The sequence below is a fragment of the Bubalus kerabau genome, chromosome 23, assembly GCF_029407905.1.
Source record: "Bubalus kerabau isolate K-KA32 ecotype Philippines breed swamp buffalo chromosome 23, PCC_UOA_SB_1v2, whole genome shotgun sequence".
Classification (NCBI taxonomy): domain Eukaryota; kingdom Metazoa; phylum Chordata; class Mammalia; order Artiodactyla; family Bovidae; genus Bubalus; species Bubalus kerabau.
Genome location: NC_073646.1, coordinates 18,947,788 through 19,007,591, shown reverse-complemented (window position 1 = coordinate 19,007,591; position 59,804 = coordinate 18,947,788). Strand labels below are relative to the sequence as shown.

The 59,804-nt window shown below is 45.6% G+C and overlaps 2 protein-coding genes across 2 annotated transcripts; both read left to right on the top strand.

Annotated features, from left to right (window-relative positions):
• The first annotated feature begins 5,484 nt into the window (after positions 1 to 5,484).
• Positions 5,485 to 22,229, top strand: UMOD (uromodulin). Its single transcript, XM_055562248.1, has 10 exons — positions 5,485 to 5,578; positions 6,794 to 7,570; positions 7,664 to 7,771; positions 9,237 to 9,445; positions 13,378 to 13,526; positions 15,805 to 16,050; positions 19,065 to 19,227; positions 19,831 to 19,912; positions 21,079 to 21,120; positions 22,168 to 22,229. Exons 1-10 carry the CDS (start codon positions 5,485 to 5,487, stop codon positions 22,227 to 22,229), a joined length of 1,932 nt encoding a protein of 643 aa, XP_055418223.1.
• A 6,817-nt stretch (positions 22,230 to 29,046) lies between these two features.
• Positions 29,047 to 44,678, top strand: GP2 (glycoprotein 2). Its single transcript, XM_055561815.1, has 10 exons — positions 29,047 to 29,168; positions 31,954 to 32,394; positions 32,877 to 32,987; positions 34,174 to 34,391; positions 34,887 to 35,035; positions 36,191 to 36,436; positions 37,317 to 37,479; positions 39,125 to 39,209; positions 40,822 to 40,866; positions 44,203 to 44,678. Exons 1-10 carry the CDS (start codon positions 29,081 to 29,083, stop codon positions 44,259 to 44,261), a joined length of 1,605 nt encoding a protein of 534 aa, XP_055417790.1. The 5' UTR covers positions 29,047 to 29,080; the 3' UTR covers positions 44,262 to 44,678.
• Positions 44,679 to 59,804: the final 15,126 nt, after the last annotated feature.

Here is a 59,804-nt window from a genome sequence, read left to right as displayed (position 1 = left end):
CTGATGCTTTCAAAGAGGTGGGCTGATCTTTTTTTTTGCTTCATTTTAGCACAGTAGGAAAGAGATTTGACCCAAAATCTCTCCCTAGTCTTTCACATCTCAAAATGACCCATTCTCGTAAGCAACCATATGCTAGGCTAACGCTCAAGTCCCTTCTTTCCTTTTATTACCATAAAAGTAATTCTACCAAAACATGTGACTCCTCCTACTTCCTTCCATGTGACTCCATCCACTATTCCCCATCTCCAACCACCAGTCTCAGCCACAGAAGTCTTCTAATTGGCCCCTCTACTGCTGCTCTGTACCTCCAAGCCCCCCACACATACATGCACACAATCCGTATTCCCTAAAGCTGTTAAAGTAATCTTTTTAAAAGCCGTTTCATGAGAGCTCACGGTACTACCCCGTTTTTCTAGTTTCTAGTGGCTACCTGCCACTCATGGTTTCCTCTTCAAAGAACTCTGGCCATTAGTTTCCATCCTCACTTTTCCTGCTTCCTCTGACTCTAATTCTTCCTGCATCTCTCTCATAAGCACCACTGTAATTGCACTGGGCCTGCCCAGATAACCTCATCTCAAGATGCTGATTTTAATTATACCCACAAAGTCCCTTTTGCCATGTAAGGTAATATTCACACAGAGAAGGAAATGGCAACCCACTCCAGTGTTCTTGCCTGGAGAGTCCCAGGGGCGGGGGAGCCTGATGGGCTGCCGTCTATGGGGCCGCACAGTCAGACATGACTGAAGTGACTTAGCAGCAGCAGCAGCATATTTATGCTGCTGGTTTGTGACATTCACTTAATTCAGGTATAATAGACCTTCTCTTGGTAAAAGAAGGGCATACTATTTTAGAAACTAAGGTCTACACAAACCACCTGGGCCTCTCCACAGCCTTCCTATTATGTAACGCAAAGGCTGATTGTACTTAATCAGGTCTCAATAGCCTGTGCCCCAGTCTCTCCTTCCCCAAACCCGGGCCTGTCCACATCCAGACTAAGCAGGGAACAGCCCGAGGCCCTGGAACTCACCTGAACCAGTCGCCCTGGCAGGAGCAGGTGTTAGTATTCAAGACACGATTCCAAGCTCACCTGCTTCAAAGCCATGTGGCTGCCAGTTGAAGGAGGGGTCCCCGGGGGCTTCTAGGAAATCACGTGGAACGAAATCACATGGAACAGAGCTCCTGACTGGCCATGAGCCAGAAAATGGGTGTGCTACTTGCCTGTCCCCCAGATGCAACTGGGGCCTTAGGAAGTGGGGGCTCAGATTGGTGAATACAGTATGGGTAGGTGGGGCAGGTGATGACTCTCTGTTGGGAGGTCATTAGAGCATACGGGGAGAGAAAAACCTTTTACAGAAGGATACTGTCTCGATGAAAGGACAGGGGATGTGGAAGATGAGTCCAGAGGCAGGTAGATGGAGAAGATGTGGGAGGCATGGCTTAATGACTCCAATGAAGTTGCCATGTCGTCATTAAGTGTGTGGGACTGGTGGGGGCAGGGAAGGGAGGGAAGAACAAAGAGTGGAAAAATAGCCAATTAGAGAAATATACCACAAGATGATCTAGCTGTGTTGAATGAAGGTGATGTTTACTGTTCTAAAATACAGATTTTATTATAATTCAGGTCTGACAAAGGCAACAGATCAGGAGATAACTGTCATCAAAAGATAGTTTATTATACTCTCAGATCCTAAGAGGAGGGAATATATCAAGCCATGAGGGTGGCATACAGGAAAGTGCTAGGGTTGGTCAGAAGGCAGAGGAAGCAAGGGGGAAATCTGACTATAATCTGAAATTGTAGCCTTTATTGTGGTTTCCATAGGAAGGGACAGAATAGGCAAGGTAAGCAGGTTTAGGATTGGCTAGTTGGAATAATGTCAGTAGGCTCTGGGACTTGGAAATCGTCGCTAGTTATCTGGTACCTGGTCCTGAGTGTGAGCCTGACAGAGGAGAGCTTGGGTGATGGGCTCTAGATTGGCTGTTTTGCATGTGAAAGGCATGCTCTCAGGAATATGATATTCCTAGAGATAGCGAGGTATATCTCCAATGCTACCTATCTCCAAGGCATAGTTCACCCTCAGTGGGGCAGTCCCTCCAGAATCACAAAGTTTCAAGATATAAAAGCATCAAACACAAAAACTTGAATAATGTGGTTGGTTATTAGACTTAAGAATAGTCTCAGCCCAAATTCCCTATTTTCCTACCCAAGATCTCTGCCCAGACAACTTCAGGAGCTACCTGGAGCTCCATCTTTAATCCTTTAAAGACACCCAGACTTAGGTTTTGACAGAGCCTCAGAAGGAAATGGCAACCCAGGGACGGGCGAGCCTCGTGGGTTGCCATCTCTGGGGTTGCACAGAGTCAGACACGACTGAAGCGACTTAGCAGCAGCAGCAGCAGCATGTCACCAACCAGAAATGATACTCATCATCTAGGATTGAGAAAAAAATATTAAGAACTTTTATTTTCTTCTGAAGTTATAGCAAAGAAAGGGAAAAAATCATTCTTACGGGGGGGAAATGGGCAAAGGATACAAACAGTTCAGAAAAGAATAAATAGTAAGCAAATGAAAAGATAACTTCCTTTTTCATTAAAGAACTGCAAAAGGAAATAACGATGAGATATTTCTCACTTTTCCACAAAGATGAAAGTTAATGCCCAGGGTGGCTGAGTACTGTGCTGGGATTGTAAAGTAATTGTTATAGATCTCTCTGGGGTGCTGTTTGGGAAGAAATATCGCTGAAAACTGTGCTACCTCTTTTCCTATGAAATTCCCTTGAGGAGGTGAGTGAGCCTCTGCTGATAGTCACCCGACCACTAGGCCAGACAGAAGGAGAAAGCCCTCAAAGAGGCAATGCTGTGGATCACTGTCATACTTCCTGCTCAGCCTGAGTTCACACGCACCTGATTTTTCTCGATATGGCATTGCCATTAATGTGGAATTAGGTCAGGAGACCTAAGGCTGAACCAAGCCCTGTCATTCTCTACCCCATGACTGCACATCACCAAAGCAGCATCGGCAGTGACTTCCATAGTTGGTACCATCGCTATATGCCTTAACTTGCATCATCTCCTTTAATGGCCATAACAATTCTAGGACACGGGTATTCTTGTTTTATAGATGATGAAAATTACCTCTGGAAGGAAAGAAATGAGCCCACTGGCACACAAAAAACACTGACCAGGATTCAGATAGACTGACTCCAAAATCAGTCTGTTCATTTACAAAATTATCTACTTCTCAAGGACCTTCCTTCATGGGAATTCAAATTTCTTGATTCACAGAGCATCTGGTCCAATGATGTCTGAATTACCTTCTGTCTCTGACCTTCAGGCATTCTCAGCTCCTTTCCTCCTCACATCGGGACCCCAGGGGAGCTGGCTGAACCCATGAGGATGGAACTTGCTTTGGAACTGAGTGGCCACAAGTACACATCCCAGTGGGGACAGTGAGCACCCCTCTCCTGGAGCAGCCTGGCTTCAGATTCTGGCCTCTGCTTGGCTCCACTTTGTGCTTTTCAATGACCAAGAAAAGCCCAGGCGCTTGAAATTGTTTACCCAGTTAATTTCTAACTAAAGAACCTCTCGTTGCCAAAAGATATAAAACAGAGCCCTTGTAACTGTGGGCACAACTGTGACCCCCAGTGTCAATCATTCGGGGTCTCTACCTATTAGGGAAAAGAACAACAACCACCTCACAGCCTAGAAAAGGAAAACACTGTGTCAAAAGGGAAAAATATTCCACCCCCATTAAAATAATTAAGAAACAGAACCAGAGGATCATTGGAGGAGAGATTGCCAGTGGGGGAGAGATGTATATATATAGATATGAAAGTCACCTACTTGTAAAAGGATTAATTCTACCTTTCTGGTTTCAGGTAAGGCTATCTGCAGCTCTCACTTCTCCTAGCCACTTCTCCCATCTAGTCTTTGCTGACTCCCTTTCTGTTTGAGGGATGGGGGTCTGGAAATAAAGAGATTGGACACTTGAATCAAAGCTAGGATAAGTCATTACGCTGCTGACTATTGACTTTAAGGGCTTTGGTAAATCAACTCCCCTCTCTTTGATCTTGCACTTCCCTAACAACAATGACTACAATTTTTCCATTTGTTCAATCCATATTAGCGAAGTTTCTATTATGTACCAGGCATTGGGGATGGAGAGAGCAGTGAACAAGAGCATCTGTTCTGAATCTGCTTTGCATATATCATCTTTGTTAATACCGGGATGATAATATTCAGTCTGTTATTAGCCAAACTATAGTTCTCAGCCCATTAGTGGATTATGGAATCATCTGTGGGTTACATTCAGAATTTTCTCTTAATTAGATACAATAGGATATATCAGCAAGGAATGCACGTAGTAATGGTAAGAATTGTTTTATAAAACATTTATTTCATGTGTACATGTGTGTGTGTGTGTGTTAGCAACTGTACTGGATCATGGCATAAAATATTTTCCTTATAGCAGATCATGGTCACTAAGGTTTGTAAAACACTTTCCTATGAAGCAGGTCATTACTAACAGGAGACTTCACACTGAGCCTGATGCATTGTAGCCACTCAGTTTGTGCAAACAATAATCTCTATTTCATAGATGAGGAAACTTGAGTCTTAGTGAATTGAAATACATTGCCCAATGTCGCATGTGAGTTTACCAATCATAGTAACTGGTAAAATAGAGGTTCAAATCCTTGTTGCAGCCTCCAGGTCCTATACTTTTAACCGCCATGCTACCTTATTATGCTGCTATAAAAACTGGGGTATTAGTAGATTATTTTGCCAGGTGAGTGAAATAATATCTGAGCACTCTGGAAACATTAAAATATATTATGAAGATTAATCACCTCTCAAACTGCTTATCTCAAGCCACTTCCTTACAATTTGTGAATTGCATGAAGTCAGGGACCTTGTCTGTCATTTGGTACTTAGTTTCCTGTTTGGCACATTTGGTGCTTAGCTTCCTGTTTGGCACATTTGGTGCTTAGCTTCCTGTTTGGCTACTCAATAAATTTCTGTTGAATGAGTAAATGCATCTAGGAAAGTTCAGAGTTTTCCATGAGGGAATCAGAAGGGTGCCTCCAATACAACGGTGAGTGCAGAACACCCACCCCCCACGTCTTGCAGGTTTCTGCTCCAGATGAGAGACTCAGCTCTTTCAAATGCACTGAGACTTGGGGAGCTGAGACTGGGATGTGGTGGGAATTAAGAATAAGGCCACAGAGGGGAAAGCTCTACCAAAGCAAGGACCACAGCACTACACACTTTTTGTGGTTCACATAAATGGCATCTCCTGGACTTGCACAGAGCACAACCAAAGCACTTTTCCCAACTGTGCGGAAGGGAGTTCCATCATGTATTTATCTCATTTGACTCTGTTCACAGGACTTCAGGGATCAGGGACGGAAGGAAATCTCAAGAGGCCAGCCTTTCCTTGCCTTTGGGAAAGTCTTGCCAGACCAGAAGAAGCTGTGAGGAGCAGAAAGGATGAAGTGTCTTTTCTCTCCGACCTTGATGTGGATGGCCGTGGTGGTGACCTCTTGGGTCATCATACCTGCAGCAACTGACACCTCATCAGCTAGTAAGTGCTGTGTGTGTAGAGAGCAGTGCCACCGTTAGCAGAAGAGGTCTCAGTCCCTCTCCTTTTATGCTTGGGATTTGCATAGTCTTTATTCTAAATTCATTTCTTATACTTTAATGTACATAGGACTCACCCAGGAATTTTACTAAAATGCAGATTCTGATTCAGTAGGCCTGGGGTGGGGCCTGAGACTCTGCATTCTAATGAGCTCCCAGATGATGCTGATGGTGTGATCCTTGGATCACATACTGAGAGACAAAAGTTTAGAACATCACTAAGCCCGCCCCCCCTGCCCCCGGCACTTTACTGGAAGGTCAAGAACATATTCAACCACACAAGAGATGTGAACATACCTGGGTGGTACCCAAAGACATCCCCTTTCACACATAAGTGACCCTTCCATTGGGTTGCACATGGCTGTTAGCTTTTTGTTGGAGAAGGGAGCTAGACACCTCTACACAAGCCCCAACTGGAGTTCTCCGGAGCAGAGTAAATACCATTGTGTCATCGTGGAGCACACACACTGTGGTCCTGCAACCTCGATTTGTGTCCTGGCTCTGCTGCTTACCAATGAAGCAAGTAGCTTAAACCCTCTGAATCTCAAGTTTCCTCACCTTTGAAATATGGCTAAATACAAAAGTAATTCCCCAGGGTCACTGGAGAGGATTCTATTAGCTAATGGATAGAAAATGCCTATCCCAGTGTCTGGCATATCCTAAGCGCTTAATACATGAGAGCTCACCATCTTTACTGTTATTATTGTCACAGAGGAACACACAAAGTGTCAGTGCCACTGCTAGGCAGAGAGGGGAGGCAGGGAAGGAGATCTGAGCAAAAGGCGTAGAATATATCAAGTTGGGGAAGGGGTGACAGGGTTCCCCAAATCCTTACCGAAGTGTCAAGTGTTATTACCTGCATTATTCCTCTGGTGGTGGAAAGGTGGATGCTTGAAAAGATGACACACAGCTTGAATGCAATGCTTAACACAAGAATGCAGGTGGGTGTTTAGACATTGGGGGAGGTTTATTTGTTTCTTTCAAAGGGGGTCTGCTATGTCTTAAAGAACCCTAAGGACCCTGGTAAGAGTCTCTTGGTGAACAGTGGCCTAGCGGCCCCCACTCTGAATCTGGGCTTTTCTGCCTGCAGAAAGCTGCTCTGAATGGTGAGCAGTGGCCTAGCAGCCCCCACCCTGAATCTGGGCTTTTCTGCCTGCAGAAAGCTGCTCTGAATGTCACAGCAATGCCACTTGTACGGTGGATGGGGCTGCCACGACCTGCGCCTGCCAGGAGGGCTTCACTGGCGACGGCCTCGAGTGTGTGGATCTGGACGAATGCGCCGTTCCGGGGGCGCACAACTGCTCCGCCACCAACAGCTGCGTGAATACGCTGGGCTCTTACGCGTGCGTCTGCCCTGAAGGTTTCCTCCTGAGCTCGGAGCTCGGCTGCGAGGATGTGGACGAGTGTGCAGAGCCAGGGCTCAGCCGCTGCCACGCCCTGGCCACTTGCATCAATGGCGAGGGCAACTACTCGTGCGTGTGTCCTGCGGGCTACCTGGGGGACGGGAGGCACTGTGAGTGTTCCCCGGGCTCCTGCGGGCCTGGGCTAGACTGCGTGCAGGAGGGCGACGCGCTCGTGTGCGCTGACCCGTGCCAGGTGCACCGCATCCTGGACGAATACTGGCGCAGCGCAGAGTACGGCTCCGGCTACGTCTGTGATGTCAGTCTGGGCGGCTGGTACCGCTTCGTGGGCCAGGCCGGCGTGCGCCTGCCCGAGACCTGCGTGCCCGTCCTGCACTGCAACACGGCCGCGCCTATGTGGCTCAACGGCACACACCCATCGAGCGACGAGGGCATCGTGAACCGCGTGGCCTGTGCACACTGGAGCGGTGACTGCTGCCTGTGGGACGCGCCCATCCAAGTGAAGGCCTGTGCCGGTGGCTACTACGTGTACAACCTGACGGCGCCCCCTGAGTGCCATCTGGCTTACTGCACAGGTGAGCGGGTGTCTCCCAGCCCCCCGCCCTGGGCCCGTGGGCGCCCCGAGAGACTGGAGCTCATCCCTGTTGCCTGTATCTGTGACCCTGCAGACCCCAGCTCTGTGGAGGGGACGTGTGAGGAGTGCCGTGTGGATGAGGACTGCAAAGCGGATAATGGCGAATGGCACTGCAAGTGCAAACAGGACTTCAACGTCACCGGTGAGGCCGGTGGGGAGGTGGGGTGGTACTCAGAAATGCCAGGGACCTGGGGAGGGACATATTCCTGTGTGTGAATTGGGGGCCCGTGGGGATGACCCAGGCTGTGCATATTATCCAATTGGAGTGGAAAGTCAGTCCAGTAATACCCATTAAAATCAGCCAGAAGCTCTCTGGATTCCTGGAGTCTCCCCTTAGTTGACCCATAAGCTCCCAGAGCTTGAGGAACACCCCCACTCCCAGGCTTCTTTTGGAGGCCCCCAAAATCCTGATGGATAAGCAGGAGGTTGCCACCTATTGGCCAAAGGCTAACCTGAGCTGTATTCCCACAGTACAAGAACACAGGCCTGGCCAGCAGTCTGTGGTTTCTTGGACTGGGCCCTCCACTGACCGGCTGAGGACCCTGAGCAGGGCCCTGGCCATCTCTAAACCTGTTTCCCTGTATACATAATGATTGAAGCAGGCTGCTGCTGCTGCTAAGTTGCTTCAGTCGTGTCCGACTCTGTGTGACCCCATAGACGGCAGCCCACCAGGCTCCCCCGTCCCTGGGATTCTCCAGGCAAGAACACTGGAGTGGGTTGCCATTTCCTTCTCCAATGCATGAAGTGAAAAGTGAAAGTGAAGTCACTCAGTCGTGTCTGACTCTTAGGGACCCCATAGACAGCAGCCTACCAGGCTCCTCTGCCCATGGGATTTTCCAGGCAAGAGTACTGGAGTGGGTTGCCTTGGCTAGTGTTTCCCAAATTCCAGTCTTGGTTTTAGTCACAACCTTCTTTTAAGTAAACTTGGGCCGTTGAAGTTCACTAATGTGTCTTATCTGTGGGCAGTAGCAGTAATAATGAATACAATGAAAGAAAGTTGTTAAATTTCAGCAACTATGTAATACTTTAATTAAAAAAATCTAACTGGATCTATTTATATGCTGCAAATACTTATCCAGAGGTCTGTTCTCTGTGGTTTCAAGGAAAATTAGCAAGTGTATGGTGTTAATAATAAAAACATTAGCAAATCTTGAAGATTGTCCCCTTGTTACAGAAAGGATGGAAAGAAATTACCATTAACTTATTAGCTTTGTTTGCTTGCTATTTGTTTTGTTTTATTAGGATTCAATGATATTTAGTGCTGGGGCTGTGGAGGCTGGCAGGCTACAGTCTGTCCATAGAGTTGCAAAGAGTTGGACACCTCTGAGCACACAGAGAGAGCAGTGAATGACCCAAATGTGTTACTTTTCTTTGCATACAGCCTAGGCTTAGGGTGACATGGGCTGGTGGTTAGTCACATGGATTCATCCAGTGATACTTGGAACCCAGTCTCATGTCTCCACCTCCCTGAGAGGGGAGACCACAGCATGACTCTGAGTACTCCCAGCTGGTGGCCAACCTGGCTAGCTGGACCTGGGCCCTGGGGATGTGCTAAACCTTGAATTGTGGTCACAGGCCTCCAATCCTGCCTTCCCTGACCATTTCAGATCTCTCCCTCCTGGAGCGCAGGCTGGAATGTGGGGTTGATGACATTAAGTTGTCCCTGAGCAAGTGCCAGCTGAAGAGTCTGGGCTTTGAGAAGGTCTTCATGTACCTGCATGACAGCCAGTGCTCAGGCTTCACTGAGAGGGGCGACCGGGACTGGATGTCGGTGGTGACCCCAGCCAGGGATGGCCCCTGTGGGACAGTGATGGCGGTACGTTCTGGCCGGTGTGGGACGGGGTCGGAGCACAGCCCCACCACTTACTAGTTGTGTGAACTGGGTGAGTTATTTAACATGGATGTGGCTCAGCTTCCTCCGCTGAAAATAGAGTAATAGTAACTCCTTCATAGGGTTCAGATCAGATCAGATCAGATCAGTCCCTCAGTCGTGTCCGACTCTTTGCGACCCCATGAATCGCAGCATGCCAGGCCTCCTTGTCCATCACCAACTCCCGGAGTTCACTCAGAGTCACGTCCATGGAGTCAGTGATGCCATCCAGCCATCTCATCCTCTGTCGTCCCCTTTTCCTCCTGCCCCCAATCCCTCCCAGCATCAGAGTCTTTTCCAATGTGTCAACTCTTCGCATGAGGTGGCCAAAGTACTGGAGTTTCAGCTTTAGCATCATTCCTTCCAAAGAAATCCCAGGGCTGATCTCCTTTAAATGGAATGGTTGGATCTTCTTGCAGTCCAAGGGACTCTCAAAAGTCTTCTCCAACACCACAGTTCAAAAGCATCAATTCTTCGGGGCTCAGCCTTCTTCACAGTCCCACTCTCACATCCATACTTGACCACAGGAAAAACCATAGCCTTGACTAGACGGACCTTTGTTGGCAAAGTAATGTCTCTGCTTTTCAATATACTATCTAGGTTGGTCATAACTTTCCTTCCAAGGAGTAAGCATCTTTTAATTTCATGGCTGCAGTCACCATCTGTAGTGATTTTGGCGCCCAGAAAAATAAAGTCTGACACTGTTTCCACTGTTTCCCCATCTATTTCCCATGAAGTCATGGGACCAGATGCCATGATCTTTGTTTTCTGAATGTTGAGCTTTAAGCCAACTTTTTCACTCTCCACTTTCACTTTCATCAAGAGGCTTTTGAGTTCCTCTTCACTTTCTGTCATAAGGGTGGTGTCATCTGCATATCTGAGGTTATTGATATTTCTCCCGGCAATCTTGATTCCAGCTTGTGTTTCTTCCAGTCCAGCGTTTCTCATGATGTACTCTGCATATAAGTTAAATAATCAGGGTGACAATATACAGCCTTGACGAACTCCTTTTCCTATTTGGAACCAGTCTGTTGTTGCATGTCCAGTTCTAACTGTTGCTTCCTGACCTGCATAGAAATTTCTCAAGAGGCAGATCAGGTGGTCTGGTATTCCCATCTCTTTCAGAATTTTCCACAGTTGATTGTGATCCACACAGTCAAAGGCTTTGGCATAGTCAATACAGCAGAAATAGATGTTTTTCTGGAACTCTCTTGCTTTTTCCATGATCCAGCGGATGTTGGCAATTTGATCTCTGGTTCGTCTGCCTTTTCTAAAACCAGCTTGAACATCAGGAAGTTCACGGTTCACATATTGCTGAAGCCTGGCTTGGAGAATTTTGAGCATTCCTTTACTAGCGTGTGAGATGAGTGCAATTGTGCGGTAGTTTGAGCATTCTTTGGCATTGCCTTTCTTTGGGATTGGAATGAAAATGGACCTTTTCCAGTCCTGTGGCCACTGCTGAGTTTTCCAAATGTGCTGGCATATTGAGTGCGGCACTTTCACAGCATCATCTTTCAGGATTTGGAATAGCTCAACTGGAATTCTATCACCAGGACTAGCTTTGTTCGTAGTGATGCTGTCTAAGGCCCACTTGACTTCACATTCCAGGATGCCTGGCTCTAGGTCAGTGATCACACCATCATGATTATCTGGGTAGTGAAGATCTTTTTTGTACAGTTCTTCTGTGTATTCTTGCCATCTCTTCTTAATATCGTCTGCTTCTGTTAGGTCCATACCATTTCTGTCCTTTATCGAGCCCATCTTTGCATGAAATGTTCCTTTGGTATCTCTGATTTTCTTGAAGAGATTTCTAGTCTTTCCCATTCTGTTGTTTTCCTCTATTTCTTTGCATTGATCGCTGAAGAAGGCTTTCTTATCTCTCGTTGCTATTCTTTGGAACTCTGCATTCAGATGTTTATATCTTTCCTTTTCTCCTTTCCTTTTCGCTTCTGTTCTTTTCACAGCTATTTGTAAGCCTCCCCAGACAGCCATTTTGCTTTTTTGCATTTCTTTTCCATGGGGATGGTCTTGATCCCTGTCTCCTGTACAATGTCATGAACCTCATTCCATAGTTCATCAGGCACTCTATCTATCAGATCTAGGCCCTTAAATCTATTTCTCACTTCCACTGTATAATCATAAGGAATTTGATTTAGGTCATACGTGAATGGTCTAGTGGTTTTCCCTACTTTCTTCAATTTAAGTCTGAATTTGGCAATAAGGAGTTCATGGTCTGAGCCACAGTCAACTCCTGGTCTTGTTTTTGCTGACTGTATAGAGCTTCTCCATCTTTGGCTGCAAAGAATATAATCAATCTGATTTCGGTGTTGACCATCTGGTGATATCCATGTATAGAGTCTTCTCTTGTGTTGTTGGAAGAGGGTGTTTGTTATGACCAGTGCATTTTCTTGGCAAAACTCTATTAGTCTTTGCTCTGCTTCATTCTGTATTCCAAGGCCAAATTTGCCTGTTACTCCAGGTGTTTCTTGACTTCCTACTTTTGCTTTCCAGTCCCCTATAATGAAAAGGACATCTTTTTTGGGTGTTAGTTCTAAAAGGTCTTGTAGGTCTTCATAGAACCATTCAACGTCAGCTTTTTCAGTGTTACTCATTGGGGCATAGACTTGGATTACTGTGATATTGAATGGTTTGCCTTGGAAACAAACAGAGATCATTCTGTCGTTTTTGAGATTGCATCCAAGTACTGCATTTCAGACTCTTTTGTTGACCATGATGGCTACTGTATTTCTTCTGAGGGATTCCTGCCCGCAGTAGTAGATATAATGGTCATCTGAGTTAAATTCACCCATTCCAGTCCATTTCAGTTTGCTGATTCCTAGAATGTCAAAATTCACTCTTGCCATCTCTTGTATGACCACTTCCAATTTGCCTTGATTCATGGACCTGACATTCCAGGTTGCTATTCAATATTGCTCTTTACAGCATCGGACCTTGCTTCTATCACCAGTCACATCCACAGCTGGGTATTCTTTTTGCTTTGGCTCCATCCCTTCATTCTTTCTGGAGTTATTTCTCCACTGATCTCCAGTAGCATATTTGGCACCTACTGACTTCATAGGGTTAGGAGAGTTAAAGGAGTTACTGTGTGCAAAGTGATTAGGACAAGTGACTGGCACAAAGTAAGTGCTCAATAAATGTCAGTTTCAAATAAAGAGGACAATCCATAGTGATAGTTCCCCATTTGACAGATGGGAAAGGTAGTACCCCAACAGGGCAATGACTATTCTAAGCCAGTAGGTATCAGCACTGAGTTCAGAAGCAGATCTGTTTGTCTCTGATGGTTCCTGGGAGGCAGAGTCTGCACTTTGAGTGTTCAGAGAGCCAGGGCCTCAGCTACAGAAGCCTCCTCCAAAGGGACCCAGAGGTAAACATTTGTGTGAGTGGATTCTGCTTCCTTGCATCTCCCTTATCCCCCACAGAGAGAGAGAGAAAAAAAAAAAAAAGACATAAGAAAGAAGGAAATAATTGTCATTTGCCAAATATGACTTTTTGACAATCTGCCATTAATGATGACTCAGTATGTGATTTTTAGTCTTTTGGCGTGCGCGAGAGGAGGCATGAGGTGATGGGAAGAGTCCAGGCTTCTTAGACCCCCTGTACCATGGATAAGTTACCCAGTTCCCATGAACTTCCATCTTATTAGGGAGGTGGTCATCCTGCCTCTCAGTGTCATTGAAGGATCCGTGCAAAGATGCAGTAGGGACATTCAGCTTGGGCGGGGGGTATCTAGCTCATGACTCATGCTAATGGAAACTGGGAGAGCAGTTTCAGCAGTTTCAATGCCTTTGGTTTTGAATCCTACTCAGATTCTATGCCTTTTCCGCCCTTCCTCCCCTGAACTTCCTACCCCAATACAGAGGAATGAGACCCACGCCACATACAGCAACACTCTCTACCTGGCAGATGAGATCATCATCCGTGACCTCAACATCAGAATCAACTTTGCGTGCTCCTATCCCTTGGACATGAAAGTCAGCCTGAAGACCTCCCTGCAGCCAATGGTCAGGTGCGGCCAGAGAGGGTCCCCAGTGTCCCTGGCCAACTCCACCCCACAAACCCTTGGCCACCAGGACCTCAGCTTCTCTGTCAGCTGCCACCAATAAGGAGTTGATTGGAGGCAGTCAGCTGGGAGGCAGTGTTGGACTCCAAAAAGAGTCCATGAAGAACCCAGCTAGGAAATCTGGAGCCCACTTTCAAATCCTGGCTCTATCACACAAATGGCTTTGGGAAATTGATAACCCTATTCTAGGCGTCAGTCTTCTCGTATGTGAAATGGATTTAGCAGTAATGTACTGTCTTTCTTAGAAGCACAAAAGTGCTCTGCAGAGATGAAACCCATATTAGGGTCCCTGGTTTATCTGAGGGGTAGAGTGGTTGGACCAAAGGAAAGAAGGTTGGAGTCTCAGTTCAGACCTGCTATGGGACTGGGCAAATTGTACCCCATATTTGGATCTCAGTTTCTTTCTCTGTAAATAGGAGAAATTTGAATAAAGAGGGGTTTACAAATTATGCTTCTTGAAGTGTGACGGTCTTTAAGGAGGTGATTTGGGGATGTGAACCAGAGAACTTTTTAAATTTTATTTTTTCAATTGAAGTATAGTTGATTTACAATGTTGTGTTAATTTCTATGCATTCTTTTTTTAATATTCTTTTCCATTATGGTTTATCATAGGTTATTGATTCTAGTTTCCAGTGCTATACAGTAGGACCTTGTTGTTTATCCATTCTGTGTATAATAGCTTAAATCTGCTAATCCCAACTCTCCTACACCAGCCCCCCTTCCCCTGACAGCCAGAGGTCTGTTCTATACATCTGTGAGTCTATTTCTATTTCATAGATTGCTTCAGTTGTGCCATATTTTAGATTCTACATGTAAGTGATATTATATGATATTTATCTTTCTCTTTCTGACTTTACTTAGTATGATAATCTCTAGTTTCTTCCATGTTGCTGCAAATGGCATTATTTCATCCTTTTTTATAGCTGAGTAGTATCCCATCATGTATATGTACCACATCTTCTTTATCAATTTTATTACTTAAAAAATAAAAGGATCCTGTTGCTAAATAAACTTGAACATTTCTGAATAGGATGAATCACAAGCCAATGATGCAGATACTGGGAAAAAAATAATAGTTGTGATAATAACAAGTGTTTAGCAAGAGCTGACCATATGTCAGGCATTGTGCTAACTGCTGTACTTGGAACACCTCACTGAAATCTTAGCCTAGAAGGTGTAAGTATTATTATTATTGAAATTGAAGTTCAAAGAAAGTTTAGTAACTTGTCCAAAGTGGTAGAGGACAGTAAGTTACAGAGCTGGGATTCAAACCCAGGCCATCAAGCATAGAGCCTCCACTCTACCATGACCTTTTTTTTGAAGCTTGTCCATGGTCACGTGTTTTCTGGGCCAACTAGACTTGGGGAAGGGCACCTGCCACTGATGAGGGTGCTTGGCTGACTTGAAGGAAGCCAGTTGCTCCTTGTCTGCCTCTGTGTGGAACATCATCTGGCCAAGAAGTGCTCTGGAGCAATGTGGCCATGCCCCAGACCTACTAGGTTCCAGGGAACAAAACAGCTGTATGCAGATCTCTCTCTGGCTTAAGCTAGAAATCTCATCCCAGTCGAACACCAAGTCCAAACAAATAATCCAGTACTCACCTCTAAAATGGACTTCCGCATTACTATTTCTCATGTACCCCCTTTCCTGGGGCATCAGTCTTTCAGTGTCCTTTGTAGGATAATCCCCATGGAGTTGCCATCAGTGTGGCTGTTTTTAATGTGATTTAAAATAATGCATTTTAAAAATCCTAATCTTCTGCTGTAGGTGGAACCAGAACTCTGACTAAGGCCTGTAGGACTCATAGCCCATCTTTTAAAACTGTTCTATATTAAGATCAAAAAAGGAATCTAGGTGATTCCCTTGAGAATGTGTTTGCCACACTTAAATGCAAGGGCCACCATGTGAGGGGGTAGACGTGTTACAGAAAAATATGATCTCTGGATCAGAAGCAGCAGTGTCACCTGGGAGCTTATTAAAAATGCAGAACCTTGAGCCCTATCCCAAAGCTACAGATCCAGAATCTGCACTTCAACAAGATCCCTAAGTGACCTGTGTGTGATTATTGTATTTTGCAGAGCAGTGGTTGGTGGATTCCAGTCCTGTTGCTGGATAAAAATCCAAATAACTACCAGGGATGGCCCAGGAATGCAGATCAGCAAGAGTGGCCTATCTGTTGCTGTTCTTGGTTCTGGTTCTCTCACCAGCCTCTCTCCCCCTGCAGCACCCTCAACATCAGCATGGGCGGGACCGGCACATTCACCGTGCGAATGGCACTCTTCCAGAGCCCTGCCTACACACAGCCCTACCAAGGCTCCTCTGTGACCCTGTCCACAGAGGCGTTTCTCTACGTCGGCACCATGCTGGATGGGGGTGACTTGTCCCGGTTTGTACTGCTCATGACCAACTGCTATGCCACACCCAGCAGCAATGCCACAGACCCCTTGAAATACTTCATCATCCAGGACAGGTAAGGCCTGTTGGATGGAATTTGGGGCCGGGGAGGGTCTTTAGACTTGGATGGGTACAAAGTACATTTTCACATTCATTCACCTGTAGCTGAAATTTAGCACTGTTACTCCTTATGATATAGGCAACAAACCAGAAAAAGTATTAGCAGGACATTTGAAGATATTTACACAAGTCAGTATTCTTAGTTACTATATTGTAGTATTAGAATTTCAACTAGATTTTATTATTTGATATATATCAAATACATGTACCTGTAAATATATATTTATATCCAGATATGTCAATATATGATGTATTAAGTTTAATATTTTAAGAATTATATTTAATTTTTTAAAAATTATCTTATGTAATTTAGTGTATGCATTTAAAGCATTACTTTTGACGAGGAATGCATAGGCTTCACCAGATGGCAGAGGGGGTCTGGGATTCAGAAAAGGATGAGGAACGTGGTGGAAAGGCAGGCCCTGGACAGGAGCAGGCTGGCACTTGGCTGGAAGGAATACAGCAGAGGCATGGTTAGACAAGGGTCAGTTGAAACAGGGAGGACACAGATGGACTGCTTTTGACTCAAACACATTAGAGAAACATGAACCACACTGTGAGAAAGTGGTTCACATTTTCATTCATAAATTGAACAGATATTTTTGGAAGCTTATTGTGTGCCAGGCTATGTGGATAACAGTGACTAGAAAAGTCTCTGCACCCTTATTGCTGATATTCTAAGTGGGGAGATCAACAATTAAACGAAAGTGCCATCCATGGCATGTTAATGATGACGGTGCTATAGAGAAAAAAATGAAGCAGGAAAAAGGGAGGGGAGTTGCTGTCTTAATAGTGCAGTCAGAGAAAGCGCTCCCAGGAGACCCTGACCTATTTCTGTCTCACTTCTCTTAGAATCTGCCTGGTCATGTCAATTGGGTGCTCATCTGGTGTTCACACTTCTGTTACTTGCTAATCTCCCTTTACAACAAAAAGAAAGGAGAGCAGAAGTCTTTTGGGGGTCTTTTACAGTCAACAGTGTTGAAGTAAAATGTAATAGCAGTGTCTGACTGTGTTTGTATGGTCGTGTTTTATATATGGCAAGTAATGTGCTGTGTTCTCAGTCGTTCAATTCTTTGTGACCCCACGGACTGTAGCCTGCCAGGCTCCTCTGTCTGTGTAAGTCTGCAGGCAAGAGTACTGAAGTGGGTTGCCATTTCCTACTCCAGGGGATCTCCCTGACCTCAGGATGGAACCCTCATCTCTTGCATCTCCTGTATTGGCAGGTGGAGATTCTTTATTTTGCCACCTGGGAAGCCCTTGGTTTGCTATTTGTGGTCATGATCTTTTTTTAAAAAAAAGTTTGTAGATTTAAAGAAAAATAGTAATAATAATAATATAATAATGTAAAATAATAGTACAGATGTTGGCAAACAGGAAAACATTCAGGGAGGTGGTTTCTGTATTAGGCAAAAAAGAACTGAAATTTGAAAAATACTGACATGACCTTGACTGGGACATCATGGAGACTTGGGCTCATAGCATGGGTTTGCTGTTTCTTAGTTCAGGATACAAGTCAGCTCATCTGTCTGGATATTCATGTTCTCATATGTGAAACAGGCATGAATAAAATCTACTGTGCAGGGATTTTTAAGCTTGTGTGTGTGTGTGTGTGTGTGTGTGTGTGTGTATGTTTATCTGAGTATAAAGGTAGAGCATGTATATTGTTAAAAGCTTAAAAAGTCTTGAAAACGAAGCATGAAGAAATGCTGGCTGAGGCCCTGTGTTTCTGTCGTGGCATGAGTGGGAGCTGGGCTGAGGACTGCCAGTCTGTGAGTTGTTCAGAATATCACAGGGGTGTAAGGAGGAGATGAGTTGAGGAGGTGCTTAGGGGCTGGGGGAGACACGTAGGTGCCTTACTTGGGTTGACTGCCTGGGGCTGCCAAGGGCAGTGCTGGCTGCCTCTTCCTCTGCTTTTTGTAAGGTGGGTCCCCTTAACCACAGGGCTTTTCTTTTGTCAAGTAGAGTCAGATTTGAATTGTGGGGGACACAGAACAAAATGAACACCATTCCGAGAAGTTTCTTTCTCGGTCCTCCAATGCAGTCAGCCTTCAGCCCCTTTTCTAAGTCCATTTTGAGCGGATAGTGTCAAAAAGCAGACGGGGTGCCCGATTTGCCTGCTCAGAGTGCCTGTGTACCCTGATCCAGCCCAGCACCCACGTGAGTCTCCGGATGTGCAGTTTTGAGTTTCTGCGTGTTTGGGTGCGCTGGGTAATAATGTGTGCTGATGAGCACACATACACACCCCAACGTGGCCAGCAGCCTTCAGTGCTCAGATGTTTCCAATGTTAGAATTAACACCAGGCACTAGTAGATAGCCAATAAATGGTAGGTAATGACTCCTGCCTGGAAAATCCCATGGACCGAGGAGCCTGGCAGGCTGCGGTCTGTGGGGTCGCTAAGAGTCGGACACGACTGAGCGACTTCACTTTCACTTTTCACTTTCATGCCTTGGAGAAGCAAATGGCAACACACTCCAGTACTCTTGCGGGGAGAATCCCAGGGTTCGCGGAGCCTGGTGGGCTGCTGTCTATGGGATCGCACAGAGTCAGATATGACTGAAGCGACTTAGCCACAGCAGCAGCAATGAATCCTGAATGCCATTTCCTGAGAAATCAAAAAGTGCTTACTTAAGGATACACTTACTTAAGTGCTTACTTACTATCCTTAAGTAACTGTCCTTAAGCTCTGAACTGATTACATTTGTATTTTAGAGTCACATACACGTAGCACCTATTGTATGGCATATACTGTTTACCTTGTAATTTTAACTCATTTAATTATCGCAACTGTCTTACAATGTAAGTTAAAATGATTATTCCTCGCACATAGATAGGGCAACAGGCTCAGAGAGATTGAGTAAATTGCCCATAGTCACACAGCTAATATGTGATAGAGTGAGATCTGAACCCAGGAAGTCTGGACCCAGAGTGTTTGCATAACCAACCATGTTATACGATGTCCCCTTCCCAGATGTCCACGCGCTGCAGACTCAACCATCCAAGTGGAGGAGAATGGGGAGTCCCCTCAGGGCCGGTTTTCTGTCCAGATGTTCCGTTTTGCTGGAAACTACGACCTGGTGTACCTGCATTGTGAGGTGTATCTCTGTGACACCGTGAATGAAAAGTGCAGACCTGTGAGTCAGACCTCCCTTCCCTCAGTCTGCTTGCCACACGCTCACACCCAACTCCCGTAACCCAAGACGCTTGGCCACAAGGTGAAAAGAAAACAAAACGTCTCTGCCATATTTCCATTTTAGTACAGGGGTAGTCAAAGCTATAAGATGAGGCTGCCATGGCCAGACCTGAGACTAGGCTGTGGGGAAGCTGGGTGAGATCAGGGCACTGCAGTAGGCTGGTGAACCTCTCATTTATCTGCAAGCTTGTGTTCTAATAGCAGAAACTGACATTTTTAAGCACTGTGTGCAATTTGCACATGTTAGCTTTTTGATACTTCATAGCAACTGTATAAGGGAGGTATTTTATTAGCCCCTTTTTCCATATGGAGAGAGAGGCTTAGAAAATGTGAGTGACTTGCCTAAGATCATACATCTAACAAATGGCAGAGCTGGGACATGAACGCATGTATTCAGATCTCCTAACAGCCCCTGCCTCTACCATCCTCAAGTCCCAGCCTGAGGCAAGAGATTGCTCTTATGAGGGGTGCACCCAGCTCCCCATGGCAGGGCCTCATTCAGTCTCTCTTGTGGAAAGGTTTCTTTGTCACCCTCTCCCTGCAGACCTGCCCTGAGACCAGATTCCGCAGTGGGAGCATCATAGACCAAACCCGTGTCCTGAACTTGGGTCCCATCACACGGAAGGGTAAGAAGGCCACTCCCCTCTCCATGTTCCTGGTGAGAAATGTTCTCTGGAGATGAGGAGAGGTGAGAGAACCTGGCACTTGGGATCTTACTGGGGTCCGAAGAGCTGGAGCAAGTAAATCCTGTGAGGCAACGTAGACTATAAGCTGCCTTCCTCCTGCAGGTTCTCATTCATTGCACGGCTGTCTTCTCATGCCTGCCTTGTGCCAGGCCTTGTGTTAGTGGCTGGGGGCTCAGGATGAGCAGCAGTGGGTACAAGCCTGGCTTGTGTGCCACTTATGGAAGGGTAGAGGAGACATCATTTAAATAATCATGTGTCTCTGGAGCTGTGATAAGTGCAGGCGTGAACATGGATCGGAACTCTGAGCTCTTGCTACAGGGGAAGCAGACCTAGTCTGGAGGATTAGGGAAGAAAGGAAGTGAGGTTTGGAAACTGAGAAAGGATTAAGTAACAGGGGTCAGGAGAAATGGAAAAGAGGGAGGAATCCCAGGGAGAGAGTAGAGAATGAGCAAAAGGCCTGTGCAGGAGGGAACCCAGGGTGCTAGAGGAACTGGCCAGGCAGGCTGAAAGGAGGAGGGGAGGTTGGTGTGGGAGAGCTGATGGAGGTGGGGGACCAGACCACATGAGGCCTTATCAGTTCAGTTCAGTTGATCAGTTGTGTCTGACTCTTTGCGACCCCAGGAACCGCAGCACGCCAGGCCTCCCTGTCCATCACCAATTCCCGGAGTTTACCCAAACTCACGTCCATTGAGTCGGTGATGCCATCCAACCATCTCATCCTCTGTCATCCCCTTCTCCTCCTGCCCTCAATCTTTCCCAGCATCAGCGTCTTTTAAAATGAGTCAGCTTTTCGCATCAGGTGGCCAAAGTATTGGAGTTTCAGCTTCAACATCAGTCCTTCCAATGATAGTACTTCTCTTTTTTCTTCTTCTCCTTCCCCTTCCCTTTCTCCTTCTTCTAATTGAAATATAAATAGCATGTAGTTCTTGCTAAGGTTTTGGGCCCTTTCTCCTGAAAGTAGACGGCAGCCCCCGAGGGATCCAAAGCAGGGGAGTGAGATGACCAGATTGGGGTTTTTAAAAGACCACACTCTGGCTGCAAGGAAGAGCAGATGGAAGGGGCTTCTTCCAGGCTTCCTGTGCACTGATCCTTGTTTCCTCCCACAGGGGGCCAGGCTGCAATGTCAAGGGCTGCTCCCAGTAGCTTGGGTAAGTTCAGATCCTCTTTGCACAGGGACTTGACCAAAACCTTCATCTGGGGCTTTTATCCGTTGGCCTAGGGCGTGCTGGAGTGCCTGGTCTGCTTGGCCTGAGCTCTGAAGAGGTGACTGCGTTTGTGGAAAGTGCTGGACCTGGGGCTGCACATGCGCACACACACCTGTGTTGTCCCACGACAGTGCACATAGACGCAGGCACACACAGACAGGTGCACAAGAGCAAACATCACCTAGACTTTTTCACACACCCACGAGGTCACATGCACACAAAACGTCACGACAGCCGCAGCTGCTTGTGTGTGAATCTGCATATGCCAACACACGCATGCTTGTCACACACCTGTACGCAGTGGACACACACACTGCGTTGTGATCTGCACCTTGGGCATTTCCTGAAGCTTCAAGATGTATCTCTAACACCTTTGTCAGGATGTTTGGTGCCAGGATGAACATGGCAGACAAACAAAAAACTCTGTTTTCTGCTTCTCTGCTCCTCTGACCACAAAGACCGGAGACCGGCAGCATTTTAATGGCCCTTGACTGTTATGGCTGCTAAATTGTCTGAAAATCTGGATTAAAAAGTGAATCTGTGTAATTGTTGCTCTGCTTGGCTCTTGGCACCTAGATCTGAATGGGTTGTTACACCAACCTAATGTTTGACATGAGCTAGTTCATTCCAGGATCAGTGAGTTCAGTCCTGGAGAGGCAAGGTGCCCCCAAGAGGCTTGCCCTTTGTGACTATCCCTCAAGGTCACCGAGGTTGAGTAGGTTGGTCACTTCACAGGAGTACCCTTTTGAGTGGCTATCAGCTAGTGCCTGCAGAAAGGCTGCCTTTTTCAGATTGGCCCATCTGGGAGGGCACCTTTTTCTAACTGGTTTTCAAGGCAGGTAAAGAAAAAACTTCCTTTTTCTAACTGATCTGGTCAGAGAACATGTTCTTTCCTAATTGGTCAATTTAGAGGAGGCATTTTATGTTAGTTTTGCGCATAAAATGTGCACATCAGTGCTAGCAGCAACCCTGTCATCTCTTTCTTTTCAGGGCTTCTGCAGGTCTGGCTGCCTCTGCTTCTGTCGGCCACTTTGACCCTGACATCTCCATGACCAGTGGCTGGAAATCCTGTACTCTGTGGCTACCAACTCACTTTCTACTGACTGGCGAGGCGATGCAGGCTAGCACTCCACCCATAGAGAAAGGAGCCCACACTTCAGTCACTCTGCTCCTATTTTTCTCCCCTTTAATCCTTGTTACCAAAAAAATAGCCTGTGTCTTTAAATGCTGCTTTCTCTCAAAATGGGGCTTGTGATATGTCTGTTCATGAGGCCCCTATCTCCTTAAAGGGTATTGCAAAATAATAATTAAAAAAAGCTCAGTCTGTGAGTCATTCATTCATTCAACAAGTATTTATTGAGCACCTGCTCCGTGTAGGCACGGTCTGTGGTGCTAAGGATCTGATGGTGAGAAAAAGCAGACTCTATTCCTGCCCTAATGGACTTCATGGTCTGGTCACAGACTGGGTTCAACTCTGGTTTTATGAGCTTAAATAAAATGCACACTGTCTCTGAACTTTATCCATCCATCTATCCTTTCAGTCAGTCAAGAAATATTTGCTGGTAACCTACTATGATTCAGGCAATGTACTAGGGATACATCAGTAAACAACCTCTGCCTTCCCAGAACTTAAGGTCTGGAAGGGTAAAAGAACAAGTAATTATAGGTCTGTCAGGCATTGCAGAAATGGAGGGTATAACAGGAGGCTGCTGCTTCTATCATATGGTAATAATTATGATACCCTCACAGGGTTCATTCAGCTTTCCAGAAACATTTATTTGAGCATCCAGTATGTGCCAGGCATGATGCTAAGTGCTGGGAAAAGATAGTCCTGAATAGGATAGACATAGCCCCAGGCTCTGGAGTGCCACAATCCTTATATAAGGGACTTAGATGGCATGTCCCGCCATCCTTTGTACTTCTCTCCCTGCCCAATGCAGGAGATGTAGACCTGTTTACAAGGACTTGGCAGCAGAAACAGAAAGCAGACCATTAACTCCATTGAGAGAGGATATTTTGCAAGGGAGACCTCTAGGAGGTTCCTTGGAGGCACAACTGGAGACCACCCAGGAGACCCAGATATCTCAAGGGGCTCTGAACTTCTTTGACAAGTAGACCAAAGGCAGTTGATGCTCATGAGAAATGTCCACCTTGATGCCAGCTGCTTCCCTGGACCCCAGCTGTGGCTTTCAGAAGAGACCAAGGCCCTGACCCATTTTTAGAATCTCTGATCCCAGGGAAAACCACACGTGTGTAACAGCAAACAGGGGGCTGTGAGGTCAGCATATCTCGAGTTAAGAACCTCTCATCACACACAGACATGCACTGAATCCCCATGCCTGCTGCCTTTGTGTCAGAGCTATGGGAGGAAGTCCATGGTCAGATGGGCCAGCTAGATGTGTGCACAATCTATACTTTGATTCAGGTACAAGAGAACATAAAAAAATTAAAACACGGGTCAAAGGCCAGGAGGAAAAAAATATATATATTAGAATTTATCCCTTTATTCCTCTGTTCCTTTTTTCCCCCCTTCCCTTTATGTTTTACTTTTGTTTGCTATCAGATAGTTGTTCAACTCAATATTCAACAAATATTTTGAGCATAAATTCAAGACTTGAAACTTTTATAGGCAGCAGGGAAATTGCCAGTGATCAGAACAGAGCCCTTGCTGATAAGGACTTTATGTTTAAAGGAGGGATACGTTTAAACAATAGCTATGTGATAAGCCACCTGGGCTTTCCAGGTGGCGCTAGTGGTAAACAACCTGCGTGCCAGTGCAGGAGACATAAAGAGACGTGGGTTGGATCCCTGGGTCAGGAAGGTCCTCTGGAGGAGGGTATGGCAACCCACTCTAGTATTCTTGCTTGGAGAATCCCCGTGGGCAGAGGAGCCTGGTGGGCCTATCCAGTCCATAGGATCGTAAAGAGTCAGACATCACTGAAGCAACTGACAAGGGGGCAGGGGGAAACAGCAGTAATAAGGCAATGAAGGTGTTAGTTTACCTAGGATGACTGGGGAAAGGTCTCACTGAGATGTAGAAACTGAGAGAAGAAAATGAACATCTGAGGAAGACTACTGGTGATGGGCCAGCAAGTGCAAATGCCTTGAGGCCTTGTGTCTTTCTACCAAACTTTCACTAAGACTTGGACACCTGAAGTTTGAGGCATCACTCACAGGAAAGGCTCTTAAGCATACATACTGTCATTTTTGTCCATTTGTTAACTCAACTAGTATTTACTAGGTGCTCATTAGAACTGCAAAGATAAGATTGATGTCTGCAAAGATCTTACAACCTTCAGAGGGAGACAGATATGCTAGCGGGTAATTGAGTGTGACTGCAATCAGCCCTGAGAGGCGTAGGAGCACAGAAGAGCAGCACCAGCAAGCCTGTGGGATTTAGGCAAGACTTCCTGGAAGAGGCAAGCCTGAATGGTAAGCAGTAGGAAGAGTCTGGGCACAGAGTGATCCAAGCAAGCATACAGTATGTCAGGAGAAGCTGTAGATGAGGTGGGAGCTGTGAACAGGGGTCAGATCCCAGGATACTTTGCATGTAAGTGTTGGGGAATAATGCAGAGAGGTGATGCTGTGACATCTGGCTGCAGGGAGATAACAGAATCAAAGGGGACAAAGACAAAAGAGATCCACTAGGCAGCTGTTAAAATCACTCTTCTAAGAGATGGTGGTGGCCTGACTTAAGGTTGATGAAATGGGCATGAAGAAGGAAAGATAGGTTCACGAATATTTGAGATATTAGTGATTACCGGAAATGTTAGACTGAGGAGTAAAGGAAGGAAACAGGTTTCCAGCTCAGGTGACCAGGTGAGCAGTGGTGCCAATGATTAAGATAGATGATGCAATGAGGAAAGTAAAGGTGAAGTTGCTCAATCGTGTCCGACTCTTTGCAACCCCATGAACTGTGTACCCACCAGGTTCCTCTCTCCATGGAATTTTCCAGGCAAGAATACTGGAGTGGGTTGCCATTTCCTTCTCCAGGGGATCTTCCCAACCCAGGGATTGAACCTTGGTCTCCCGCATTGCAGGCAGACACTTTACCATCTTAGCCACCAGGGAAGCCCAGTGAGGGATCCCCAACCAGGGATGCAATGAGGAGGGAGGGATATAGGCGAAATCATGAGTTAGGATTTGGACCTGCTCAAAAGCAGAGACATTACTTTGCTAACAAAGGTCCGTCTAGTCAAGGCTATGGTTTTTCCAGTGGTCATGTATGGATGTGAGAGTTGGACTGTGAAGAAAGCTGAGCACCAAGGAATTGATGCTTTTGAACTATGGTGTTGGAGAAGACTCTTGAGAGTCCCCTGGACTGCAAGGAGTCCATTCTAAAGGAGATCTGTCCTGGGTGTTTTTTGGAAGGACTGATGCTAAAGCTGAAACTCCAATACTTTGACCATCTCATGCGAAGAGTTGACTCACTGCAAAAGACTTTGATGCTGGGAGGGATTGGGGGCAGGAGGAGAAGGGGATGACAGAAGATGAGATGGCTGAATGGCATCACCGACTCGATGGACATGAGTTTGAGTAAACTCCAGGAGTTGGTGATGGACAGGGAGGCCTGGCGTGCAGCAATTCATGGGGTTGCAAAGAGTTGGACACAACTGAGTGACTGAACTGAACTGAACTGAAGGTTCAAGGTGCCTTGAGCATCTCACTCCAAGTAAAGCAGTCCAGCAGGCACCTGGGAAGGTGGATCTGAAATTAAGGAAGTAGTCGGGGATGGAGATACAGATTTAGAACTCATCAGCCTGTGGATGGTACTTGAAACCATGAGATAATTTGACACCTCCCAGGGAGAGTCCGTGGAGTAACAAAGAAAGATAAGACCTAGCAGCCTTCTCAAGGACAACTGGAGGAAGAAGGTAATTATCATGACAATGATCATGTTAATTTTAGAGCACAAGTATCCAGATAGAGGAGAATAAAGAGGGAGGAGGGAGGAGGGTTCAGGATGGGGAACACATGTATACCTGTGGCGGATTCATTTTGATATTTGGCAAAACTAATACAATCATGTAAAGTTTAAAAATAAAATAAAAATTAAAAAAAAAAAAAAAGAAAGTAATTGGTGCAGGGGAGACAAGGAAATGCAGAGTGCCTAAAGGAAGCAGCAAAAAAATCCATAGACAAGAGGCCAGAAAAAATGCCCAGTGGACTTGCATAAGAGGGGACATTAGCAAGGCAGTCTTAGCCATATGCCTCATATTGGAATGGAGAAGTCAGAGACAAGTGGAGGAACTGACTTTGAAAAAAGGAAAGATCACCTTATCAGAAGCTAGGGAGGAAGTGGAAAGTGGAGGTAGATGTTTATGTTTCTAGAGGAAGGGGACACAAAGTTGAGTGAGGTCAAGTGTGATGGCCTAAATTTTCTTGAGGTGGAATGTAAGACGCCTGCTGAGAATGGAGGCAGTGGGAGAGTGAAGTGAGTAGTAATGTCTGCAGAGACTTGAAAGGAGAAGGTTGATAGTGGCCACTGGGGAGACTAGGGTGGGTAGGAACGGACACATGGGCTGTTTTGTGGGCTCAGATGGATTTCTGAATCCAGCATTTGTAGTTGTTATAAGTTCCACATTTAGGGGATTCTTCTCCAAATGCACTATGGTTAAGAAGGTGGCTTGTACCACCTCTTCTTAGTCCATGTTGAGTTTTTGCTGGAAGGTGTTACCAAAGCAGGACCTCCAGGCTCCCTGACTCTGTAGCCTTGGCTCCTTGAAGAGTCCCAGTGTAACACAGAAAGGCAATGGCCATTTATTCTGCTGAAGCTTTGACTCTTTTGTTAATTCTGTAATATCCACTTTGCCACAAACCCAGGTTCAAGCCTGAAATTTTAAAGTCCAAGATCTTCAAGTTCTCAGTTCTCTACCTCCCAATCTCTGGGGTAGCCCACATATCGACAGGCTCTTCAGATGCTTATTTTGTCCAAGGGTCTAGGCTATCCTTTGCTGGTCTGTAATTCCCATGTCCCCAGATTGGCCTTTCCCAGACTGCTCAGCATGGAGCATCTGAAGTTGGGTAGATTCTATGGGACAAAAATGAGAAACATCCATCCACCCTTCCTTATTTAGTCCCTTGTCCTAACTGACTTCAAGTTGAGTGGCTTCCAGACAGAAGCAGAAGTGTTCTAAGGTGATTAGCTAGGAACGCAAGAAACAATTGGAAATCTATTGTGCAAACAAGTGTCTCTGTTTGATTTCTCTCCACTTCCCTTTGGGTATTAAGCTTCCTTTTGATTAGTGTTTGGTTTCCAGTAATAAATATGGTGCTACTTCATGTGTTCATTGTGAGGATTAAAAGTGAGAAAAAATGGGTGCAAAGCAGTGCCCAGTTATGTTCAGAGTTCAGTACATGCTGCTCTTGTTTGTAGAGAAGCATTTGCGTGAAGGAGAGACTGCTGGAGGGGTTACATGCAGGGGCGTGGTGGGCAGGTGGTGTGGGAACAAAGGGGCCTTCCCTTCACCACCGTTTCTGGCAAATTGTTTATCTTACCTGCACCCAACCAACCCAGTGTATGCCTGGGAGGCTAACTCCAGTTTCATCTCTGCACCAATCCCAGAGAGCCACATCGGTGGGAAACGGCCATAAAAGGACGGTCTACGGCAGACGTGCATTTCCACAGCCAGAGAAGGAAGAACATTCCGTGTTCTCGCCACCAGGTAAGTCCTACTTCAAGCCCCAGAAGGCTTTCTCCTGAGCCTGGGGGCCTCCTCTGATACTTGGCCCTTTCAGAACCCAACAAGGAGTTTAGACCCTGGCCTTTATTGAAGACTCCAGATATCACTGTATTTCCAGTTCAACCGTGACTCCAGCTACTCCAGGGCAAAAAGTGCCCCCTTCCCTTGTCTCTGGACACTGTGCCCCCCACCTCCCAGGAAGACAGGCATCTACTTAGGATTTCATCTCTAAGAATTACCAGTCCTGGGCACTCTCTCATAACATAGCCACGATATCCCTTCCGGAAACAAACTTCTGTCTTCAATTGAAGTCTTTCAGAGGCTGTAGAATATTATCCAAAGATTTTCCCATTTGAGAAGAGTTTCCCAGAAGAGGAGGTGTTATTTATTTGAGTGTTGGCAGGCTCTTCACAGTTCCTTGTTCCTATCCACTCCCTCCTTGCTTGTTATTCACAGATCCCCCAAATGTCTCCTGAGCACCTCTTGTGCTCTGGGCACTGTGTGAGGAGCCCGTGATGGGCTCAGTCTGACATGATCTCACTCTCACGGATATCTGCATACACAGAGGACACTTTGGGCTCTCTCAGCACAGTGTGTGATGCACAGAACCGAGAAAGGGAAGCTGCTACTTTTGTCTGTATACATTCATAGCTCTGTCACCCTCCCTTCCATCCAATCTCCAAGAGCCTCTACCTTGACCCGAGTAGGACCTGCCCTGAGACCTTCGAGGACATTCAGTAGTCTTGCTTGCCTTTGGTTCTCTTGCTGTCAACCTCACCCACTTAACAAATCTCCTGCTCCTGTTATAACATCTCTTTTCTGTAAGTCACAGAAAGGACTTCAAAGCAATACAGCCTTCATGAAAGAAGCCATCAGAACATTTCTGAGAAAATGGGCCTAAGCAAGCTACTTCACTTCCAGCATAGTACTTGCACATAGGAGGGATCCAATAAATATTTCTGGGATTAATGTACTCTGAGTCTCAGCTATTTCATCTGTAAAATGGGAACGATAAATATACCTTCCCTGGAGGGTGGTTTGGTGTCTTAAATGAGCTAAGGTATGCAAAGTGCTTGGTACAAGTCATGCGCTAACTGATGTGAGTTCCCTAGTTCTCTTCTTACCCCTTCAGTCAGGGGAGCAACCTCTGTCTCCCCGATCATATCTGGGTCTCCCCACGACCACTGCATGGAGAGTCTGCAGGTTGCTGAGTGACTCACATGTCTCAGCTCCTGGAAAGGATGACTTCTGTCCTGTGGCTGGCCCTGGCCTCCTACATTATGACCCTGTCATCTACAGAGCAGCAAGGTGAGTACTCTGCTCATCTGGCATCTCAGATGATCCGTGATACCTGGAGAGGCAGCAGGGGAGAGCAGAAAATTGGTTCAGGGTCAGCGAGGAGACAGGGGCGTGATAAAAACTCGAGGGAAACAGGATGCGAGAAACCAGAATCTAGTCACAATCTCTCAAAGAGCCAAATCAGAAATTCCCCCTCAAGGGCAGTGGGAGCCAGTTTAAACCTCCTATGCCTGGATATGGTGGCAAGCAGAGGGCTGGGGGTTCATGAGGACATGAAGCTCCCAGTCGCTCTGTGCCTTGTTTTGGCAAGCATCTCTCTTTCCTCCAGATCAGTTTGCTCATCTGTAAAATAAAGAGACCAGGCTTAGTGATCTCTCTGTGATCCTTCCAAAGATCCATGGATTGGGCATCTTAGATGCTTGTAGGAAGGATTCTCAGGCTTTGCACAAGGGTGAAAATTTCTGCCTACATCCCTGTGGAGGGGGCTGGAGGCACTTAGCTCATGGCCTCCCTTGGGAAATTAGTGTGTGCAATAACCAGTCCAAGAAAAATAAGTGCAGTGACTCCTTTCCTTAAAACAAGCATGTACAAAAGCAAGGCTTGAAAATCTCTTTCCTAAAAAGTTCCTCTAATGTGATCCAGCTTTGTGGGGATGGACTGAGCCCCAGTAATCAATGCATCAGTACTGGGCACACGATCACCCATTAAATAGTTTAATACATCAAAAGAAAAAAAAGGAATGTGATCTTGGTAGAATATACTTAATTCATCATTGGGGCATTTGTACTATTCAGCATGTCAGAACTAGGGGAGAGAACTAGCTTGAACTACTAGGCTCCAGGTGCTGTGCATGCCATTTTGCACCTGCTGCTACTCTTAAGTCACTTCAGTTGTGTCCGACTCTGTGTGATCCCACAAACAGCAGCCACCAGGCTCCCCCGTCCCTGGGATTCTCCAGGCAAGAACAGTGGAGTAGGTTGCCATTTCCTTCTCCAATGCATGAAAGTGAAAAGTGAAAGGGAAGTCGCTCAGTCGTGTCCGACTCTTAGCGACCCCATGGACTGCAGCCTACCAGGCTCCTCCATCCATGGGATTTTCCAGGCAAAGTACTGGAGTGGGGTGCCATTGCCACCTCATTTAACCTTCTAACAGTCCTTTAAAGGTTTATTCTCCCAAATGGGTCATGCATATCCCAAAATGAGGTTGCATGGCAAACTCTTAACTGCAGGGGCAAGAGTTCACTCCTTGGTTGGGAAACTAAGATCCCACATGCTTCAGGGAACAGCCAAAATAAAAAAAGAGAGGGAGAATTTTTGGTAGCTAAGCTATATGTACTTTTCTTCATGGGTATTAAACCATATAACTAATACATCATACCTATGGTATCACAGATACTATTCCTTAGGATGAAATGAATCTATAAAGAGAATCACTGAAAGAAACATACGAAATATATAATGACCTTGTCAATCACTCAACACAAAATAAAATACAAAATAAAAGGTTTTTAAAAAATTTAAAGAGTAAACTACAGGCATCCGTGCATTTTATCTGTAAATATTTCAGCATGCAAATGATTGGTCTGAGTTCAATATTTCTTTCAGTTGATTTTTTTTTTTGAGATAAACTTAAATACAATAAAAGTACAAAATTTAAGTGTATAAATAAAGAGAAAAAACACATGAGACAAATGCAAGGACAGATGGACACCTGTGTGGCAACCGTGACCTGAAGTACAGGAATGGATGATATTTGTATTAGGTTACACATGGTATTTTGCAGAAGAGTCTCAGGGGAATTAAACCATCTGCCAAGGTCAGCCAGTCAGCAGGTGCAGAGCTGGATTTAAACCCAGACTGTCTGGCCTGTGACTTCCTCCACCCTCCACCCCACCCCTGCTTTACTTCTCCATATCTTCACACATCACAGTCCTTGAATCTGTTAAAAACCATGAGACCGGCAATAGGAAATGGCCCTATTAGACCCAGTGGTTCCCAATGTGGGGGGAGTGATTTTGCTTTTCAGGGGACAATTGGCAGTGTCTGAAAAAACTTCAGGGAGGAGTACTCTTGGCATTTAGTAAGAAAACTCAAGGAAACTGCTAAGCATCCTACAGTGCACAGAACAGAGCCCGTCCCCCCATATAATTATCCAGCCCAAATATCAGTAGTGCTGAGGCTCAGAAATCGTCATCTACTGATAAAGGAAAAATCTCTGATATACTAGACAATAAATGCAAGTGGAAAGAAAGCTGTACAGCATTAAACCCATTTTTATTAAAAAAAAAAAACTGTTTTAAACATATGCATAGGAAGGGTGTGAAAACTGTATGACAAATTTATGGTTACGTCTGGGAATGGAACGCTCTATGACAGGTGTCATTTGTACTTTATTCACTTTAATAACCTTTGAGTTTTCTCCCATGAGCCTATCCTACATTTACATTGAGAAAAACAAATACTGGCAGGCAGAACCACAGTGTGCGGTGGCTCAGGGGAGCCCTGCGACAACTCCAGAGCCCGCATCACCACTCAGGCTCAGTGTGAGTGACACCCTCTGGGGCTACGCAGAGAGTGTGGGGACTCTGATGTTCTTAACGCCTACAATATACCACACAAAGCCCTCATTATTATTCTGACCCCAAGGTGATGAAGGCTGATGTGCAACTAATTGATCGTGTGCCTCTTGCCCTCACTGGGTTCCCTAGCATTCCCAAAACAGAGTGTGTAGGGCACGAAAACCCTGTAGGCCCCAGGGTCTGCTCCGTAAACCCGAGCATACCATTATTCTCCAGGTTACAGAAACTCCACCAACACTGGATCCTATGAAGAGGACTTGGATTGTGGAGCCCCTGGCACCCCAGAGGCCCAGCTCTGTTTTGACCCCTGCCAGAATTACACCCTCCTGAATGAACCCTTTCGAAGCACAGAGAACACAGAAGACGTCCAAGGCTGTGACAGTGACAAACACGGCTGGTACCGATTTGTGGGGGACGGAGGAGTGAGGATGCCAGAGGACTGTGTCCCCACGTTCCGATGCCAGACGTCTGCACCCCTGTGGCTGAATGGCACCCACCCCGGCCTTGGGGAGGGCATCGTCAACCGCACCGCCTGTGCCCACTGGAGTGGCAACTGCTGCCTCTGGAAGACAGAGGTGATGGTGAAGGCCTGCCCGGGCCCATACCTCGTGTACCGGTTGGAGGGCACCCCTCAATGTAATCTGAGATACTGCACAGGTGAGTGGGGCAGGGCAACCCGGTGAAGTGCCCAGGGGCAGTAGAGTGGGTGCAGCGGGTCAGGAGGAGACTGAACAGAACGGCCTTGGTCCAGCGCCTGCAGTGGGCACAGACAGGTTAAGCAATTCTCCCAACATCACAGATTTGGAATGTGGCAGAGCCAGTTTGAACCTAGCATCCCAGCTCCAGGATCCAAATGCCACCCCCACCCCAACGAGGTCTACATGTGAACTGAAAGAGTTAAGGCATGGAAAGTTCTGGGAATAGCATCTGCCCTGTAGTAAAAGCACCAAGATGGCAGCTCGAAGGTTCTCACCCCACCGAATCGGGAGTTGGGAAATTCAAGTTCAAGGCTTGATGCTTCCACCAAATATGGCACAACCCTTGTCAAACATGGCAAATCTTCTGTAGAATGACAAGGTTGGCCTTGGTGGCCTCAAGTCCACCCTGCTGTGCACCCTGATCCTCTTCCTCCACCCCAGACCCTGCCACCGCGGAGGACAAATGTGACAGGACCTGCCGCCCCGAGGAGGAGTGTCGCCTCGTCAGTGGCACCTGGGGCTGCTTCTGCAGACAGGACCTCAACGTCTCCGGTGAGCACTGGGACTCTGCTGACCCAGCGGGCAGGGCAGGAGGGAGGGAGCTCCAGAGGGTCAGGACTAGGTGTGGACCACAGTCAGTGGTCATGGAACCGAGGTCAGCGGATGAGAAGTGCCAAGCCAGAGAGTTTGTAAGGATGGGGCCAGGGGTCGGACACATTTCCAGGTCAGCCACTGGACTGTGGCCTTGGGAATGGGTTGGCTTGACTCATGAGGGACCAAGATACCGAGAATGAGGACTCTGCCGGTGTTGGAAGTTGTGTTCAGGTGTCGGCATGGTCTCCACGTGAGGAACAGGGGCAGACTCCTGTGTCAATCTTGGATTTGTTGGGTGGGGTGTGGGACCTGGGACCAGCTGCTTAGCCTCTCTGAACCTTAACGTTCTCATCTGTAAAATGTGGGTGAGATAATAATAATAATAAAAACCCACCAAGCAGGGCTTTTATGAGAATTCAATAAGAACAGTTCAATGGGCAGACTCTGGAGGTGATGTTCTTGTCATCCCAGCAGGTAAGCAAGCACAGGCAGGTGACCCATGGCTACAGATGAGCCCTAAGCCCTGGGTGGGAGTTGAAGGAGCTTCCAAAAGAGAAGATCTCCTTCCCTCCTAGACTCTAACGAGAGCCTTTGATTCTTACTTTGGGCACAAGCCTGCTTTCCTCTGTACATACTCCTCGCCCCAGTGGAGGAGAGAGTGTTCTGTGTTGAGGGACAAGAGGGAGCTTGAGGTCCCTATCTGTGGTGGCAAGCGTGTCCTTCTACTCCATATGCAGGGAGAGCACCTTTCACATGGGAGAATCATTTCCTGTTTTCAGGGAAACAGAGAGGTGTGTCAGAGCATGGCTCTTGCATTACCTGCAACTCAAGTAATTTTAATTCAAAATAATCAATACACCATTTGGCATATTTGGGGATGATCTGCTCTGGGTCCCAGGAGGGACCAGACATGAGAGCCTTCACCAAGCCTGCAAACAGCATGCTTGGAAATCTTGGACCGGGGCATCTTGGCCAGCCTCACCTATCGCAAGCCTGAGTGTAAATCCCACGTGGGCCTCGGGCCGCTCTAGTCTCCCCAGCCTCCTGGTAGGCAAGGTGGTTTGCCAAAGGGCACAGTATGTGAGCTCTGCCCACTCCTTCCAGACCCCTATCCACTCTACCTGCCTTCCTCTCGACTTTCTAGATGTGCACAGTTTGCAGCCTCAGCTGGACTGTGGGGACACGGAGATCAAAGTGTCACTGGACAAGTGTCTGCTGGGAAGTCTGGGTTTCGGAAATGAGGTCCATGCCTACCTGCAGGATGGGAACTGGAACTGTAGCAGCCTCAGGCAGAGTGAAGAGGAGAACTGGATATCTGTGACCAATCCCACCCAGGCTGGTGCCTGCGGAAACATTCTGGAGGTGAGAGATGTTTATACCCCTGCTGCCAGAGTGCAGGAGCTGGACAGGCGAGGTCTATGTCAGTAACTGTGAGTCCTTGGACAAGTAACTTAGCCTCCATGGACCTCTAAGGGCATGTGAGATTACACATGTTGGTCCAGGAGGCAGCTTAGAATAGGCAGGATGCTTAAGCTCAGTAAATGAAAGCTATGATTATGATTCTTTCACTTAGGGATAATGTGGGAGGGGTTCACAAAGGAGCAAACGTGGCAGTTCCTGACTGTTCCCGAGAGTCAACAGTTTATCGTTCTAGTTTTTGATCTGGGATCCTCATTCCCCTTCCAATAAAGAGCCAGTGCCACTGGGGGAGGAGGCCCCTTGCCTCCATGAGATCAGAGGACAGGGTTGTCCGCTTGACTGACAGCATCACCTCTGGAGTCACACAGACCTGAATCCCAGATACACTTGTACCTGCATCCATGTCAACATATATGTGGTCTTGTTTTTATGCCAAAGAGAAACCAGACCCATGCCATCTACAAAAACACGCTCTCCTTAGTCAACGATTTCATCATCAGAGACACCATCCTCAGCATCAGCTTCCAGTGTGCCTACCCACTGGACATGAAAGTGAGCCTTCAAATGGCCCTGCAGCCCATTGTAAGGTATGGCACTGATCTTTACCCTTTGACCTATAACCCTGACTGACTTCACGCACATTTTATCATGTCCACAGGATGCTACCCGCCTCCCTCAGGAACTTCCATTCATTCCACAAATATTTGTTGATTATGTATTAGGATGTTCAGCATGAACAAAGCAGGCATTGAATATTTTGTGGATATTGAAGATTATTACTATGGAGCAATGCAATGACATGAAACAGTGTTAATTAAATAAGATGAGGAACAGAAGAGCATGACAATGTCATTTATCTTGAGGTAGAAAGGCATTAAACAACTCATTATATCAAAAATTATTTACAAGTGTGATGCAGGCAACGTAGGGGAGGCTCAGGGTGCTGTGGGAGCAGGAACAAGGGTCCCTGACCTAATCTTGGTTGGGGAGGAAAGCTGGAGGCAGGAAAGCTTCCCTGCACATGTGGGATTTAAGCCAGACCAGCTTTGATTGGATGAACTCATCAGATATAGAACCCAATAGCAACTTGGGTAGAATTCAATTTGGGCAGGGGGTCTTGTTATTTGTTCACTGCTATCTAACTGTGCCTGGAATGGTCCCTGCTGAAGGAATTCCTCGGCATTCCTAGATGTGCTTAGGAGACTTTCTGGGGTATTAGAAATCCAGAGTACCTGTCCCCATTACCTTTTTGCTTCCTGGGCTCACAGAATGGCAGAATCAGGATTAGAAATTTTATAGTTCCATTTCCAGTTTTCAGTCTATAATGTATTGGGGCCCAAGGTTCATAAAAAAAAAAAAGTATTAAAGCTATTTTATTTATCTTGTTAAAATTGATGTTTCACTGAAAATTATGGGATAGAGGGAAGAGATGTGCTGCTAAAAATTGTGAGCTCACAGAACAGGTTCCAAGCCCAGTTCTGCAGGTGAGAAGCCGGAGGTGCTCTTTGAGTGAAGGAGGTATACGTGCTCTCTGATGCAGGGAGGACTGGTAGGAAACCTGAAGTCAGACATCTGTTTGTTAAGTTTAATGCCTAGAAGATGGTAGATACTTGATATAAGTAAATGACTAGTTCATTTAGGAATCAAAGATGTGCCTCTGGCTTCATACTCTTACACAGGTGTGGGACTTGATTTTGTTCTCACTGTTCAAAACCTCACTCTTGTGGATTTTGTGTTCTCAGTTCCCTGAATGTCACTGTGGATGGGGAGGGAGAGTTCACTGTCAGGATGGCCCTCTTTCAAGACCAGGACTACACGTCTCCTTATGAAGGGACTGCAGTCACGCTGTCTGTCGAATCCATGCTGTATGTGGGCGCCATCTTGGAGAGAGGGGACACGTCCCGATTTAACCTGGTGTTGAAGAACTGCTATGCCACGCCCACTGAAGACAAGACTGACCCTGTGAAATACTTCATCATCAGGAACAGGTGCTGGACAATCTAGGGTTATCTTTCGGCCTAAATGAGGTTTGGGGTAGAGAACAATGATCAGCTCATCCCTGCCTGGCAGTTGTGTCAATTGGCTTGCCTCTTTTGGAAAACAATTTGGTATGACATGACCATACCCTTTGACTCAGAAATATCACTCCTGAAATTGTGGCCTTAAAAGATTAATGCAAAATAGATGGGCAAGGTAAAGAAATGCCAGTTATTTTTCATTTCAGTTATCTTTTATCATTTTGGCAGTAGGTTCATAGATCAAAGGGAACTTTTATACTGATGTTAACACTGACTAAACAACATGGAAACAGTGTGTTATGGGACAAAATATTATTGAATATTGTTAATTGGCAAAAACAAAGGAAAATGCATATCTATAGATCATGATTCACACTGTAGTGAAAATACTAGTTAATATTTAGCATAGAGTTTAGGTGTGTACCAAGCACTGTGCTAAGCAGAATACAAGGATTATCTCATTAAATGCTCACATCAACCCTAGGAAGTACATATTCCTGTCCCTACTTTACAGTTAATAAAACTGAGGTTCAGTAAAGTTAAGTAATCAGCTCACAATCATTTAGTTAGGAAGTGGGTTGGGTTGGAATTTGAAATCAGTCTGTCTCATTCTGAGGACTGTAGGCCCCCAAATTTAAACCATGTGAGTTTATTGGTCACACTGTGGAGAAAACCTGGAGGAATAAAAATCTATGCTATAGGTTGGAATAAACCTTGGTGGGGGGTGAGGAGGCTCTTTAATTCTCTCCAGTGCTGTTTTTACGCTGGATGCAGATTAGAAATGCAGAAAGAGCCTCAGACCCCCTGAGTTTCTCTAGAAGCTAGATCCTTGTCCCTGTCACTCTTCCAGCTGCCCAAATCAACGTGATTCCACTATCTCCGTGGAAGAGAATGGGGTGTCAGCAGAAAGCCGGTTCTCAATTCAGATGTTCATGTTTGCTGGCAATTATGACCTGGTTTTCCTGCATTGTGAGGTTTCTCTCTGTGATTTCTTTAAAGAAGAGTGCCAACCGGTGAGTATCTCTTTGGACTAAACTATTCAGTGCCTGACATGGCGCCTGGTACCTCCATACATGTTTATTGGAATTATGTATGGATTGAAAGAAGGGAGGGTGGGAAGGAGAGAAGAAGGGAGAAAGGGAGAGAAAGAAAATCAGATAGATGATGAGATGGAAAGATGGATGGATGGATGAATTAATGGAAGGGAGGGAAGGAGAAAGAGAGGGAAGAAAGGATGGATCAATGTAACTTAAGTCTCCAAAAGCCCATGTGTAAGCAATTATAGTATCCCCAGGAAGCATATTAGGTGAAAGAACCTGTCTATTATGTTTCCTTGGTACAGAACACTTTAAATGATTTTAATAATAGTTGACTTCTTTCAGTGCTTACTCTTTGTCAGTTCAATTCAGTTCAGTTGCTCAGTCGTGTCCGACTCTGCGACCCCATGGACTGCAGCACACCAGGCTTCCCTGTCCATCACCAACTCCCAGAGCTTGCTCAAACTCATGTTCATCGAGTTGGTGATGCCATACAACCATCTCATCCTCTGTGAGCCTCTTCTCCTCCCGCCTTCAATCTTTCCCAGCATTGGGGTCTTTTCCAATGAGTCAGTTTTTCGCATCAGGTGGCCAAAGTATTGGGGTTTCAGCTTCAGCATCAGTCCTTCCAATGAATATTCAGGACTGATTTCCTTTAGGATGGACTGGTTGGAACTCCTTGTAGTCCAAGGGACTCTTAAGAGTCTTTTCCAACACCACAGTTCAAAAGCATCGGTTCTTCTGTGCTCAGCTTTCATTGTAGTCCAACTCTCACATCCATACATGAGTACTGGAAAAACCATAGCTTTGACTAGATGGACCTTTATTGGCAAAATAATGTCTCTGCTTTTTAATATACTGTCTAGGTTTGTCATAACTTTTCTTCTAAGGAACAAATGCCTTTTAATTTCATGGCTGCAGTCACCATCTGCAGTGATTTTGGAGGCCAAGAAAATAAAGTCTGTCAGTCTTTCCATTGTTTCCCCATCTATTTGCCATGAAGTGATGGGACCAGATTCCATGATCTTGGTTTTTTGAATGTTGAGTTTTAAGCCTGTGTCAAGCACCATTCTAAAACTTTTATATGCCTTATCCAATTTAATTCTCACAGCACACTTTTAAGTAGATTCTTTTATCAACCGCATCTTACAGATGAAGAAACTGAGCTCAGAGAGGTTACTTGCCTAAGGGCCTCAGAGCTAGAAAGTACCAGGGCTGATTATGCCCTGGCTGAGGTGTGACTTACATGCCCATGCTCTTAACCCAGATTCAACACTGCCTACTAAGAGTTGGCATTTCTTGAGTGCTTGCTGTGTGCCTGTGTGTTGCACACATATTTCCTTTTAACCTTCACAGCCAAGAAGATATGATTTAATAATAGTAGACAGGTGTAGTCATTTATCCCAAGTTAGACAACTGAAAGAAAAGAGAGGAGATTCAAACCCAGGTTCATTTGACATGACAGTGAGAATTCTCTAGATTGAGAAAACCACAGCATCAGAGTCAGGATCATATCGTGGGTGGGAGCCCATTCCTGGGCCAGAGCTGCTCATGGAAGGAGCAATTTGGAGAGGAACATGCCTTTCCATTTTGATATAATGAGAATTCTCCATCCCCACAGTCTTGCTCAAGAAGTCAACTCCGCAGTGAAGGAGTGGCTATCAATCCAGCCCGAGTTCTAGATCTGGGACCCATCACTCGCAAAGGTAAGAAGTAGCCAAGTCCTGGTGATAGCTCCAGCTGGCCAAGTGCTGACAGTTAACCTCAGGTGCCTGGGGTCACCAGTTTAACAGCCCAGGTCCTTTTCTGCTTCCTCAGGAAATCCAGTGGTAAATGCATCTTTCCAGGAGATGTTTTGGGTAATGATAATAGCATTTGCCACTTGTGCTGGGCTTCCTATGTGCTAGAGATCAGGTTAAGCTCTCAAAATTCACTGACTCAATCCTCTCCAACTGCATCCATTTTACAGGTGAGAAACTGAAGCTCAGAGAGATTAAGTGACTCCCCCAAGATCACCCACTCAAGAGCAGCTGGAGTTAGCATTGAACCCAGCTCAGGCTGATTCCCAAGCATGTGTCTTTTGTCTTGTCCCTCCTGCCAAGCGCCCATAACTTGATCCCTTTGAGGTGAGGTCTAAGTGCTAAACCAACTTAGGTTTCTAGAGAATGACCATGTTTCTCAAAATCCAGTTATGGTGTTCTGGGGCATGACGTAGGAGAAGCTTTCCAAATGCTCCTTAAATTTTCATCTGTCTATCCCTCAGGTTAACAGTACTCTCATGGCTTTTACTTACACTGAATTGACAGAATCAAGAAATCCAAAAAACTGAAAGCATTTTTTCTGTCCTAGAGAAATTAAAGTGCAGTAACATTAATAATGGGTTTCCCAGGTGGCCCTAGTGGGAAAGAACCCACCTGCCAATACAGGAGACATAAAAGACTCTGGTTCCATTCCTATAACAGGAAGATCCCCTGGAGGAGGGCACGGCAACCCACTCCAGTATTCTTGCCTGGAGAATCCCATGGACAGAGGAGCTTGGTGGGCTACAGTCCATAGGGTCACAAAGAGTCGGACATGACTGAAGCGACTAAGCACGCATGCAACATTAATAATATTAATAACAGTAACATTAATAATAATACCTCCTGCCTGGCAGCATATTTATATACATTATCACATGAAATGTTCACAACAGTCTAGGGACATAAGCACTATTACCACCACCATTCTCCAGATAAGTTAACTGAGGCTGTCTCATGAAGAAGACTCTGCCTCTAGTTATCTTGTTCTTTTATTGAATCTTCCACTAGAAGTTCATGTGTTGTCACAGGGTAGATTGGGGAGGAGGGAGGAGGGATTGAGAACTTCTACTTTGTAATCAGGTAGACTGGGGTTTGAATCCAAACTCTTCCACTTATTGGGAGACATTGCTGAGCCTCAGTCTTCTCATCTGTCAAATGGGGATGAGAACACTCTTCACAAATCTCTCAGGAGGATTAAGTTTCAAATTCATGAAATGTGTTTAGAAAGGTACTTGCTAAATAGTAGATGTTTCCACAATGTGAATTGCCAGTGACTGTGATGACCAGAGGAGAAGGAAATGGCAACCCACTCCAGTGTTCTTGCCTTGAGAATCCCAGGGATGGGGGAGCCTGGCGGGCTGCTGTCTATGGGGTCGCACAGAGTCGGACACGACTGAAGTGACTTAGCAGCAGCAGTGATGACCAGATCCGGGAGGTCTTGGAGCAACTATGGCTACAGTGCCATAGCCAGTGGAGCGTGACTGTGGAAATCCTCACCTTCTGATCTTGTCTCCAGGTGCCCAGTCTCTTGGTGTCATGAGTGGAACACCCAACACTGCAGGTATATTATTTTCTCTTGCCTTTCCTACAGCCCTCCCAACTCTCCTTCATTTTAATCTGGTGCATATTTATTTAGTCTCTTCTATGTGACAGGCCCCAAGAACTGTGCCAAGAGCTGTGAACCCTGAAATGAATCAAACCCTAGACTGGCTCTAGAGATGCTCATAGTGCAGCAGGAGAGCCATCATTAGACAAAAAATGTTTATTGAGCACCAACTGTGTGTTAGGCATTGTTATTGGCACTAAAGTTATAATGGTGAATGGTACAGGTCAGGTGCCTGCCCTAATGGAGATTATGTTCCAGTTTCAAAATAGACAATAAAAAAGCTAACAAGGCAATTTAGAAATAGAAGAGAATGATGTAATAGAAAGTTACCAGAATGGTATTGAAGGTAATACTGAATATTGAAGCAAGGTAATACTGCCTTCAATAACACAGAAGTTTATTTCTCCCACACATAAATGAAGTCAATAGGGCAAGCAATCCAGGACTAATAGGCCAGCATCATGAGGTCATCAAGAATCCAGACTCTCTTCTTGGGTCGGGGAAGGCTAGCTCCTAATAAAGACAGCGAGGCTCTGAAGGCATTGGTTCAAGGCTATCAGAAGAATCACAATCCTTAGGAGCCTCTATCCCCATGATCCCACCCCATGTTCCTCAGTTTGCAGGTTTTTCCATCCGTGGCTCTGACATTGTTGCAAAGCTGCCCAGACAGAGCATTCAACCATCTTTTAAACCTGGCAACTACAATGAGTCCAAATTTGCTCCTCAGGGGTATCCACTCTCCTAATGCTGGAGATAAGGGCCTCTTACAAGTTACCTACCAAAGAGACACTCCGGCTCTCTCACTTGGCGCTAACTATTAAAACCCTCCCATTTCTCATCTTTCTCCAATAGGACATTACTATAAAGCAGTAATAGTTAACCAAGTCCATTTCCCCTGTACTTAAAGGCCTAAATCATTGCACTGGACAGAGAACTCCCCTCCTCAATAGGAACTTTCTCTTGGGTCACTAACTGATGAAATTTTTTAGCAATTATTTGGCTACCTTATGATGGGAACTACTCATGCCACACATATTAGTTGGGATTGCATTCAAAGAAAAAAAAAAAGAATTCAGGCTCCTTCCATCTCACCCCTCTACCATGTTTAGGATATTGCCATCATACTCATGGTCCAAGATGGCAGACAGAATACCAATCTTTATATCTAGGCCAGGATGGAGGGAACTTGGAAGAAGTCAATGACTTTTAAGGAACAATCCTGGAAGCTGACACCTTATATCTTCACTTACATCTCATTGATCAGCACTGAGTCACATGGCCACATCTGGCTGCAAAGGAAGTTGGGAAATATAGTCTTTATCCTGGATGGTCACAAACCCAACCAATGTTTGATGGATCTGTTAACAAGATAGAAAGGAAGAATGAATATCAGAATGGATAAATAGTCAGAAAATTTTTTGAAGGAGGTAATATTTGAACTAAATGAGAAAAAGGAGCTAGGTATGCAAATATTAGCAGAACAAGCCCTATAGGAAAAATGAACAACAGTTGTGAAATTAAAAACTCATATAAGTAAATAAATCACAAGCAAGTAGATAGTGCAGAAGAGTAATTGATTGTATTGGATAAGATCAGAAGAGCATTTCAGCTGATGTTAACATCTGAATGTGGTTTTGATGAATGAATTGGAGTTCAGTAGGGAGACAAATCTAAGAAATATATTTTGGTCCAAAGGGAAAGCAATGCTATTAAGATTTCACTATCCCCCAAAACGGCCTATACTGGTCAACCCAGACATTAAAAAATTCTACCCATCCTCAAATCTCCAACTAGATAACAGTCTAAACATTTCCAAATAACCTCAGTGCTAACATTCAGACAATGCTCAGAAAAGAAGTACTCATTGGAGAGGGTGGTTAGAGCTCAGACTGCAAACAGCTTGAGAGCAGGGATCTCAGTCTCATTCTTTCTTCCAGTCCGGGTTAGCATAGTGCCTGGAACAGCCTGGCTTCGCAAAGGACTTTGCTAAATTGACTAATTTCTTGGTGGGTACTGGTTTCTGGAGACTTTTGAAAACGGAGGAATCACTCCAACATGATGCGGTGGCAGACTACTGAAAGAGTGCGCCTATGGGTTTCATAGTTTGCTCTCTCCCACAGCCATTTATGACATTTTTAGAATTAACTGAACATCAACCTACGTTTCATAATTATAAACTGGTTGTCATAAAATGATATGTCTCTGAAAATTGTGATATTCATCTCCCTCTCCCTCCTAAGGACATCAGCAAGTTATTTTGAAATTTAGGGCTTGGGGAGCCACTATAATCTGGTATTGGGTGGAAGGGGCTTGCACATGCCTCTCCCAGATCCTCTAATATGAGATAGCTACGATCCAGGAGACAAGCCTTTCTTTAACCCTGAGTATACAGTAACATTCAGAAGAGATATGATCCCAACGTCCCAGATCTTAGAGTCTGATTTTCAAAGCCAATACTTACATGGTGTTTACCATGTGTCAGGCACTGTTCTAAATGCTTGCTATGAGTTCACTCACTCGCCTTACAAAAATCTCATGCAGTAATAGCTGTTAGTAATGATCCTCTTTTACACACAGGGACATTCAGGCACAGAGAGATTCAATAACTTGCCTGGGTCTGCATAGCTAGTTGCAGAGCTAGAATTCTAAACTAAGCAGTCAGGCTTCAGAGGTAATGCTTTTTTAACCTCTATTTCTGCCTTCAGTGTCTTTCTGCCTCTTCACTATCAGAGTGAGTAATGCTAGCTACTGTGACAAGCGATCCACAACTTTCTGTGCTTTTATGCAACAGTTTATTTCCCATAAAATCACTGGAAGGTGCAGCTCAGTGCCCTTTACAGTCATTAGGAACTGGGGTTCTTACCTTCTGGTAAATTCTGGCAACTCTGCTGTCCCCTAAAAGTCCTCTCTTGGAGCCTCTGCATCTGGTCCCTAGATGCTGGATGAGGGAGCATGGAAAATTATGTAGGAGGCTTTAAGAACCAGGCCCAAAAGTGGCACATGTGACTTCTACTCACATTCTACTGGTCAGATCCACTCATATGGTCCTACCTACTGCAATGCATGTGGGAAAAAGTAACTTCCTGTGTGCCCACAGGGAAATGAAATGTTTGGTGGTGGTGAGTCAGATTTGCCTCTATGCTTTGCCACCTCCCAGGGGCAGAAATCTAAAATAGATATTAAGGATACTCTGTGTTTGTCATCCTTGTCCAGCAGAAGATAGGCGTGCCACCTCACGTTGGCTGCTGAGTTCCAGAGCCCAGCACCCGACAGTCCTCTCTTGTGTTTCAGGGTTCCTGGTGGCCTGGCCCGTGGTTCTCCTGCCTGTCCTCCTGGCTGGGCTGTTCTGAGAGCTCGGCTGGGCATCTGGCCTTGAAGCTTGTGTTCCTCCCTCTGGCGAAGGCTTCCAGCCACCCTGCAGCTCTGCTGGTTCTGTCTTCAAACAAATCACGTAGTCTCCAGGCCTGACTAGTTTTGGAGAAAAAGAAGAGCTTTGCCTTGTTTAACACTCTCAGTCCTTTGTATTCCTCTTTTTCTCATGGTGGGGGCTCTGACACCTGGCCTGGACTGACTTTTCTCATTCATTAGCAGGCTCTTGAAAGCAAACTTGCTGGGTGCTTGTGTGTCTACCAGTATCACACATGTTCATAGCTTCAGGGAAGAAGGGCTATGTCAGTGAGGGGAAGGAGCAGGGGCAGAGCTTGTAAAAGAGGTACCCTCCACGATCTTCCAAAGTACCTCCATTCTGACTGCCAATAAATTGAACAGACTGACGTTTGCTTTCAGCCCACTTCCTCTGGTGTATTTCCATCATGGTTTCAACAATTTCTATGAAACATGTTGTAATGTGGCCACTTTTGGAGACCTTGCACCAGAGAAGACTAGTCCCCATTGCTCCCCTGGCCCCGCCACACTGCAGACCTGCTTTGACATACCTAGAACTATATAAACTCCTACCCCTGGGACCTGGATGCTAGAAGAACTGCTCAGTTTGGGTGCAGAGATGTTGTCTCCCAAGAGCACACCTCTAGTGGTAAATAGTGATGCCCTTGCTCTGAAGGGTTCAGCAGGGAGTCCCAGTATAAAATAATGCATCAATTCTGCCCTGAGGATGTAGCAGCAGAGCCTGGAGGGTGAGTAAAATCCCTTTCTGGAAACCTTGAATGAATCTTCACGAAGACTGCACAAAGATGCCTCAGATAGAGAATGCTATGCATGAGGCCCCTCCAAGCTGGCTTCAGGGAAAGTGACAGGATCAAGGCTAGGAGATCAGCAGGAGTGTGTACACAGTCATGTCCGACTCTTTGAGACTCCATGATTGTAGCCGCCATGTTTCTCTGTCCATGGAATTGAAAGGTTGTTGTTGAATCACGCGAAGACACTGGGATTCTTGGCCCCCGGAGGAGAAGAATTCAATCTGGGGCCAGAGACGAGGCTTGATCGCTCAGAGCTTTTGTGTAATAAAGTTTTATTAAAGTATAAAGGAGATAGAGAAAGCTTCTGACATAGGCATCAGAAGGGGGAAGAAAGAGTACCCACTTGCTAGTGTTAGCAATGAAGTTATATACTCTCCAATGAATCCAAAGAACGTATGGAGGTTGTAAAGACCTCACCAGACCTACTCCCATAATATACATTTTAAGATAACAGAATTAGCCAGAAGGTTTAATCCAGAGACTGTCCTCAGGCAAGATACATTATTGTTATATGATCCTAAGGAATGTAGAGAAGGAAAAAAAGTTTGTCCTTTCTTCCTCCTTGAGAATTCCAGACCCCTCTCTCCTTGGGGACCCCTAGACTCCTTATCAACCTGCCTAGGAAATGACTCTCTCAGAATTTTCCAGGCAAGAACACTGGAGTGAGTTGCCATTCTTCTATGGGATCACATAGAGTCGGACATGACTGAAGTGACTTAGCAGCAGCAGCAACAGTCCAGAGGATCTTCCCAACCGAGGGACTAAACCTGCATCTCTTGCGTCTCCTGCGTTGGTAGGTGGATTTTTTACCACTGCGCCACCTGGGAAGCCCATAAGTGACCAGGGGCAGAGCCTATTCATCTGCCAGGAGGAGACTTTGCAAAGTGCCACATTGGTCAGAGATGGTGTGCTTGCAAGAAACAAAACCCCACTCCAACAGACTCAGACCAAAGGGGAATTAATTGTAAGAATATAGGAGCACAAAGACCAAGGACAAAAGATACAGCCTGACTGCACAAGGAGAACCACGAGAAACAGGCTTGCCTCCTTCCACCTGTCAGTCTTCCCGAAAGCACACAGCCTTTACATCTCCTTATTTTTGTGTGTCCCTTTCATTTTCCCCTCTCTGTGAAATTAACTTTTCCCATCCATTCATCATCGTTGACTGAATATGGACACTGCAGCTTCACATCACTTCAGGGACCACAGAGACCAACTGGCATTTTGGTATCCCACATCCAAATTGTACCTAGGGTGTATGAGTTCCCTGCGTAGGTCTGAGTGCTTCCCCTGGTCTAATTGTTGAGGCGCTAATTGCTGGTCTAACTGTGAGTGCGCTCATCTAGCACAAACAGAGCCACTAGGGCTGACCTGAGGGGGCAAGTCTCAGATAAATGGGGGTGTTGCTTGGACAGATATACCAAAAGACCACTGTGATAGTGGCTTCTTTGAAAGGGGGATTCCTGGGAGAAACTGCTTTCTTTTTCCCAGTAAGTTGGAGGATTCACAACTACCACATTCCAAGGAAGGTGGTGTGATAGTAATGGACCTCAAAGGAGGTCAGAGGTCAGAGGTCCTAATTTTTCCTCTCTCTGAGGCTCATCTTCTCCCTTCTGTAGAGAAAGGGGGCTTGGCTATAACAAGATACACAACATTTATAGGGGAGTCTTTTTTTTTTTTAAATACAAGTCTGCCTGAGCATCTAATATAGAGAAGTTAATAAATTCTTTTTGATGCCAGGGTTTACCTCTTCCGTTCTGTGCTTGCCTCCTCAACCCCTCAAAGAAACTCCATGATAACCCACGGGGTTACCAGAGGCAAAATTTTGGAATTCCCTGGAACATACAACCTCTAATATCTCTTCCAATATAAATTACATGAGATTCTACTTAACTAGACTCAATCCTGTCTGTCTCCTATCTATTTATCTATCAATCAATCTATCTATCCATCTAGATCCTATTCTCTCTTTCCCTCTCTGTCTGTCTACCAATCACTGATGTACTAACACCCTTTTGTTTTCTATGAATGGGCATGCTGAACGAGTAATAGCCGCTGAATTTTCAGTCTATGTCATTCATTCAATCAACACTAGTCTGGTGAGCAATTGTTATGTTCCAAGTCTAAGGGCCTGGGTAAAATAATGAAGAAACACAGTCCTTGCCCCTAAAACATTCAAAAGCTGGTGGAATGCAAACATTCACGGAGGCACATGCATGCGTATCACACTCACACACACTTACCACTGACCCTCAGGCCTAGTCCTCACACGCATGCCAATGTGCACTTGAAATTGATGCACATGTCAACTTTTTGTGCTCAAAGATGCATCTCAAACACAGAGATCCTGACCTGGGCCCTCAAGCTCAATCACTTACATATTTATTGCCATGAATAACGTAGTAACAGCTAACATTTTTCCATATCCTGTGCATCATTCTGGGTGCACTGTGGACATTGTATCATCCCATCCTCACATTAGATACTGAAGATACATACTTTTATTACCCCTAGTTTAGAGATGAGTAAACCAAGGAATAAGGAATTACTCACTCAAGAGCTTATAAGTTTTAAATGCTGTATTCAGGGCTTGAACCCAGGTAGCCTGAATCTGGAGCATTTGCTCTTAACTAGACACTCTATGCTGCCTCTATACACAGAGCACACACACACACACATGCATACACAGACATACTCATATACCCACATGTGTATCACCATATATATACATGCACTCACATACAGACACATGGGAACACATACGTACATAGCGACATTCACATGTGGACAGACATACATTTGCTTACACAGAGACCCTCACACTTACACAGGCATGAATATTAATGGACACACAGATGCTAAGGTGCACACTGACTTATGTGTGGCCATGTAGATGCAGACATATACACCTTAGTACAGAAAAATAAATAAAACCAGAAACAGATCTTATGCTATATACATGCCCATACAAACACTTACAGATATATAAGCATATGCATACATACCTACAGCACACAGGACCTGAATCCAGCTCCCCAGGAGCCAGGATTCCAACCACGTCTCCTCTCTCATTTGTTTTCCTCTCCTCCATCCCCAGTCCTGCCCAGCTGGGCACTGAGATAAAAAGTCGATCCCAAGACACAGTGAAAATAGACTCTAGACTCAGCATCTGGAAGTTCTGGAGTAGAAGGATGACAGACAGTGAGAAGGAACTTGACCTGTATCAGGAACACCGGTGTCTCCATCCTTGAGGGTGGGAGCATCTCCTCATAGCAGCGATTGCGGATGCAGAGAACAGGGCAGCCCTGCCGTCTAGGACCTTGGAGTCAACTTGGGAAAGCCAGACATGCAAACCACAGGCTAAAGCCAAGCAGTGTGAGACTGACACAGATACTGCTGCAGCATGAGAGAAAGGAAAACTCGACTTACCCTGGGGAGAAGAGGGAAGGAGCCCATCTCAGAAGATTTTTAGTTCCTTTATTTTCCGGGTGGAAACTGAGGTCCCCAAAAGAGAAAGGAGCACATCCTTTCTTAATCCTATAAGGGATCCTAGAAGATACATTGTAACCAGCTGGGTGTGAGGCGGCAGGGAGAAAGTGGTCCTCTGAAAATGGGTCACCTGAAGGAAATTGGAATGAAGACCCTAAAGGATAAATTCCACCGAACCTATCATTTCAAAATCTCTTCTCACCCTCTCCTTCTACTTCCACCTCTTTCTCTTACAAAGGACTGGAAATCAGCCTTTTCTTTTCCTTCCTCATCACGGTAGATTCTCCCTTCTAAAACACTACTACATTCAGTCACTTTTCTTCAGCTCCCTTGACACAGATCTTCTCGAAGTTACGTCCTCTCTCACCTTTATTAACAGTTCCTCAAGTGGTCTGTCTCCAGTCTCACCCCTCCCCACCCACTCTCCACTCTGCAGTGAGCCAGCATTTAAGCAACTTTACTTCTCTCTTGAAATCCCTTCATCAGCTCTTTATCTTCTATGGGATGGGATCGGCCTCCTAGCTGGAAAAGTCCTCCACAGTCTGAACCCTGCCTGTCTCTTCAGCCTTAGATCTTACATGCATCTGCTTTTTACCCTTGTTCTGCCTGCTCTGAATTTCCCAGTTCTCTGACCTATTTCACTTCACCTGTGCTGCCTTCGCATGTGTGGGTCTCACTGCCTGGAAGACCCCTCCCATTGTGGGGATGTGATTCTGTGATCCTAATCAGCTTTAGGGTCATTTCTTCTGGGAAGCCTTCCTGACCCTGCTTCCCAGTCTAGATCTGATCACACTCCACTCTGCGAGCCCTTCTCTACAGAACCTCCTGCTCTTGTGCGTTATCTGCCTCTAAAGTGATCTATTTACACTTATCACCCACATCCCCCACCTTGGACTGCTGGTTTTTTGAAGGCAGAGGCTTTGCCATATCCGTACATTACTGGCTGGATAAATGAAGACACAGGCTGCATCATGCTGTCATCTTCCAGGAGGGGAAGAAATAGCTTATATCAAAAATAAAGAAGAACTTCTCACTTGGATAATTATGATGAAAGAACCAACTCAGAATGTGAATAGGAATTCTGGGTTCAACTCCAAACATGCACTCCCATCCCAGGGTCAACCAGTTTCACTGAAGATCCATTTTCTCTCCCTTTATTTCCCATCTTCTCTGGCTTCAGGGGAAGTTGACTGGTAATCTGAGTATTTTCTTCCTCTTTTTCTTATTGAGAGGGGTTATAACGAAACTGATAAAGTGGTTATTGGTGGAGAGCAAATTGAGAGGGCTGAAGAGTGATAACTAATTAGCAGCATCGGGGTAAATACACACAAAACCCCACAAAAACCAAGCCCATAAATGCTAGGGAGACTAAGCCCAGAACTGAATGCACACAGCAGTTGGGTAGAAAAATAGCATTCCCTCTACCCTTATAGGGCTTCCTTTGTAGCTCAGCCGGTAACGAATCTGCCTGCAATTTAGGAGACCTGGGTTCTATTCCTGGATCGGGAAGATCCCCTGGAGAAGGAAATGGCAACCCACTCCAGTATTCTGGCCTGGAGAATCCCCATGGACAGAGGACCCTGGCAGGCTACAGTCCATCGGGTTGCAAGAGTCAGACACGACTTAGTGACTAAACCACCACCTCTACCCCTACAGGTGGAAGTTGAGACACACCCCCCATGCACACAAGCGCGCGCACACACACACACACACATTGTAATAAAAGGAGAAGAGAAAACAGAAACGTAATAACATGTCTATCTCCTATATACATGAGAGATGCCCAGGAAAAGTGTGTAACTCTCTGAAATGGTCCAAGCCATCACCTTAAATACCATCTCCAGCTAAAGGTGAAAGACAATTTGGGGGAGCTGAGTGGGGAGGAGGCCAGTTACGGGCAGTCAGCAGGTAAATAAGGGTCAAGTTGTTTTGCAAAGTACAGACAGATTTAAGTCTTTGCCTCTCCTTTGTTAGAGGTTTCTAGAGGTTTAGAGTCATCTTTCTCTTCCTGGTACAGAGGAGACACCCTTACAGATGGAATTTTCCCTCATAGATGTGAATGTCTCTTGTAAGACGTTAGATAACTTCTAACATCTTATTAGAAGTTATTAGATAACTTCTAAAGATAACTTCTACTCAGGTTTCAGAGTGTCTCCTGTGCCTGCCATTTCTTAAAAATAACAGCTCAAAATGATCCTTATGTCCAAGAATCATATTTTGGAGTGGTGAATTCTGTCCCCCTTAGCAGCCAATCAGCAAACAAATCTTAGAAAATCACAGAGAGGGACTTTCAAACAGACAAGTGTTAGAGAAAGAGTCCATTGTGCGCTCCAGCCACAATACCAGATTCTGGGAGCCCTTGTCTTCAAGAAAAATTAGCCTTGTTTCATATAATACTTTGTGTGTGAATTGAGTTGGCAAGGAGGCAGAGGGGCCTGGCTTGTACATACTTTATTTCAGTGCCTAAACCTGGCTCCAAGCTCACTGAGAAGAACTACAATTTTAAAGGGCAGCACACTCAGACTCTGGGTCCCAAACAACCCATGCAAGTGCTCCCACTCCTTAAATGTAAAAATGGGATTTGCAAGGTTGCCAGAGAAGCAAAGAAGATACAAGCCATGAAGTCACTGTGCAACCATACAGATGATGGCTGCAGCATTACCAACACGACTGATCATCCTCACCGTGGCTATTTCCCCATTGTAGTATAAGAAGCCGAATCTCATGTCTCTGTTTGTACTCCTACCTTCTAGATGGGACCAAAAGAGATTGTTTTTCATAATCTTTGTGCTTGCCAGAAATAGGACTCTTGGGAGCATGTGGAAGGGAGTAGCCCCTCCCTCAGACATGGGGTAATACTTCATGAGAACTTAATATGTACAAGATCGCGTCAAGAAAATTAGAGATACCAAGGGAACACTTCATGCAAAGATGAGCATAATAAAGGGCAGAAATGGTATGGACCGAACAGAAGCAGAAGATATTAAGAAGAGGTGGCAAGAATACACAGAAGAATTATACAAAAAAAGATCACCATGACCCAGATAACCATGATGGTGTGATCACTGACCTAGAGCCAGACATCCTGGAATGTGAAGTCAAGTGGGCTTTCAGTTCAGTTCAGTCACTCAGTCTTGTCCGACTCTTTGCGACCCCATGAATTGCTGCACGCCAGGCCTCCCTGTCCATCACCAACTCCCGGAGTTCACTCAAACTCATGTCCATCAAGTCGGTGATGCCATCCAGCCATCTCATCCTCTGTCGTCCCCTTTTCCTCCTGCCCCCAATCCCTCCCAGCATCAGAGTCTTTTCCAATGTGTCAACTCTTCGCATGGTGGCCAAAGTACTGGAGTTTCAGCTTTAGCATCATTCCTTCCAAAGAACACCCAGGGCTGATCTCCTTTAAATGGAATGGTTGGATCTTCTTGCAGTCCAAGGGACTCTCAAAAGTCTTCTCCAACACCACAGTTCAAAAGCATCAATTCTTCGGTGCTCAGCCTTCTTCACAGTCCAACTCTCACATCCATACATGACCACTGGAAAAACCATAGCCTTGACTAGACGGACCTTTGTTGGCAAAGTAATGTCTCTGCTTTTCAATATGCTATCCAGGTTGGTCATAACTTTCCTTCCAAGGAGTAAGCGTCTTTTAATTTCATGGCTGCAGTTACCACCTGCAGTGATTTTGGAGCCCCCCAAAATAAAGTCTGACACTGTTTCCCCATCTCTTTCCCATGAAGTGATGGGACCGGATGCCATGATCTTCGTTTTCTGACTGTTGAGCTTTAAGTCAACTTTTTCACTCTCCTCTTTCACTTTCATCAAGAGGCTTTTGAGTTCCTCTTCACTTTCTGCCATAAGGGTGGTGTCATCTGCATATCTGAGGTTATTGATATTTCTCCCAGCAATCTTGATTCCAGCTTGTGCTTCTTCCAGCCCAGCGTTTCTCATGATGTACTCTGCATAGAAGTTAAATAAGCAGGGTGACAATATACAGCCTTGAGGTACTCCTTTTCTAATTTGGAACCAGTCTGTTTTTCCATGTCCTGTTCTAACTGTTGCTTCCTGACCTGCATATAGGTTTCTCAAGAGGCAGGTCAGGTGGTCTGGTATTCCCATCTCTTTCAGAATTTTCCACATGTGATCCATACAGTCAAAGGCTTTGGCATAGTCTATAAAGCAGTTAGGAAGCATCATTACAAACAAAGTGAGTGGAGGTAATGGAACTCCAGTTGAGCTATTTCAAATCCTAGGAGACGATGCTGTGAAAGTGCTGCATTCAATATGCTAGAAAATCTGGAAAACTCAGCAGTGACCTGGAAACAGTACTGGAAAAGGTCAGTTTTCATTCCAATCCCAAAGAAAGGCAATGGCAAAAAATGTTCAAACTACTGCACAATTGCCCTCATCTCACATGCTAACTAAATAATGCTCAAAATTCTCTAAGCCAGGCTTCGACTTCCAGATGTTCAAGCTGGATTTAGAAAAGGCAGAGGAACCAGAGATCAAATTGCCAACATCTGTTGGATCATTGGAAAAGCAAGAGAGTTCCAGAAAAACATCTACTTTTGCTTTATTGACTATGCCAAAACCTTTGACTGTGTGGGTCACCACAAACTGTGGAAAATTCTTCAAGAGATGGGAATACCAGACCACCTAACCTGCCTACTGAGAAATCTGTATGCAGGTTAAGAAGCAACAGTTAGAACCATACATGGAACAACAGACTGGTTCAAATTCGGAAAGGAGTATGTCAAGGCTGTATACTGTCACTCTGCTTATTTAACTTATATGCAGAGTGCATCGTGTGAAATGCCGGGCTGGGTGAAGCATGAGCTGGAATCTAGATTGCCGGGAGAAATATCAATAACCTCAGATATGCAGATGACACCACCCTCATGGCAGAAAGTAAAGAAGTAAAGAGCCTCTTGATGAAAGTGAAAGAGGAGAGTGAAAAAGTTGGCTTAAAACTCAACATTCAGAAAACTAAGATCATGGCCTCTGGATCATGGCAAATGGATGGGGAAACAATGAAAACAGTGACAGACTTTATTTTCTTGGTCTCCAAAATCACTGCAGATGGTGACTGCAGCCATGAAATTATAAAACGCTTGTTTCCTGAAAGAAAAGTTATGACCAAACTAGACAGCATATTAAAAAGCAGAGACATTATTTTACCAACAAAGATCCATCTAGTCAAAGCTATGGTTTTTCCAGTAGTCATGTATGGATGTGAGAGTTGGACTATAAAGAAAGCCGAGCACCGGAGAATTGATGCATTTGAACTATGGTATTGGAGAAGACTCTTGAGAGTCACTTGGACTGCAAGGAGATCCAACCAGTCCATCCTACAGGAAATCAGTCCTGAATATTCATTGGAAAGACTGATGCTGAAGCTGAACCTCCAATACTTTGGCCATCTATGCAAAGAACTGACTCATTTGAAAAGACCCTGATGCTGGGAAAGATTGAAGGTGGGAGGAGAAGGGGATGACAGAGGATGAGATGATTGGATGGCATCACTGATGGGATGGACATGAGTTTGAGTAGGCTCCAGGATTTGCTGATGGACAGAGAAGGCTGGTGAGCTGTAGTCCACAGGGTCGCAAAGTGTTGGACACGACTGAGTGACTGAACTGAACTGAATACGTACAAACTGTTGAGGCAGTCTGAGCACAGGTGGTAAAAGAATTTCCTGACACAGAGAATTTCAGAAGGGAGTGAGTTTATTAAGGGCAGGAGCAGACATAATGAAGTCACTGCAAATGCAGTGGGCCAGCCTCCTGACAGACCGGGGAGAGCGGATGCTTTTCATGGGTTAGTAGCTAATTGTTATAGCCTCAAGACAAAGAACATTCCTGCTGGTATTAGGTGAATGGTTAGAGCACTACAGAGAGTACCAGGGTGGGCATTTTTGCCTAATTTGGCGTCAGGAAGCTTCCTGGTGATGATCAAGGGGGCTTTTGACAATGGTTACAGTGGGGTTCAGTCAGCTTCAAAAGTGACCTTGATTCTGGGCTTTGCTTCTGTGGCCTTGGGGCAGGACTCCACACACACCAGTGTGCTGCGCATTTTACATTTAGTACCTAACTTAATCCTCACAGTAATCCTTTGCGATATGTGCTATTACACCCACTTAACAGAGGAAGAAATTGAGGTATTGGGAGATTTAAGGAACTCATCAACACATGGATAGCAGACACCCGTCATTTTTGTGTGTGTGCTCGATGGGTCAGCAGTTCAAATTTCACACGTTACAGAGGAGGAAGCTTAGATTCTGAAACGCTGGTAACTTGTTCAAGGTTGCACAGTGAGGAAGTGACAGACTCCAAGGCTGGAACTCAGGGTTGCTGAAATTTAAAATATGTGCTCTCGCTTCCATGCCACACTGGCCTCCCACATGAACCTTGATGCTCTGCAATGACAGCTAAAAACCTGCCTCAGATCTATGGCAAAACGTGCACATGCATATGTGTGTGTGTGTGTATGTTTATGCAAGTACGCGGGCTTCCCAAGTGGCTCAGTGGGTAAAGAATCTGCCTGCAATGCAGGAGACACAAGGGACGTGGGTTCAATCCCTGGGTCGGGAAGATCCGTTGGCAAAGGGCATGGCAACCTACTGGAGAATCCCAAAGACAGAGGAGCCTGGCGGGTTACAGTCCAGAGGGTTGCTAAGAGTCAAACATGACTGAAGCGACTAGCACAGACACACACATGCACATGCTTTCTCGTGTATTTGTATGTGTATGCATGCATGTGTATGGGCATGTGCATTTTGGCAGCCACTAGATAGCTAACTGTAAGCTGAATGATATAAAAACCACTTTTCCTGAGACATCCTTGAAATCCTTTCCCACTCGGTAGGAATTTAGAAGGCTCTTTGGACCTGGGAGACCTGAGGAGATTTATAGACAATCTAATCCTACCCCTTCTTGTGTCCACAACGAAAGGTGACACCCAAAATGCACTGGGGCAAGAATCAAGAAATTCAGATTTTAGACTGATATCTGCTGATGTGAGTTCAAGAATGCCATGTAACTCCCCTCAGGCCATCAGTAAATGAAAATAATGATATCTCCTCTGCTGCACTTAATGATCTTTGACTCTGCCATTGACAGGCCGTGGCTGTCACACATTCTGGTCCCAGCAGAGTTGTCTCTGTCTAGCCTGGGGCTGACTCAAGACATATTCTCAGTGGTAAACTTGTCCTTGGCCTCTATTTGCCTCAGAACCTGGGAGAAGACTTCTCTGGTCCTGAAATGCTAGGCGGGAGGACGGTTCAGAACTCAGAGATTGCTCCCTGCCTTGATTTCTTCTTTCTGAAGAGTCCAGTAGGCCAGGTCTTGTGTTAGTCTTTCTTTGCTCTTAGGAGACTCACTGGAACTGGTTTACTTTGCCAAGTGTCCCTTCCAGATGAAACTTCTCAGGTGGAAAAATGGCACATAAAGCCTTATTTTGTCCTCAAAATAGTTGTGGCTGTGTTGCATTGTGAACAACAGTAATGCAACTGTGATTGAATAGGTGATGTCACTTTGTAGCCACAGAATGCTTTTACTGGTGTATAATACACATATCTAAGATCATGGCATCCGGTCCGATCACTTCATGGCAAATAGATGGGGAAACAATGGAAACAGTCACAGACTTAATTTTCTTGGGCTCCAAAATCACTGCAGATGGTGACTGCAGCCATGAAATTAAAAGGCTCTTGCTCCTTGGAAGAAATGGAGAAGGGAAAGGCAACCCACTCCAGTATTCTTACCTGGAGAATTCCATGGACAGGGGAGCCTGGTGTGCTACAGTTCTTGGGGTTGCATAGAGTCAGACATGACTGAGCAACTAACACTTACTTTGGAAGAAAAGTTATGACCAACCTAGACAGTATATTAAAAAGCAGAGACATCACTTTGCCAACAAAGGTCCATATAGTCAAAGCTATGGTTTTTCCAGTGGTCATATATGGATGTGAGAGTTGGACCATAAAGAAGGCTGAGTGCCAAAGAACTGATGCTTTTGAACTGTGGTGTTGGAGAAGATTCTTGAGAGTCCCTTGAACTGCAAGAAGATCAAACCAGTCAATCCTAAAGGAAATCAATCCTGAATATTCATTGGGAGGACTGATGCTGAAGCTGAATCTCCAATACTTTGGCCACCTGATGCAAAGATATGACCCATTAGGAAAGACCCTGATGCTGGGAAAGGCTGAAGGCAGAAGGAGAAGGGGATGACAGAGGACGAGATGGTTGGATGGCATCACCGACTCAATGGACATGAGTTTGAGCAAGCTCCAGGAGATAGTGAAGGATAGGGAGGTCTGGCATGCTGGAGTCCACAGGGTCCCAAGAGTCAGACACGACTGAGCGACTGAACAACAATACACATATCATGGGCATATCTCATGTATATGGCTTGATGAATTTTAACAAAATGAGCACTCCAATGTAAGCACTACCCAGTTCAAAAATAGAAGCCCCCTTCCTGCCCCTCTGGTTATTGCATCTCCCAAATGCAGCACCTGTCCCAGCTTCCAGCACCACAGAGTAGCTCTGTCTGATTTTTAACTTTATCTAAGAGGAATCCTACAATGACTCTTTTGAGCCTGGCTTCTTATAGTCGGTGTTATCTTTGTGAACTTGATCCATGTGGTTGTGTTTAGTTATAGTTTGACTGACGTTATTCTATTGAAAGAATGCAACCTAAATTATTCATCAATTCTACTATTGACAAGCTTGTCAGTTGTTTCCGGTTTTCAGCTGTCATGAAGTGTGCTGCTTCTTGTTCATGGCTCTTGGTGAGCACAGGTACCCATTTTTGATGAAGTGTGTATATTCAACTACAGTATTAACAACTAGGGCCATTTTTCAAGGTGGCTGTACTTATATCTTACATGCTTCTTTTTAATTTTTTTAAACATCCCAAGATTTTTTATCCTCTGGTATCTAGTGACCATTGACTATTTTCTTTCATTCCTTGAGCACAGCAAGGCCCTTGCCTCCCTCAGGGCCTTTGCACATGTATCTTCTTGGCCTGTCATAATCTTTCCAGGTGAAGGACGGACAAGTGCTCACCCTGTAGGTCTCATTACTGATGAGCCCCCTTTCAAGCCTGTGACTGTTACGCTCACCACTTCATGCACTGCAACCAGCCCGGCCTGGTAAATAGCCAGCAGTAAGCAAATATTAGTTAATAATGCAGTTGTTGCAATAGTCTCTTTGCAAAAAGAAAAAAACGACCACATTTCTCTCTCCGAAATTCTGATTCCAGGAAGTCCGATTTCCTGACTCTTCTTATTCTGATGTGCCAATCCATATGTACCCGCTAAGGATTCTAAATCCTCCCGGGGAGTTGAGGGGTGGGCATTTAGCAAGCGGAGATCTCCACAGGCCCAGGGGTAGCTCCTATCTTCCGGCGGCTGCACAGTGTCTGTTCTCTACAGAACGGCCATTAGAGGGCACTGTGGGAACATGTCCAAAGAAGGAGGGAGGCGGTCAGAATTAGAGCCGGAAGGGATCTTCATTCTGCAGACCCAAACCATCATTTTACAGCTGAGCAAACAGATGCCTAGATAGGAGACGTGACTGACCCAAGGTCACCCTGCTTCTGCTCGGCGAGCCGAGGTGACTCTTCACCGGTTGGCGTTCTCCGCTCTGCTCTGGAGCTGCCAGCACCGAATCAGCCGGCCACCGGTGGGCGCTGCAGCCTGCAGCCGCCGAGGCCCCTTTTGCCAAGCCCCTCCCAGCCCCTTTCTTGCTCCTGTTTTCCCCTTCCTCGCCCCTGTTGCATCAGAGAAAGGATCTAGATTTTGGAAGCAGGACAAAGCACACAACGCCCTTTTGATTCCACAATGATCTCTGAGGAAGTATTCTACTTTTCTTAATAATAGCTACCAAGTACTGGGAACTTCCTGGGTGCCAAATACTATGAATTTCAGATTTAACCCTCAATCCAGGAATGCTTTTGCAGGTTCAATGTTTCCGTCTCTTCTGGAGTCCTTTCCTGATCATCACCCGACTTAAAGAGATCCCTTCCCACACCCATTTCCTCCCTATCACTGTGCCTGGTTTATTCCTTTACAGTTCTAACAGTTATGTTTATAATAATTCTGGTTATTTACTTATCTACTTATTTATTGTCTGTACCAACTCCTCTCCTCCTCCCAGTAGACTCTGAATTTAGTGAAAGAAGAAACCTGGAGCTAGACAGGCCTGAGTTCAAGTTTCAACTCATTAATTTACAAGCATTATGACAACCTTGCATTAGTCATTTAAACTGAGGCCCTTATTTCCTTTTGTAAAATAGGGATTCATGCTTGTATTGTACAGGTATATGGGTGGCTGTGCCAGTCATTTGTTGATTAGATCTCCTCTCTAATATTGATCGGAGAAGGCAACAGCACCCCACTCCAGTACTCTTGCCTGGAAAATCCCATGGACGGAGGAGCCTGGTGGGCCGCAGTCCATGGGGTAACTAAGAGTCGGACATGACTGAGCGACTTCACTTTCACTTTTCACTTTCATGCATTGGAGAAGGAAATGGCAACCCACTCCAGTGTTCTTGCCTGGAGAATCCCAGGGATGGGGGGCCTGGTGGGCTGCCGTCCATGGGGTCGCACAGAGTCGGACACGACTGAAGCGACTTAGCAGTAGCAGCAGCTAATATTGATATTGTGGTCATCCACCCTATATTTGGGGGGCTTTCCAGGTGGCTCAGTGGTAAAGAATCTGCCTGCCAATAAAGGAGACACAGGAGACATGGGTTCAATCCTTGGATCGAGAAGATCCCCTGGAGTAGGAAATGGCAACCCACTCCGGTATTCCTGCCTGGAAAATTCCATGGAAAGAGGAGCCTGGAGGGCTACAGTCTATGGGGTTGCAAAGAGTCAGACATGACTGAGTGACTGAGTGTGCAGCACGCACCCTATATTTGATTGCCTTTGGTGATGGAGAACGCACTAAAAGGCAGCCCAAATAAGACAACATATTTTGGCATCCCAAGGTCATTCATAGCTATGTAACTTTGGAAAAGCCAGAAAACTTTTCTGAGCCTCAATTTCTTATTCTGTAAAGTGGAGATGCTGATGATAATAGCCATTTCCCAGGGTTGCTATGAGGAGGCAGCGAGATTGCATAGTGTGTATAAGGGGATGGCATCTGGCAGGGGCTTACTAAATGTTAGTTTCCTCACCTTGTTACTTAGATAGGGGGAAAT

Bases quoted from the DNA above. Each gene is read 5' to 3' on its own strand.
- UMOD (XM_055562248.1), top strand. From the start codon at position 5,485: ATGAAGTGTCTTTTCTCTCCGACCTTGATGTGGATGGCCGTGGTGGTG. The intron at 16,051-19,064 runs GTAAGGCCTGTT...TCCCCTTCCCAG, and splicing joins TACTTCATCATCCAGGACAG to ATGTCCACGCGCTGCAGACT. The intron at 21,121-22,167 runs GTAAGTTCAGAT...CTTTCTTTTCAG, and splicing joins GGCTGCTCCCAGTAGCTTGG to GGCTTCTGCAGGTCTGGCTG.
- GP2 (XM_055561815.1), top strand. From the start codon at position 29,081: ATGTCTCAGCTCCTGGAAAGGATGACTTCTGTCCTGTGGCTGGCCCTG. The intron at 29,169-31,953 runs GTGAGTACTCTG...ATTATTCTCCAG, and splicing joins GTCATCTACAGAGCAGCAAG to GTTACAGAAACTCCACCAAC. The intron at 36,437-37,316 runs GTGCTGGACAAT...TCACTCTTCCAG, and splicing joins TACTTCATCATCAGGAACAG to CTGCCCAAATCAACGTGATT.